The following is a 72,089-nucleotide window of genomic DNA, read 5'->3' on the forward strand; positions in this document are numbered from 1 at the left end:
ACACCCTCCAGAACTGGTAATAGGTAACCCATCTGATCCAGTAAGAACCAGAAATCAGGTGCTCAATCTATTTATTCATTCAGCTTTTGTATCTTAATTAGAACCAAAGAAAACTGACGAAGCTCTTGCTGACCCTAATTGGATTAATGCAATGCAAGAAGAGCTAAATCAGTTTGTTCATAACAATGTCTGGAACTTAGTTCCAAGACCAGTTTCTAAAACTGTTATAGGTACAAAGTGGGTATACAGGAACAAACTGAACGAAGACGGTTCAGTTGTGCGCAACAAAGCAAGGCTCGTAGCACAAGGCTATAGACAAGAAGAAGGGATAGATTATGATGAGACATTTGCACCAGTTGCAAGACTAGAGGCAATCAGAATATTTCTTGCTTATGCATCTTTCAAGAACTTTAAAGTCTATCAAATGGATGTGAAAAGTGCATTCCTAAATGGCCAATTGCAGGAAGAAGTCTACGTTGAACAACCTCCAGGTTTTATCAATCATAATTTCCCTGATCATGTTTATTATTTGAACAAGGCATTGTATGGTCTCAAACAAGCTCCACGAGCTTGGTATGAAACCCTATCAAAATTCCTAACTGATCATGATTTTACTGTTGGATCAGTTGATAAGACTTTGTTTAAATTCTCGAAAAATGATCATATCTTACTTGTTCAAATCTACGTTGATGATATTATATTTGGGTCAACTAACCCCAAACTATGCAAGAAATTTGCTAAGTTGATGCAGGAAAAGTTCGAGATGAGCATGATGGGTGAGCTGACATTCTTTCTTGGTTTACAAGTGAAGCAACTGGATTCAGGAACATTTATTAGTCAAACAAAATATACCAAGGAATTGCTGAAGAAATTTGGCATGGAATCTTGTTCAACAGCAAGTACTCCAATGAGCTCATCAGTTAAATTAGATACTGATCAAGGGGGAATATCAGTTGAGACGACACTTTACAGAGGTTTAATAGGTTCTTTATTGTACCTAACTGCTAGTCGTCCTGATATTATGTTTGCTGTTTGTATATGTGCAAGATTTCAAGCTAACCCTAAGCAATCACATTTTTCTGCGGCCAAACGTATCTTGAGATATCTTAAGGGCACGGAAAATGTTGGTTTATGGTACTCTAAATACTCATCTTTCAATTTAGTTGGCTATTCAAATGCAGATTATGCAGGATGCAAGCTTGATCGAAAAAGCACAAGTGGATCATGTCAGTTTCTAGGAGACAGACTGATCTCTTGGTTCAGTAAAAAGCAAACATCCATAGCAACTTCCACAACTGAAGCAGAATATCTTGCTGCTGGAAGCTGCTGTGCACAACTGCTTTGGATTCAGCAACAACTGAAAGATTATGGTGTCGATGCAAAGGAGTCACCGATATTTTGTGACAACACAAGTACAATCGCTATAACATATAACCCAGTTCTTCACTCTAGAACCAAACACATAGATGTCAGACATCACTTCATCAGGGATCATGCACTGAAGAAGAACATCAGATTGGAGTATGTCTCAACGGAACAACAAGCAGCAGACATCTTCACAAAACCACTACCAGAGGCTAAGTTTTCTTATTTTCGAAACATTCTTGGTTTAATTGATTTATCTTAAATATTATTAGAAATATAACTTCTTCAACAGAATTAAAAACAGAAAATAAGAACACAATAAATTAAGAATAATATTTCATTAAGAATACTAACGTTCCCAATTTACAGAAGAAATCATAGATCCAACTGTATCTAGCCATGCTCTAACCCAATCATTCAACTCATAGATCCGAACTCTGGCAAATGCTCTAGACTTCGAAATTTTATCAACAACATGCCATTCATTCCACAGCAGTGCCTCTAAAAGACATTTATCCTCCACCAACTCTCTAACATGGCTAACCTCAAAACGAGCAAGATATTTCAGTGCTCTCCTTTCCTGAGCACGAGTAGGAATGACACCACTGTCACTCACATTCTTCAACTCTTGAATTTTTTCCCAGGTTGTCAGTACCTTTTGAAAGACATATTTCTCCATTTTTCTTTTAATTTCAGCTAAACGAGGGGCTGACTGATCAGTTACATGAACATGAGTGCTACTGCCTGTATCAGAATCAGACATATTAAAAGTTTTACTGATAATATATCCCATTGTGATCACTATTTATAGGAAAATGAAGAAGCCGAAGAGTTTTAAGTCATTAAATATGTCTTTCCTATTTACCAAGGATTTTTAATTATGAGTTAATTATTAATAACTCATATTAGTTTGAATATTATAACCAACTTATTAAAATTAATCCTTTATCAGTTTATTTGTTTATCACAACTGATATCAGTTAGCGTTTAAGTGTTTATATCTCATCGCAGATCATTGTGCACAAAAACAAAATAAAATGACACATTAATCAAAATAAATATTTCATTCATCCATAAATATTTGATAGGATTACATGATCATAAGTTTCCTTCACACTAGCTATCCAAATGTTCATCCAAGCAGCTAGTGCTGGGGAAGAAGTTTTGCAGAAACTATGTGAAGATGCGATGCTGTTAAGAGTCTCCAACTCCTTACGCAACATCAATTCATAAAGGTGGCCCTCCTTGAAGGCATCCACCTCTGCAGAAATTTTTAAGTGCTCACGCACTTCTCTCAACTGGGCCATCCGCCTAAAGATGGTGACCCTTCCTGAGTTGTACAGGAGCTCCAGCTCCTGTAATTCTTCCCAGTAGGGAAGACTAGCATAGAAGACCTTGTCTTCTATCGCAGCTTTTTGTGCCTCAAGTGAAACTGGAACGACGCTTGAACTACTTGCTCCTGCCATTTCTTCTTAAAACTTTTCTGCTGATACTTGTGACTAACTTTTCAGTCTTATTTATAGGCAAGGACAAGGAAAACGAAAGGACGCTTCTCTCTGTGACGATTGATATGCCAAGCACTATACTCGTCTTTAATCATTACTGTCTATTGCCGTCATTTTTCTTTAATGCATTTATTTAGGGGGAATGATGGTCTAAGAGATTAACTGAGAAGACAGTTGTTAGTGAATTCCTAACTGAAAGGACTCAGTTTTTCCTAACTGATCGTTCAGTTGAAAATTCTACTAATCTTCTCATCAAAGTTAATAAATTAAACCTATTATATTCCAAATCAAATGACGTGACTATCTGCTAAATCATGATGAATTTAAGTTTACAACGTGTACACGTTTTTAACCGCTCAAAATTGCACACACATGGCACGCGTACATTATTTTTTGAAAAACACAAATTATTTACGGACTGACACGTGTCCAAAAATTTGAATAGTCACGAACATATGTACAATTGCCCGCTTCATTTCAGTTCTACTTTTTCACAAACTGCCGAAAGTAAGAACAAATATCTTCTCTAAATTTCTCTTTCAGCAAATCACCCAGTACGAAATGACGACTCAGATTCCCGCTTACATGCTTAATGCTATGACAATCAATTTTGGATCCGTTTTATCTTTCGGAGATGATGAGGTCAAAAAGGTGTTTCAAAAACTCGAAAATGCTGGTCTGAGAACATTTATGGGACAATCATCGCAGGATATATATCCAAAAGAACTTCAAGATTTCTATTCCTCTGGCAAAGTTGACTCAGAAGGTATCATAAATTCTACTGTTAATGATCAGTTGCTGACTATATCTGAAGATTCTTTTGGGGAATTATTTTCTTTACCTTGTGACGGATTAGCACAACTTTCGGATGTCAAAGCATCTGATATTGATGAAATGCAAATCCTTTTATCTGCTGATGGACGGAAAATTAAAGTTTCCGATCCTAAAAAGGAACTGAAACATGAAATTCAGTTGCTTGCTGATATAATTGCTAAAGGACTCTTAGCAAAAGCAGGATCATTTGCTGCACTTACATTGGAAAAGTTTCAAGCGATTACTACTATTATGACTGATCAAAAATTCAACTGGAAACGACTCATCTTCAACATACTGAAGAATATGTTTTTGTCGTCAAAACAATCCAAGGGTTTTGCCGTACAAATCAGTTATCTTTTGAAAGTAAAAGGTTTAGTGGATGCTGATTCTGAAAGATTATCGAAATTCAAGGTGTTCAATGCAAAGAACACTATGCCACCAAAAATCAACCTGGACATTTCTCCTGCCAAATTCGTCAAGATTAAGAAGGAGATTGGAATTGATCAGGCGACTACCAAATCAGTCAAGAAAACCAAAACGTTAGCTCAACTGAAGGCTGCCAAAAGGAAGTTGATTTTGAGTCCATCAGAGTCAGAAAAGACATCATCACCTCAAATTGCGAAAAAGCCAAGAACTCAAAGGGTTAAAACTACTTCTGAGGTATCCATTTCTACTGACAAAATGATTTCCTTTACTGATCAGCAGCCTATAGAAGCAGTTCCTCTACAGATTATCCCACAAGCTGATTCAGTAAGTACCATAAAGAAATCAGTTAGGACCCAGGTTCCTGTTACTCAAATACCTCGACCAATTGGTGTAGCACCTGCCAGACCCAAAGGAATAAAATTTGTAGAACAAATTGAATCAACTCGAACTGGACTGGAAATTCCTCATATCATGAGTACTGATAAAGGGAAAGGGAAATTGATTGAAGAACCCAGACCCTCCAACCCGATTCAGACTCATATTGATCTTGTATGGGGAAAGGTGAATAATTTTGCTACTGCAAAAACTAAGTCCTATGATGCTTGGGTAGGCTATCGTACTGAGGTTTTTGCCAAGCAACTGAAGGAAAAGTCCGAGCTCCGAAAATTCATCAAGCTGGAGGCCTTTGTTCTTCGAACTGTCAAAGCTGCCTCTATTGCTCAAGCCTTAGAGAGGAAAAGTTATTTCTTTGATCAGATGAGAGCGAAGAAGCTGGCTCAATTTGTCGCTAAGCTTAAAGACAATTACTTGCCAACTGGTCCTACTGCATATGCTGATCAAGCTGTAATTACTCAGCTTGACACTGACCTTATAGGGCTACTTTCTCGGATCAAATTTTGGGAATTGGATCAAGAGCTAGTAGTCTACCAAGAAGATTCAGATGATGATGTGGAACTAGTTGAAGAAGCACCCTCTAACACTACAGAACCATCATCAGCTTTAGTTCTTGTTCCAACTGAAGAGCCAATTTCTGATAAGCTTTCTTCACCTCCTATTGAACAACAACTATATACTGAAGCTGAGTTGACTTTCGCTCATATTGATGAAGTAATTCAAGCCGTGGTAGAAAAATCCAACCTTAGTGAACCAGTTAATGATAAAGTAGATCATTCTGTTGATCAAACCCATCCAGAGGTCACTATTCCTTCAGAGGAAATTGTTCCACCAGATCAATCTGTTGATCAGGTTATACCAACAGAAATGCCAGATGACTCAATCGATCATTCCCTAGAGACATCAGTTCAGGTTGTGCCATCATCAACTGAACAAAATCCTTCCTCACAATCTCAGGATCAAGCAGAAATCCCTGCTAATGATATTTCAGTTCGAAATGTTACTGAAATAGTTTCAACTGATCAAGCCTTGATCGTTTCTGAACTTGATAAGGGTAATGCAAGCACTTTTCGCCAATCCAATCCTCCATCTTCAGCAGATTTTGATCTCATTTTTGAAGAAGTCCAACATATGCAGGACAGCATGAATCAAATCATTACTGCCATTTCCAAAATTCAAAATACACAACTTTCGCACAGTCTGAAATTGGAAGAAAATCAGGAATCCTTGAAAAGATTGCAGGAAGAAGTCTACGTTGAACAACCTCCAGGTTTTATCAATCATAATTTCCCTGATCATGTTTATTATTTGAACAAGGCATTGTATGGTCTCAAACAAGCTCCACGAGCTTGGTATGAAACCCTATCAAAATTCCTAACTGATCATGATTTTACTGTTGGATCAGTTGATAAGACTTTGTTTAAATTCTCGAAAAATGATCATATCTTACTTGTTCAAATCTACGTTGATGATATTATATTTGGGTCAACTAACCCCAAACTATGCAAGAAATTTGCTAAGTTGATGCAGGAAAAGTTCGAGATGAGCATGATGGGTGAGCTGACATTCTTTCTTGGTTTACAAGTGAAGCAACTGGATTTAGGAACATTTATTAGTCAAACAAAATATACCAAGGAATTGCTGAAGAAATTTGGCATGGAATCTTGTTCAACAGCAAGTACTCCAATGAGCTCATCAGTTAAATTAGATACTGATCAAGGGGGAATATCAGTTGAGACGACACTTTACAGAGGTTTAATAGGTTCTTTATTGTACCTAACTGCTAGTCGTCCTGATATTATGTTTGCTGTTTGTATATGTGCAAGATTTCAAGCTAACCCTAAGCAATCACATTTTTCTGCGGCCAAACGTATCTTGAGATATCTTAAGGGCACGGAAAATGTTGGTTTATGGTACTCTAAATACTCATCTTTCAATTTAGTTGGCTATTCAAATGCAGATTATGCAGGATGCAAGCTTGATCGAAAAAGCACAAGTGGATCATGTCAGTTTCTAGGAGACAGACTGATCTCTTGGTTCAGTAAAAAGCAAACATCCATAGCAACTTCCACAACTGAAGCAGAATATCTTGCTGCTGGAAGCTGCTGTGCACAACTGCTTTGGATTCAGCAACAACTGAAAGATTATGGTGTCGATGCAAAGGAGTCACCGATATTCTGTGACAACACAAGTACAATCGCTATAACATATAACCCAGTTCTTCACTCCAGAACCAAACACATAGATGTCAGACATCACTTCATCAGGGATCATGCACTGAAGAAGAACATCAGATTGGAGTATGTCTCAACGGAACAACAAGCAGCAGACATCTTCACAAAACCACTACCAGAGGCTAAGTTTTCTTATTTTCGAAACATTCTTGGTTTAATTGATTTATCTTAAATATTATTAGAAATATAACTTCTTCAACAGAATTAAAAACAGAAAATAAGAACACAATAAATTAAGAATAATATTTCATTAAGAATACTAACGTTCCCAATTTACAGAAGAAATCATAGATCCAACTGTATCTAGCCATGCTCTAACCCAATCATTCAACTCATAGATCCGAACTCTGGCAAATGCTCTAGACTTCGAAATTTTATCAACAACATGCCATTCATTCCACAGCAGTGCCTCTAAAAGACATTTATCCTCCACCAACTCTCTAACATGGCTAACCTCAAAACGAGCAAGATATTTCAGTGCTCTCCTTTCCTGAGCACGAGTAGGAATGACACCACTGTCACTCACATTCTTCAACTCTTGAATTTTTTCCCAGGTTGTCAGTACCTTTTGAAAGACATATTTCTCCATTTTTATTTTAATTTCAGCTAAACGAGGGGCTGACTGATCAGTTACATGAACATGAGTGCTACTGCCTGTATCAGAATCAGACATATTAAAAGTTTTACTGATAATATATCCCATTGTGATCACTATTTATAGGAAAATGAAGAAGCCGAAGAGTTTTAAGTCATTAAATATGTCTTTCCTATTTACCAAGGATTTTTAATTATGAGTTAATTATTAATAACTCATATTAGTTTGAATATTATAACCAACTTATTAAAATTAATCCTTTATCAGTTTATTTGTTTATCACAACTGATATCAGTTAGCGTTTAAGTGTTTATATCTCATCGCAGATCATTGTGCACAAAAACAAAATAAAATGACACATTAATCAAAATAAATATTTCATTCATCCATAAATATTTGATAGGATTACATGATCATAAGTTTCCTTCACACTAGCTATCCACATGTTCATCCAAGCAGCTAGTGCTGGGGAAGAAGTTTTGCAGAAACTATGTGAAGATGCGATGTTGTTAAGAGTCTCCAACTCCTTACGCAACATCAATTCATAAAGGTGGCCCTCCTTGAAGGCATCCACCTCTGCAGAAATTTTTAAGTGCTCACGCACTTCTCTCAACTGGGCCATCCGCCTAAAGGTGGTGACCCTTCCTGAGTTGTACAGGAGCTCCAGCTCCTGTAATTCTTCCCAGTAGGGAAGACTAGCATAGAAGACCTTGTCTTCTATCGCAGCTTTTTGTGCCTCAAGTGAAACTGGAACGACGCTTGAACTACTTGCTCCTGCCATTTCTTCTTAAAACTTTTCTGCTGATACTTGTGACTAACTTTTCAGTCTTATTTATAGGCAAGGACAAGGAAAACGAAAGGACGCTTCTCTCTGTGACGATTGATATGCCAAGCACTATACTCGTCTTTAATCATTACTGTCTATTGCCGTCATTTTTCTTTAATGCATTTATTTAGGGGGAATGATGGTCTAAGAGATTAACTGAGAAGACAGTTGTTAGTGAATTCCTAACTGAAAGGACTCAGTTTTTCCTAACTGATCGTTCAGTTGAAAATTCTACTAATCTTCTCATCAAAGTTAATAAATTAAACATATTATATTCCAAATCAAATGACGTGACTATCTGCTAAATCATGATGAATTTAAGTTTACAACGTGTACACGTTTTTAACCGCTCAAAATTGCACACACATGGCACGCGTACATTATTTTTTGAAAAACACAAATTATTTACGGACTGACACGTGTCCAAAAATTTGAATAGTCACGAACATATGTACAATTGCCCGCTTCATTTCAGTTCTACTTTTTCACAAACTGCCGAAAGTAAGAACAAATATCTTCTCTAAATTTCTCTTTCAGCAAATCACCCAGTACGAAATGACGACTCAGATTCCCGCTTACATGCTTAATGCTATGACAATCAATTTTGGATCCGTTTTATCTTTCGGAGATGATGAGGTCAAAAAGGTGTTTCAAAAACTCGAAAATGCTGGTCTGAGAACATTTATGGGACAATCATCGCAGGATATATATCCAAAAGAACTTCAAGATTTCTATTCCTCTGGCAAAGTTGACTCAGAAGGTATCATAAATTCTACTGTTAATGATCAGTTGCTGACTATATCTGAAGATTCTTTTGGGGAATTATTTTCTTTACCTTGTGACGGATTAGCACAACTTTCGGATGTCAAAGCATCTGATATTGATGAAATGCAAATCCTTTTATCTGCTGATGGACGGAAAATTAAAGTTTCCGATCCTAAAAAGGAACTGAAACATGAAATTCAGTTGCTTGCTGATATAATTGCTAAAGGACTCTTAGCAAAAGCAGGATCATTTGCTGCACTTACATTGGAAAAGTTTCAAGCGATTACTACTATTATGACTGATCAAAAATTCAACTGGAAACGACTCATCTTCAACATACTGAAGAATATGTTTTTGTCGTCAAAACAATCCAAGGGTTTTGCCGTACAAATCAGTTATCTTTTGAAAGTAAAAGGTTTAGTGGATGCTGATTCTGAAAGATTATCGAAATTCAAGGTGTTCAATGCAAAGAACACTATGCCACCAAAAATCAACCTGGACATTTCTCCTGCCAAATTCGTCAAGATTAAGAAGGAGATTGGAATTGATCAGGCGACTACCAAATCAGTCAAGAAAACCAAAACGTTAGCTCAACTGAAGGCTGCCAAAAGGAAGTTGATTTTGAGTCCATCAGAGTCAGAAAAGACATCATCACCTCAAATTGCGAAAAAGCCAAGAACTCAAAGGGTTAAAACTACTTCTGAGGTATCCATTTCTACTGACAAAATGATTTCCTTTACTGATCAGCAGCCTATAGAAGCAGTTCCTCTACAGATTATCCCACAAGCTGATTCAGTAAGTACCATAAAGAAATCAGTTAGGACCCAGGTTCCTGTTACTCAAATACCTCGACCAATTGGTGTAGCACCTGCCAGACCCAAAGGAATAAAATTTGTAGAACAAATTGAATCAACTCGAACTGGACTGGAAATTCCTCATATCATGAGTACTGATAAAGGGAAAGGGAAATTGATTGAAGAACCCAGACCCTCCAACCCGATTCAGACTCATATTGATCTTGTATGGGGAAAGGTGAATAGTTTTGCTACTGCAAAAACTAAGTCCTATGATGCTTGGGTAGGCTATCGTACTGAGGTTTTTGCCAAGCAACTGAAGGAAAAGTCCGAGCTCCGAAAATTCATCAAGCTGGAGGCCTTTGTTCTTCGAACTGTCAAAGCTGCCTCTATTGCTCAAGCCTTAGAGAGGAAAAGTTATTTCTTTGATCAGATGAGAGCGAAGAAGCTGGCTCAATTTGTCGCTAAGCTTAAAAACAATTACTTGCCAACTGGTCCTACTGCATATGCTGATCAAGCTGTATTTACTCAGCTTGACACTGACCTTATAGGGCTACTTTCTCGGATCAAATTTTGGGAATTGGATCAAGAGCTAGTAGTCTACCAAGAAGATTCAGATGATGATGTGGAACTAGTTGAAGAAGCACCCTCTAACACTACAGAACCATCATCAGCTTTAGTTCTTGTTCCAACTGAAGAGCCAATTTCTGATAAGCTTTCTTCACCTCCTATTGAACAACAACTATATACTGAAGCTGAGTTGACTTTCGCTCATATTGATGAAGTAATTCAAGCCGTGGTAGAAAAATCCAACCTTAGTGAACCAGTTAATGATAAAGTAGATCATTCTGTTGATCAAACCCATCCAGAGGTCACTATTCCTTCAGAGGAAATTGTTCCACCAGATCAATCTGTTGATCAGGTTATACCAACAGAAATGCCAGATGACTCAATCGATCATTCCCTAGAGACATCAGTTCAGGTTGTGCCATCATCAACTGAACAAAATCCTTCCTCACAATCTCAGGATCAAGCAGAAATCCCTGCTAATGATATTTCAGTTCGAAATGTTACTGAAATAGTTTCAACTGATCAAGCCTTGATCGTTTCTGAACTTGATAAGGGTAATGCAAGCACTTTTCGCCAATCCAATCCTCCATCTTCAGCAGATTTTGATCTCATTTTTGAAGAAGTCCAACATATGCAGGACAGCATGAATCAAATCATTACTGCCATTTCCAAAATTCAAAATACACAACTTTCGCACAGTCTGAAATTGGAAGAAAATCAGGAATCCTTGAAAAGATTGAAGGATATTCAATCTACTGTTACTGCTCTCTCTTTTGCAGTTGGTGATATTCAGAAAAATAGAGGTATCATGTCCAGTCTGACTGCCACTCAAGAATTGATTAACCAACGCGTCAACAATGTGGAATCGCTTGTGTCTCGGAAAATTGAACTAATGCAAGTCACGTTGACTACTGCTATTGAAAATATGTCATCATCTGTCGTGGTCCTCTCTTCTCACGTTCGCAAGCTATCTGACAAGATGGATGTATTTGACAAAAAAGGGGAAAGCAGCTGAAGAAACTGATATCATTTGACCAGTTATTTTATGATTCAGTTATGATAAAGAATTAGAAGAAGAATTAATCAAGCTATTATTTTCAACTGATACCAGTTTCTCAGACTTCTACAAGAAATCCAAATATTCTATGATTTAGTTGCGTAATCTATTATCAACAAAGAGCTGAGTTAAATCTCTTGGTTTTGTCAAACACCATAAAGGGGGAAATTGTTGGAAACTAAATTCTGGAGTTTGACAAAACATAAAATCAACTAATACATGAAAGCATATTCGGCAGCTGAACATTCAACTAAAATCAGTTGACACAAACTGATCAGTTGAGAACTGATCAGTTAAAACATTCAGCCGAAAACATTAAAGCTTCTCAACTAATGATACCTCGGGAAAGATCATTCAACAGACAAAAAGACATATCAGACAGCAACTGAATATGGAAAGCCGCACTGCATAGAAAAACGTATTTCGGCTATTGAGATTAATACGCCGTCTTACAATAAATGATGAAGCGGCAATCAAGAACTCTGTCCAAGAAATGATAAGGAGGCAATCAACGGATACGAGAATTCAAAATTACCGTTGAAAGATAAGTCTATAAATATGACTAAAGAGCAGTTGACAAAAAGAGACGATTGACCAATCTCAAACTTGCCATTACTCTATTAAAAATCTCTGCTCACACCTATCAGATCTATTCGTAGCAATCAAGGCTACATATTGAGCAATCTAGCACTGTGAAATATTGATAACTCGATAAGTGCTAAGTTCAGTTACTTACAGAGATCATTGTATTATACTAAGAGTTTCAGTTCAGGCAATAGATAAGTCCTAACTGAAGTGGGTCTGTACAAGCGTTGTACTCGATCAAAGTCTTTTAGTGAATATCCTATCCTTGTGATAAAGGGGTGACGTAGGAGTTATTCAATTCTCCGAACATCCAGAAACATATTGTGTTGTCTTTACTTCAGTTTTTTACTTCCAGTTAGATATTCTATCTTTCAATCAGTTTATTTTCCGCAACTGCTTATTCAGTTTAACTGATTGATAATTGACAGACGGGATACTCAGTTCAGTTTGTAACAAAACTGAACTACCTTTTTCGAAAAACATTTAAATTTCTAGAAGTGTTTATTCAACCCCCCCCCCCCCCCCCCCCTTCTAAACACTCCTTAGTCAATAACCGATCCTAACATACTGTTGTTTTTTTCCATGTGTGGTGTTTGGGGAAACATTTAGGTCGTTCAAGGGATTATAAATGAGCTGGAATCACAAGGAGCATTTCCCAAGAGCAACTCGAGGGTTTCACCGGTTGCAACTTACTGTGGGCCGAGGTTGGTATATGTGGATTTTAACTAGTGTTTAGACAGATTAAGCTACGAAGTTGGTTGTTTTTCCGATGTTATGACGATGATACTTTAGAAATGTGGTAGCAACGAGACATTATAACTGGACTACGGAAGTGGGACTACTGACCAAATAATGGTAATGAAAATTAAGAAAAATTATTAGAAGCTAATTATGGTTTGGACAGTGCTGTCAGATTATCAATTTACTGCGTAGTATCTCATTCTTAACTCTTGCTGACATATGTTGTGACTGATGATGTCTCGCTATAGTAGGATGAAAGGGAATTAATGCATCTTTTTTCCTAGCATAAATTGTGTTAGACTTAGAGGGTGGTTGACTAAACTTATTAAAATCAGCTCATGAGTTGTTTTAAAAATAAGTCGTTAAAGTGTTCGAATAAACATATTTTAAACAAATTAAAGATGTTGATATATTTGACATTGTAAGATCTTTTTATTGTTTAAATTACCAAAAAGAGTGTAATATTATGAAGGTTATCTAAAAATAGTTTCAAATTTTTATCATAACTGTTAAACTTTTATTTAAAAAATAAAAATATTTCATATTTTAATTTAGAAAATTGATGTTCTTTGGGAATCTTTTTTTTTTTTTAAAGTAAGTTCATCCTAGTTTTTTTTAAAAACAGCTTGTTTTGACCGCTTATGAGTTGTTTGACAAAATTGTTGCCAAACAAATTGGAAGAGCTTATAAGCTCAGTCAAATACCCTCTTAGTTATTTAAGAGATTGAAAGAGTTGATCCCCGGTTTCAAATATTAAAAATATGGTAAATCCCTTTACCCAGAACAGCTTCTGATTTTCTACATGGTAACCAGCTCTGGGAAAGCACGTTCCTTCAATGTTGTTCTTTTGTGGAGTGAGGTTCTATTTTTTCCTTGGCAATTCTGATGATCCATTTCTGTTGATAGATACCGAGATCTTCTCATCAAATTGTTTTGATCAGAAATGATTTATTCCAAATCTTGGATTCTGATCTTACCTTATTTGCATCTAATTGCTTCTTAGAGGAATTTTTGAACTGATGATTGCTTGATGTCATTGTCAATGATAATTTACATATGCTAATTGCAGGTTTGTTGAACTATATGGCAACTCTCCCTGCATATGTGGCATCAAATCCACTTTCGGCTCCCCTGACTGATGTAGCTTTCTCTCATGCAGTTACACTACTTCCTGTAACTAAGGTATCCATTTCATATTTTATGCCGAAAAACAAGGAGATTGACAGGATTATGTTATCATCTGATGATACAATCCACAACTTCCCTCACAATCTTCGTCCTTACATCCCACTTCTGCCACCTGCTGATTGGTGCATTGAGTTCATCACATGAAAGTTTATTTACCCCTTTAATTATTTGCATATTATGGAATATTGCTTCAAAAATTATTAATGTTAGACTTAATTAGGTGTTATTACTTTGAAATGCACTCACTATTGAATAATTATTTACTGCTGAAAGAGCGACCTTCATCTTTCATAGCTTTCTCTATTTGTCCACAGTATGTTCTTGCTACATGAATTTTCTTGCCTCTTACGACAGTTAGTTTTCCTATGAGACATAACAAAGAAAGGAAGAAATTAATAAGTTACTTTTCTTTTGATACTTTTACCTAAACTGCAGTTCAAAGGCAGGCCATGTGGTCCAGTTTGGCACATGAAATGACAGCGGAGTTTCGTGGTCTCTGTACTGAAGAGGTAAAAATATCATTTGAAGATATCACGTCTGTTATATCAGATTGTGTGTTGAGGATGGACATGTGCTTACATTTTATTTGGGTTCACAGGCATATCTGCACCAAGAGCTTGAAAAGCTGCATGATTTAAGAAATAAAGTTAAATTGGACGGTGAACTCTGGGATGCGCTTGTATCCAGCTCTAGTCAAAATTCTCACATGGTTCAAAGAACTACTCGTTTGTGGGACTCACTGCTATCTCGCAAGAGTAAGTTACATTATATTTTGGTTTTCTTAATTTTCTAACATTTCAAGTTCCTCATTTGGATTTCTTGGAATCCTGCAATAAAGTTCCACACACAGTTTTTGGGGTTGTTGTATGTGTCAAGTTTTGTGAAAATTTCTTATTTATGCATAATGATAGTTTATTAAGCAGATTATGTTCTCTTGCTAAGTCCTGATTTATTTTTACTTTATATGAGACATGACGGGGCATTTGCTATTAAATTTAGGAATTAATGTTCAAAATCTATATTTTCTCTTGTTTTTCTTTCAAAGATTCAAGCCATGTGATTTGAAACATGATATATTGTATTTGTTAGTTCAATGAATATGCCAGCTAAAGTTCAGTTTGATTGGAAAATGAGTGATCAACAACACCTTTTAGTTTCATCTTATAGAATACTAAGCACAATCGTTTCCATGCATAATCTTGTTTAGGTCAACATGAGGTTCTTGCTTCAGGGCCAATTGAGGATCTTATAGTCCATCGCGAGCATTGGCAATATCGGTAACTTCATTTTATTCATTAGCTCCCCTTATATTTGTGCCTTACATGATGCTTCAGGTATCGCATATCTGGTTCATCGTTGCTAGCAACGATGGATCAAAGTTCGGTAATACCATCTGCAAATTTAACTCTTGAACGGTCGAACACTAAGGAAACGGAGGGTATATAGAAATGTCTAAACAATGAAAGAAAAATTAACTCTGATGTTTCACTCTCTCGTGGAAACGAAGAAAATTCTCATTGGTTAGATGAAAGAAACAGGAGAGGGCAGCATACTGTTGACATAGCAGAAGTCTTGCGACGTTGGACCCATGCTTTGCAGCGCATTCACAAGCAATCATTCCAATTGGTATGCTACTTTATGCAGAATCAATTTTTTCCTTGCGTGCAAATAAATTTTTCAGTCAGGGTATTATTTGCTCTATGAGAGTTTGGATTGTGAATAGTTCTTGACTTGATTACATTCCTGACCGAACCTGTCCTAAACGTCCTTTTATCAAATGTATTTTGTGTCCTTGGTATTGTGATTCCATCTTCTCATTGTTCATTGAAATTGTTAAGTGCCTTTGTGAGACAGATGTATAAAATGAGTGACTTGGATAAGATTTTATTGGAGAGATTGGTGAATTGAGAATAGGTTATGCATATGAGCTTTCTGTTTATCCATGTTAGTTTAAGTATAAAACTTAAACACTCATGTATTTGCTGTATCAAATTTAGTTCAATTTTTTTATTTTTGACGGAATAGGTCTACTCAATTTCACGTAGTTTGTAAAATTTCTCTATCAAAATATCAGTGCATAGTGCTCCTACGTAGTTGTTGTTGTTTAGGTGTGGCAGGTTCTTTTGCATAAATTGTTCATTTGCTAATTAGCTTGCACATAACCTTAAAATACTTCTTTTCGGTTAAAATTCAAATGCTTTTCTTGAAGAAACTATTCTGATTTACAAAGTCATTGAAAAATGAGCAAGTTGCAAGTGTTCAAAGTGTATACTTGGAGAAATTATTGCGAGGAATTGTCCGTTTAACTTCTAGTGGTCACCTTGCAATTTCAGAGGCCAAACATGTGTTTAAGAAAAAATTGCAATCATAATGTCCAATGAATTTATAAAAGGGTAAAGATTTCCATTTAATATAAAGGAGCCTAATTGTGACTATGAGGACCTATTTAACAATAAAAATGTAAATTCAAAAATGTTTACTGATTTTGTTAAGTTGCCACTTGTTTTTTTTCAAGTTTTACCATACTAGCTGTTTATGCCGGTCATTTGGAGACATGTTTCATGCTAACTTTGGCACATGCAAAAACAAATGATGGTGAAGGTCCAGCGCTCCTACAGAGTGTGCATGATGGTGGTACCATCAGTCATACTGAATCTTTGGCTGCAACCCTTGCTGAACATGCGCTATCCAGGTGAACAATGGTATGACTAACGTACTTTATGTGTTTGCTGTGATGCAGAGTTTACGAGTTTGTTCAGACTGTTGATGGTTGTACCATGAAGCTTACACCTCATGCTAAATGGTTTTTTATACTTACACCAAATTTAGCTGAACTAAGTTTAATAAGAACCTTGTTGGCTTATTTTCTCTTTCTATGTGTTGTGAAGTGGTAAAGTCAGTTGTTGATTTTGTAAATTTTCAAAATGTACATGTGCTTATCAATCAACTAAAAGATGTTGCTCCAGCTATACGAGACTCGATCGCGGAGCTTACAGAAGATGTTAATAGTATTTCTTCCAATCTTCCTCCTTTTCTGAATCTTAGATCAACCTCACCTGTCCAGGCACATAATAATGGAGTTAGTTTGCAAGTATCGTAAAGTTTGAACTTGTGTGTTTGACGCACACAAGATACAGAGCCTAAAGTGTACTTTACGAGTAAACTCTCAAAATCGAGTGACATACTTGAGGGCGATCGTTTATTTCTTTAAGTGACGTTAGAGGTTTTGTAGAGAGGACAAAAAACTGAGAAAAAAAAAAGAAACTCGAGTGAATTTTCATTGGAGTGACCAGTGAGGATTCGCGGTGATGAAATTTGATCTTTTATTGTTTTATACTAACATTTTCTTTCTGATATAATGGTTTACGATCTCCAATTTCAAACTATGTTAGAGGGATGGATAGAGTGTGGGAGAAGAAGTTTAAGCCCTTACGTGATAGGTCTAGGCGGTGCGAGGAAGAGGAGATGTATGATATACAAGTTGGTGAGAATAGGGGAGGTAGAAGATTTGGAAGGAATAGATAATTGCATTTGGATCGTGATGATGATAGGCGATGTGAGGAGAATAGTAGAGTGGGCAGAAGAAGTGGATGTGATGTGCATAGGGAGTCGTTGACATCCACTTGGCGGACGAGCTTGGAAAAGAAAATCATTGCTAGGCCAATGAAGGAGTCGAGACGTCAAACTACCAAATATGAATATCAAGGTACATTTAACAACTCAAATTCTAGTACTTGTGATATTATATGTTGTTGGTGTTTAGCAGTTGGGCATGATATCAGCTAATGTCCACGTGAGGATGTGACAGTAGTAGAATCGTCCGTTGAGCTTGAACCTCAAATTGTGGTCGAGGTTGTAATTGAGCCTGAATTTGAGTTTGAGGTTGATTTCGTAGTTGAAATTGAATCTTAAGTTGAGGCTAGAGTTGATGATGATGGTATCCACTAGTTAGTGAGTTGAATGTTGTTGAACCATTTACGGCGGAAAGTGAATCATTGAGTCTCGAAGAAGTTTCTAACTTGTCTAATATGGAGGAGGAGAGTAGGCAAGAAAAAATTAAGTTGCATACATGTTTGGAGGAACTTTGTGCTTCTCTTGTTCAATTGAATCCAAAAGGAGTCCTTGGGGTTCAATTGACACTTTATGAATTGAGAGAAAACAAATGTGAAATGGCCGAAAGAAAGAGATAACAAAAGAGTGAGAGGACCATAGAAAGAAAAAAAAAGAATAAAATGATGAGATGAGAAAAAAAATAAAAAGAACAAGAGGCCAAAGAAAAAGAAAAAGAAAAATAATTTGAAGTCCCAAAAGATTGAGGTAGAGAGTTGTTTATTCTTACATAAACCCTTTCATGTACCTTTTTACAAAGTGGTTTATTCTCATTCTGATTATACAGCCGGTTCAATCCCGAACATTGTTATTTCTCCTTTGTAGGATTTTGATGAAGTCATGATGAGGAAGAAAAGAAGTGTTGATGATGGGAAAATGCGATGAGATGATCCATGTAATGTTGAGAGCAATCACTGTTAGGTAAGCATAGTTGCCACCACAACAACTATGAGGTATGACTTTCTTCGTTATCTTAATTGTATATTGTTTTGTTTTCAAGAGCTTGGAGAACATGTTGCAAATTTTGTAGTTGGGGGAACGTATTTAAGTTCGGCCGTTGTCACATTTTTATGGCTTCGGGAGTAATGAGAAGTTGTATGTGCATATAGTGGGTTTTGATTTCTCACGAGTTGTTAAATTGACGGGAGTTATTGAATACAAGAATGTATATGCATTGGAGATAAATTCTGCTGCCGTGTTGAATGATTTCATGTGTCATACATGTAGTGTGTCATACTTGCATGACATATCTTTTATTGGTGATGGTTGTGAAGATTATATGGTTGGTTATAATGATTTCTATGATCATGATAAATATTGGGTTAAAGAGAATAAATTATTTGGTCTATATTCATTTCATGATCGACGTGTTCTTGAGACACATAAATGTAATTTGATAGTTGATAATATTCATGATTATATCTGTTGGTTGCATATGAAGAGATATGTTAAGTTGTGCACTGAAAGATGCATTGCATATAGGGAAAATGCACGTAAGCTTGATTCTTATGTGTTGCATGAAGTAATTATTATTCCTAGTGAACTATGATTGTGCATTTGTGTGGAGATTTTTGTGTTGTTAACTAGGTCTAAGAAGGGGATGAATTTAATTTTTACTATGCTTAATGAGATTTTATTAATGTCATTTTGTATCATTTATTATTTATCGTATGGAGCAATGTATGAATACATAAGAAAGGCAACCGTGATGTTGGGATTTCCAGTACTGATGGATCGAGCAAATGATAATGCCTACAAACTTAAGTTTAAAGGTAAGCATGTTGATAATATAATTCTTTTATTACCGACTTGCTTCATTTTTGCGTAGGCAATCAAGATTTGAGGACCAATCTTTTTGAAGAAGGGGAGTATGATATGAATCTGTCGAGCATGACGTGCTAAATCTTGCGATTCAAAACTTTAAAGAATTCGGATGCATAGCAATGAAGTTGGAAGATATTTCGATTCTGAATATGAAGAAGAAGCCAAACCAAGGCTCCTGACCTGAGAGCTCTGCGTTAGGGTGGTAAAACTTTGTGCCCAAGCGCCACAATCACTATCTACGAGGATTTGTACAAAACACTCAACGCCCGAGCGGTAACATCTTACCGCCCGAGTGCGCATTGTCCAGACCCTGCGCCCCAGTGGTAGAATCTCACACCGAGGGCACCCTGCTACGAGAAAAATCTTTTTTTCCTAGTTTAGAGTCCTAACTGTTTAGGTAATCAGATTTTCAAATCTTTTATTATTTGCAAACATATATAGACGAAATTTTAAACAACTTTTGAATTAATATTGAGTTTTATAATATTGATTGAGTTTTCTCTGAACTTTTCCAAGATTGGCTATGTATAAAATTTTGTGTATTTCTCAAATCAAACTTATCAATATTTAACACTTTGTGGCTGTTGGAATTTTTCAAGTTCGCAATCTTAATTTTGATGTTAACAAAACATGTTATTTTGTGTTACTGATAATTTACCTTAGTGTGCAGAAGCTAGGATCAGTTACGAGCTGTTTACATCGCAAACTGAAGACCCAACTGATCGCACAAACTGAATCAGTCGAACTGTTATGTCAGGCAAGTAGTTCAGCTGATTGTCCAGTTGATAGGTCGTTCAGCAGGAGAACCTCAGAAGCCTAGCCAGCCGAAAGAGTGTTCAACTGATGGTGTGAGATCCCGAGACTAAAATAGCTTTGATGGCATTTTGGTAAATAAGTTGAAAAATATTCAATTTATTTTGATGGCATTTTCGTAGATAATTTGAAAAATATTGAATTAATTTTAAGGGCAAAATGGTAAAGAGTGACATATCTTTTTCATATGAAGCCCAAATGATTTGAGATTTGAATATGATGTAGAAAACTCAAAGATAGAGAAGTTTCATGTTTTGAGTTTTGAAAAATTTGATTGTTTGACTGATCCGAAGAGATATACCGAAGTTAAAATGTTAAATAGTATATATTATATTATATTATTATTAATATAATATAATAATATAATATAATATAATATTAAAAAAAATATATAAATTAACGTGAATCGGTGGAATTCATCAGAATTCCACCAATTCACATTTTAACAGAGGGAAACGTGAGAACGTGAGAGAAACGAAAGTTTTGATTTCTTTTCGATCTTGCGACTTAACGGTTTATCCAATCGACGAAACGACTTCAGTTCTGGGATCGTTGACACGAGGTCTTCGATTTGAGGTATAAATTTCATAGTTTTGGTGATGTTTGAAATTCGTCGATTTTTGAAATAAATCCGATAAATTCTTAAATCATACTGGAATTGAAGATTGTTGAATAATGTATGATTTTAACGAAGAAGAGATGATTATAGTGATGTTATTTTGAATTATTCTCAATTTATTATAATTAGAGAATTTTAATCATTTGACTGAGATTGAAGAATTATTTGTCGGTTATATATATGCGGTAGAATAACTGACAAGAAACTCGTATTCGAAGTCGGAATTGAATTATGATATGATTTGGATTTGATATGAATTTTTGAAGTTTCAAATGATATTTGAAACTCATATTAATGATTTTGGAGTATGTTGTTGATTGAAATGAGTATGTAATTGATGTAGATAAAGCGTTATATCAATATCTTCAGGCTACATCAACTGGAACCGAAGAATTGAGGTATGTTGCAACCGGGTAACATACGACAGGTATCTGTATTATATGATATATGATTGGATTGGATTGATTGGATTGGAATACGTGTCTATGTGCCTACTTGATGATTTGATGTGGCATACATGACATTGAGATTTGAGTATCGATGTATAAAATAAATGTTTTGTTAACACACATCATTTTATGCATACATCGATACATGACATGCACGTTGAGCTATGATCCTTGGATACCCTGATATGATTTGATTGGATTTCGGGGTTTGTGAACACAATCGCTATGCCGGTATTATATGACCCGTAAAGCATAGACAATTGTGGCCCCATATGATTGGATATGAGATGTGGGATTGATGGCGCTTCGTCGACGCTATCATATGTGTATTCCCATATCGGCCGGTGTGCCAGCTCGAGCATTGATTTGATTTGATAGCGATTCGATTGATTCTGACATGTGCTCAGTGGATGGGCATTTGACCTGATACCTCCACGACATACATGCATTGCATACCATATATCATTGTTTAGATATCTGTGGTATATATGATTGGTTGTTCCATACGGAGCTTTGCTCACCCCCAAGGGGGGCTGTTGTTGTCTTTGTGTGTGGACAATGGCAGGTACTCCAGGATATCAGGATGCCAGGGAGGGAACTTCTGGAGGAAGCCACAGCTTGGGCTGAGGTTTATGTTTATGTCTTGTTCCCAGTATATATATGTATATATATCTATATACCGGGGCATGTCCCGAGGATATGAGTTGTTTATATGTGATTGGTTTTGATTTCGTGTGGGCGTGTTTTATGATTTGAATTTAGATACTATTTTTAGTATTTAAATATCAGAAGAGATATTTTGGGCTCATTGTAAAGAAATTTTAAACCCGTTTTCCGCTGTGATTAATTAAACCCTAATCAGATTGCATGGTAATAACGATTAGGAGTAAAGGGCCCCACACACTAGATGGTATCAGAGCATAGCTGGGAATGCTCTATTGAGTCTTTTGTACACTTGAATAGGCACAAATGAATTGTGCGTATGTGTTTGATTTATTTGTATTACTTGCTCCTACTTGATTTGATTTGAGTAAGTATCTGATGAGATTGATGATATGAGATGATGATATGAGACGATGAGATTATGAATTGATATGAAATTGTGATATTCATCTTTTGATTTGTAGATGGATCACACAAATGAAACTGCGAGTAGCAGTACTGAGAGGATTGTTGGGCAATTTGAAGGATTGTCCATGGATGTTGTGATGGCTCGATTCCAGGATCTGAAACCACCGAGGTTCTTTGGCACTGAGAGTGCTGAACGAGCTGAGGCCTGGTTGAAGGACATCGAGCACTTGTTTAATATTGTTGAGTATTCCAAGGCTCGGAGACTGAAACTTGCTTTGTATCAGTTGAAGGACCGAGCTAAATCTTGGTGGGAAGCCGCTGAGATTGGATTGAAAGAGGCCGGGACTGAAGTCACCTGGGATGTCTTCAAGGCCCAATTTCTGGAGCAGTATTCTCCTCCTTCTTATTATACTGCTCAGGAGAATGAATTTAATAATCTGCAGCAGGGAACGATGACTGTTGCAGAGTATGCTTCTAAATTTTCTACTTTGTTGAAGTATGCACCTCACGTGGCTGGGAATGCGAGGGCAAAATATAACAGGTTTGTAAATGGTTTACATCCTGTTTTATATACATATGTTGTTTCTGGATTGCCTACCAGCTACGCAGAGGTGGTTGAATGAGCCAAGACAGCTGATGCTGGATTAAGGCGAGGAGGTCCTCAGTATGTTCCTCCACCGTAAGTGTCAACTCAGCAGCCTGCCCTGCGACTCAGAAGCAGGAAAGATTATTTTGTCTGAGCAAGTTTTACAGAATTGTGTATTGATATACGAGGATAATGTGATATTTCTGAATTTGATTGTCCTCCCAATGCACGACTTTGATTTTATTGTTGGCATGGATATCTTGATGACGAATCGAGCTACTGTCGATTGTTTTGATGGAGTGGTTCGATTTTGACCTATTGATGGACCCAAGTGGAATTTTTATGGCAAGGGTTCCCCAGCCAAAATTCCATTGGTATCTTCCTTGGAAATGTCTCGATTGTTGACTAGCAGATATGAGGGTTATCTTATCTACGCTATTGATATTTCGAAGAAGGAGTCTTCCTTGTCTGAGATTCCTGTTGAGAAAGAATTCCCGGATGTATTTCCCGATGAGATTCCTGATTTTCCTCCTCATCGAGAAGTTGAGTTTAGTATTGATCTTGTGACGGGGACTGCACCTATATCTAAAGCTCCCTATCGCATGGCACCATTAGAATTGAAAGAATTGAAAGAACAATTACATGATCTTCTCGATAAGGGATATATTCGACCGAGTGTATCACCTTGGGGAGCTCCAGTTTTATTTGTTCGAAAGAAAGATGGTACGATGCGAATGTGTATCGACTATAGGCAACTGAATCGGGCTACTGTGAAAAACAAGTACCCACTTCCGCGTATTGATGATTTGTTTGATCAGCTTCAGGGTACTTCTATTTACTCGAAGATTGATCTTCGTTCTGGGTATCATCAAGTACGAGTTCGAGACGAAGATGTGCCCAAAACTGCTTTTCGTACGAGGTATGGCCACTATGAATTCCTGGTTATGCCTTTTGGTCTTACGAATGCTCCTGCTATCTTTATGGATTTAATGAATCGTGTCTTCCGAGATTATCTGGACCGATTCGTTATTGTGTTTATCGATGATATTCTTGTGTATTCGAAATCGAAAAAGGAGCATGCTAAACATCTGAGACTGGTACTTCAAACTCTTCGTACTAGTCATTTATATGCCAAGTTGTCCAAATGTGAATTCTGGATGGACAAAGTGGTATTTCTGGGCCACGTCATTTCGAGACATGGCATATCTGTTGATCCTACGAAGGTCGAAGCTGTATTGAATTGGCCAAGACCTACAAATGTTCCTGAGGTCCGTAGCTTCATGGATTTGGCTGGATATTATCGTCGTTTTATTGAAGGATTTTCGAAGATGGCTAAACCTATTACTCAACTGACACAGAAGAATCAGAGATTCATTTGGTCAGAGGAATGTGAAGCTAGCTTTCTTGAATTGAAGACGAGATTGACCACAGCACCTGTGCTTACTATTCCCTCAGGTACCGGAGGATTTGTGGTTTGTACAGATGCGTCTGGTAAAGGGTTGGGCTGTGTTCTGATGCAACATGACAAAGTGGTTGCTTATGCGTCTCGTCAATTGAAATCTCATGAAACTCGTTATCCTGTTCATGATCTCGAATTGGCTGCCATTGTGTTTGCTTTGAAGATTTGGCGCCATTACTTGTACGGAGAAAAGTTTGTTATCTATTCGGACCATAAAAGTCTGAAATATCTCTTTACTCAATCTGATTTGAATATGAGGCAACACAGGTGGATGGATCTCCTGAAGGATTTTGATTGTGAGATTCAATATCACCCTGGATCGGTGAATGTTACTGCGGATGCCCTGAGCCGTAAAGTTCATGATTCTGTTCTAGCTTCTGTCAATGTCGCCAAGGTACATGAGGATATTTGTACTTTTGGTTGGAATTTTCACTCGAATTGGAATTCTGTCACTGTCTCAGCATTGCAAATTGAGCCAAATTTGATATCGAAAATACGAAAGGCCCAACAAAGCGATGCTCAGATTCAAAAGTCGAAAGAACTTGTATCTGCTGGACATCAGTCTGGATTTCAGATTTCTTCTGATGGTTCTTTACGACTTAACGGTCAGCTGATAGTTCCTGACGACTCTGATTTGAAATATGCCCTTCTTCGAGAAGCACATTGTAGCAAATACAGTATTCACCCTGGAGGTCGAAAGATGTATTTGACATTGAGACCTCAATTCTGGTGGAAACGTATGAAGAAGGACATTGCTGAGTTTATCTCTAAATGCTTGGTCTGCCAGCAAGTGAAAGCCGAGAGAATGAGACCTGGAGGATTACTCCATAGTCTTGAAATCCCGAAATGGAATTGGGAACATATTGCTATGGATTTTGTGACTCATTTACCTCGTTCGCCCAAGGGCTGTGATGCTATTTGGGAGATTATTGATCGGTTTTCGAAATTTGCACATTTTATTCCGTATGAGCGGACTTATCCTTATAAGAGAATGGCCCGTTTATACATTGAGAATGTTGTGAGACTGCACGGTGTGCCAGTCTCAATTGTATCTGATCGTGATCCCAGATTTGCTTCTAAATTCCGGGGTAGTTTCCAAGAAGCGATGGGTACGCGTTTGGCTATGAGTACTGCTTATCATCCCCAAACTGATGGCCAGACTGAGCGTACGATTCAAACGTTAGAAGATATGTTGCGTGCTGTGGTGATGGACTTTCGAATGGGATGGCAAGATGCCTTACCATTGGTTGAATTTTCATATAATAATAGCGTTCAGACGAGTATCGGTATGGCACCGTTTGAAGCTCTATATGGGAGACGATGTAGATCACCTTTATTCTGGGATGAGATTGGTGAGAGACAATTGACTGGACCTGAAATGATACAGGAAATGAACGATAAGGTTCAGTTGATACGACAGCGGATGAAAGCTGCTCAGGATCGTCAAACGAGTTATGCGAATAAACGAAGACGACCCTTGGAATTCCAGAAAGGTGACAGAGTGTTTTTGAAGATATCTCCCTTTAGAGGCACTGTTCGATTCGGCATGCGAGGGAAGTTATCTCCTCGATATGTTGGTCCATACGAGATTCTGGATCGAGTTGGTGATCTTGCGTATCGATTGGCATTGCCACCAGCTTTATCTGCTATTCACGATGTGTTTCATGTTTCCATGTTGAGGAAATATGAACCGGATCCATCACATATACTTGCACCTGATGAGGTTGAACTAGATCATTCTCTTTCCTATATTGAACAACCTGTTCGCATTATGGATCGAAAGGAAAAGATATTGAGAAACAAATCGATTCCGCTAGTTCGAGTGCAATGGACACGGCATGGTGTTGAAGAATCAACGTGGGAGTTGGAAAGCAAGATGCGAGAATCATATCCGCATTTGTTTGATTCTACGACATCTATTCCATTGTATTCGATGTATTCTGATCCTTATTCTGATTTTAGTTTTGATATGTACTATAAATGGTGACATATGTATGTTTGCCAATGTTATGTATATAGAGATGTTTGAGATTTCGAGGACGAAATCTTTTAAGAGGGGGATAAATGTGAGATCCCGAGACTAAAATAGCTTTGATGGTATTTTGGTAAATAAGTTGAAAAATATTCAATTTATTTTGATGGCATTTTCGTAGATAATTTGAAAAATATTGAATTAATTTTAAGGGCAAAATGGTAAAGAGTGACATATCTTTTTCATATGAAGCCCAAATGATTTGAGATTTGAATATGATGTAGAAAACTCAAAGATAGAGAAGTTTCATGTTTTGAGTTTTGGAAAATTTGATTGTTTGACTGATCCGAAGAGATATACCGAAGTTAAAATGTTAAATAGTATATATTATATTATATTATTATTAATATAATATAATAATATAATATAATATAATATTAAAAAAAAATATAAATTAACGTGAATCGGTGGAATTCATCAGAATTCCACCAATTCACATTTTAACAGAGGGAAACGTGAGAAGGTGAGAGAAACGAAAGTTTTGATTTCTTTTCGATCTTGCGACTTAACGGTTTATCCAATCGACGAACCGACTTCAGTTCTGGGATCGTTGACACGAGGTCTTCGATTTGAGGTATAAATTTCATAGTTTTGGTGATGTTTGAAATTCGTCGATTTTTGGAATAAATCCGATAAATTCTTAAATCATACTGGAATTGAAGATTGTTGAATAATGTATGATTTTAACGAAGAAGAGATGATTATAGTGATGTTATTTTGAATTATTCTCAATTTATTATAATTAGAGAATTTTAATCATTTGACTGAGATTGAAGAATTATTTGTCGGTTATATATATGCGGTAGAATAACTGACAAGAAACTCGTATTCGAAGTCGGAATTGAATTATGATATGATTTGGATTTGATATGAATTTTTGAAGTTTCAAATGATATTTGAAACTCATATTAATGATTTTGGAGTATGTTGTTGATTGAAATGAGTATGTAATTGATGTAGATAAAGCGTTATATCAATATCTTCAGGCTACATCAACTGGAAACGAAGAATTGAGGTACGTTGCAACCGGGTAACATACGACAGGTATCTGTATTATATGATATATGATTGGATTGGATTGATTGGATTGGAATACGTGTCTATGTGCCTACTTGATGATTTGATGTGGCATACATGACATTGAGATTTGAGTATCGATGTATAAAATAAATGTTTTGTTAACACACATCATTTTATGCATACATCGATACATGACATGCACGTTGAGCTATGATCCTTGGATACCCTGATATGATTTGATTGGATTCCGGTGTTTGTGAACACAATCGCTATGCCGGTATTATATGACCCGTAAAGCATAGACAATTGTGGCCCCATATGATTGGATATGAGATGTGGGATTGATGGCGCTTCGTCGACGCTATCATATGTGTATTCCCATATCGGCCGGTGTGCCAGCTCGAGCATTGATTTGATTTGATAGCGATTCGATTGATTCTGACATGTGCTCAGTGGATGGGCATTTGACCTGATACCTCCACGACATACATGCATTGCATACCATATATCATTGTTTAGATATCTGTGGTATATATGATTGGTTGTTCCATACGGAGCTTTGCTCACCCCCAAGAGGGGCTGTTGTTGTCTTTGTGTGTGGACAATGGCAGGTACTCCAGGATATCAGGAGGCCAGGGAGGGCACTTCGGAGGAAGCCACAGCATGGGCTGAGGTTTATGTTTATGTCTTGTTCCCAGTATATATATGTATATATATCTATATACCGGGGCATGTCCCGAGGATATGAGTTGTTTATATGTGATTGGTTTTGATTTCGTGTGGGCGTGTTTTATGATTTGAATTTAGATACTATTTTTAGTATTTAAATATCAGAAGAGATATTTTGGGCTCATTGTAAAGAAATTTTAAACCCGTTTTCCGCTGTGATTAATTAAACCCTAATCAGATTGCATTGTAATAACGATTAGGAGTTAAGGGCCCCACAGATGGAGAGCTCAACTGACCTGTACAACTGAACGAAAGTGAAATCAGTTCAACTGACGACTCAACTTATTTCATTAGCCCAACTGAAGATCAGTTCAGCTGACTAGTTCGAAGCATCAGTTAGAATCTTTCAGTTGTAGATCAAGACAAGCTCATTCTAGTGGATTGCAGCTATGCACAAAGGTACAAAGCAAATGTCCAGTCAAAGGACAATAGTGAACACTAAGGAAACGGAGGGTATATAGAAATGTCTAAACAATGAAAGAAAAATTAACTCTGATGTTTCACTCTCTCGTGGAAACGAAGAAAATTCTCCTTGGTTAGATGAAAGAAACAGGAGAGGGCAGCATACTGTTGACATAGCAGAAGTCTTGCGACGTTGGACCCATGCTTTGCAGCGCATTCACAAGCAATCATTCCAATTGGTATGCTACTTTATGCAGAATCAATTTTTTCCTTGCGTGCAAATAAATTTTTCAATCAGGGTGTTATTCGCTCTATGAGAGTTTGGATTGTGAATAGTTCTTGACTTGATTACATTCCTGACCGAACCTGTCCTAAACGTCCTTTTATCAAATGTATTTTGTGTCCTTGGTATTGTGATTCCATCTTCTCATTGTTCATTGAAATTGTTAAGTGCCTTTGTGAGACAGATGTATAAAATGAGTGACTTGGATAAGATTTTATTGGAGAGATTGGTGAATTGAGAATAGGTTATGCATATGAGATTTCTGTTTATCCATGTTAGTTTAAGTATAAAACTTAAACACTCATGTATTTGCTGTATCAAATTTAGTTCAATTTTTTTATTTTTGACGGAATAGGTCCAATCAATTTCACGTAGTTTGTAAAATTTCTCTATCAGAATATCAGTGCATAGTGCTCCTACGTAGTTGTTGTTGTTTAGGTGTGGCAGGTTCTTTTGCATAAATTGTTCATTTGCTAATTGGCTTGCACATAACCTTAAAATACTTCTTTTCGGTTAAAATTCAAATGCTTTTCTTGAAGAAACTATTCTGATTTACAAAGTCATTGAAAAATGAGCAAGTTGCAAGTGTTCAAAGTGTATACTTGGAGAAATTATTGCGAGGAATTTTCCGTTTAACTTCTAGTGGTCACCTTGCAATTTCAGAGGCCAAACATGTGTTTAAGAAAAAATTGCAATCATAATGTCCAATGAATTTATAAAAGGGTAAAGATTTCCATTTAATATAAAGGAGCCTAATTGTGACTATGAGGACCTATTTAACAATAAAAATGTAAATTCAAAAATGTTTACTGATTTTGTTAAGTTGCCACTTGTTTTTTTTCAAGTTTTACCATACTAGCTGTTTATGCCGGTCATTTGGAGACATGTTTCATGCTAACTTTGGCACAGGCAAAAACAAATGATGGTGAAGGTCCAGCGCTCCTACAGAGTGTGCATGATGGTGGTACCATCAGTCATACTGAATCTTTGGCTGCAACCCTTGCTGAACATGCGCTATCCAGGTGAACAATGGTATGACTAACGTACTTTATGTGTTTGCTGTGATGCAGAGTTTACGAGTTTGTTCAGACTGTTGATGGTTGTACCATGAAGCTTACACCTCATGCTAAATGGTTTTTTATACTTACACCAAATTTAGCTGAACTAATTTTAATAAGAACCTTGTTGGCTTATTTTCTCTTTCTATGTGTTGTGAAGTGGTAAAGTCAGTTGTTGATTTTGTAAATTTTCAAAATGTACATGTGCTTATCAATCAACTAAAAGATGTTGCTCCAGCTATACGAGACTCGATCGCGGAGCTTACAGAAGATGTTAATAGTATTTCTTCCAATCTTCCTCCTTTTCTGAATCTTAGATCAACCTCACCTGTCCAGGCACATAATAATGGAGTTAGTTTGCAAGTATCGTAAAGTTTGAACTTGTGTGTTTGACGCACACAAGATACAGAGCCTAAAGTGTACTTTACGAGTAAACTCTCAAAATCGAGTGACATACTTGAGGGCGATCGTTTATTTCTTTAAGTGACGTTAGAGGTTTTGTAGAGAGGACAAAAAACTGAGAAAAAAAAAAGAAACTCGAGTGAATTTTCATTGGAGTGACCAGTGAGGATTCGCGGTGATGAAATTTGATCTTTTATTGTTTTATACTAACATTTTCTTTTTGATATAATGGTTTACGATCTCCAATTTCAAACTATGTTAGAGGGATGGATAGAGTGTGGGAGAAGAAGTTTAAGCCCTTACGTGATAGGTCTAGGCGGTGCGAGGAAGAGGAGATGTATGATATACAAGTTGGTGAGAATAGGGGAGGTAGAAGATTTGGAAGGAATAGATAATTGCATTTGGATCGTGATGATGATAGGCGATGTGAGGAGAATAGTAGAGTGGGCAGAAGAAGTGGATGTGATGTGCATAGGGAGTCGTTGACATCCACTTGGCGGACGAGCTTGGAAAAGAAAATCATTGCTAGGCCAATGAAGGAGTCGAGACGTCAAACTACCAAATATGAATATCAAGGTACATTTAACAACTCAAATTCTAGTACTTGTGATATTATATGTTGTTGGTGTTTAGCAGTTGGGCATGATATCAGCTAATGTCCACGTGAGGATGTGACCGTAGTAGAATCGTCCGTTGAGCTTGAACCTCAAATTGTGGTCGAGGTTGTAATTGAGCCTGAATTTGAGTTTGAGGTTGATTTCGTAGTTGAAATTGAATCTTAAGTTGAGGCTAGAGTTGATGATGATGGTATCCACTAGTTAGTGAGTTGAATGTTGTTGAACCATTTACGGCGGAAAATGAATCATTGAGTCTCGAAGAAGTTTCTAACTTGTCTAATATGGAGGAGGAGAGTAGGCAAGAAAAAATTAAGTTGCATACATGTTTGGAGGAACTTTGTGCTTCTCTTGTTCAATTGAATCCAAAAGGAGTCCTTGGGGTTCAATTGACACTTTATGAATTGAGAGAAAACAAATGTGAAATGGCCGAAAGAAAGAGATAACAAAAGAGTGAGATGACCATAGAAAGAAAAAAAAAGAATAAAATGATGAGATGAGAAAAAAAATAAAAAGAACAAGAGGCCAAAGAAAAAGAAAAAGAAAAATAATTTGAAGTCCCAAAAGATTGAGGTAGAGAGTTGTTTATTCTTACATAAACCCTTTCATGTACCTTTTTACAAAGTGGTTTATTCTCATTCTGATTATACAGCCGGTTCAATCCCGAACATTGTTATTTCTCCTTTGTAGGATTTTGATGAAGTCATGATGAGGAAGAAAAGAAGTGTTGATGATGGGAAAATGCGATGAGATGATCCATGTAATGTTGAGAGCAATCACTGTTAGGTAAGCATAGTTGCCACCACAACAACTATGAGGTATGACTTTCTTCGTTATCTTAATTGTATATTGTTTTGTTTTCAAGAGCTTGGAGAACATGTTGCAAATTTTGTAGTTGGGGGAACGTATTTAAGTTCGGCCGTTGTCACATTTTTATGGCTTCGGGAGTAATGAGAAGTTGTATGTGCATATAGTGGGTTTTGATTTCTCACGAGTTGTTAAATTGACGGGAGTTATTGAATACAAGAATGTATATGCATTGGAGATAAATTCTGCTGCCGTGTTGAATGATTTCATGTGTCATACATGTAGTGTGTCATACTTGCATGACATATCTTTTATTGGTGATGGTTGTGAAGATTATATGGTTGGTTATAATGATTTCTATGATCATGATAAATATTGGGTTAAAGAGAATAAATTATTTGGTCTATATTCATTTCATGATCGACGTGTTCTTGAGACACATAACTGTAATTTGATAGTTGATAATATTCATGATTATATCTGTTGGTTGCATATGAAGAGATATGTTAAGTTGTGCACTGAAAGATGCATTGCATATAGGGAAAATGTAAGGACCGTGTATCGTATTATCGTAAATCCTATGTGATTATCGATAATTAATGAATTTGATATGTGATTATGTATATGATGTGCATTTTGACCATGAGTATTGGATATGAATTGACGTTGTAAGAGCTCGATTGGAAAGGCCGGACGCCAAATTAGTACAAATTTTATATTTTGTACAGAATGTGCGGCGCTCGGGCGGTAGAAAATGACCGCCCGAGCGCCAGGGTTGAGTTGGAGAGTATTCGGGCAGAATACTTCGCGCCCGAGCGGTAGTTTGTTACCGCCCGAGCGCGATGTAAATCATGTTCTCGGACAGAACATGCCGCGCCCGAGCGGTAATTTCCTACCGCCCGAGCGCGGTGCAATTGTACTCGGGGGCAGAGTGTCTCGCGCTCGGGCGCGAGAATTCTACCGCCCGAGCGCGAGAACGGTGGAAGGATAAGAATAAGATTTTGTTTGCTTCGTCTTCATTTTTATTTAAGAGTTTCGAAAATAACTGAGAGGATTCCGATTTCTTTCGTCCGAATCGACTTCGAAACGCCGTCTAAACGCGAAACAAATTATATATTTGTTATCTGCGAGTCGAGGGCTTTAGACTGAGGTAATTTTCTTCTGGTTTCAGCAGCTTTAAATATCAAACTGCTGGAATAGCATGTATTTGAAGTTGAATTTCTGATATGTAGTAGAATAACCGACAATAAACTCGTATTCGAAGTCGGAATTGAATTATGATATGATTATGATTTGATATGAATTTTTGAAGTTTCAAATGATATTTGAAACTCATATTAATGATTTTGGAGTATGTTATTGATTGAAATGAGTATGTAATTGATGTAGATAAAGTGTATCTTCCAGCTACATCAATTGGAACGAAGAATTAAGGTATGTTGCGACCGGGTAACATACGACAGGTATCTGTATTATATGATATATGATTGGATTGATTTGATTGGATTGGATTGGAATATGTGTCTATGTGCCTATTTGATATCTTGATGTGGCATACATGACATTGAGATTGGAGTATCGATGTATAAAATAAATGTTTTGTTAACACACATCATTTTATGCATACATCGATACATGACATGCACGTTGAGCTATGATCCTTGGATACCCTGATATGATTTGATTGGATTCCGGGGTTTGTGAACACAATCGCTATGCCGGTATTATATGACCCGTAAAGCATAGACAATTGTGGCCCCATATGATTGGATATGAGATGTGGGATTGACGACGCTTCGTCGACGTTGTCATATGTGTATTCCCATATCGGCCGGTGTGCCAGCTCGAGCATTGATTTGATTTGATAGCGATTCGATTGATTCTGACATGTGCTCAGTGGATGGGCATTTGACCCTATACCTCCACGACATACATTGCATACCATATATCATTGTTTAGATACTTGTGGTATATATTGTGGTTGTTCCATACGGAGCTTTGCTCACCCCCAAGGGGGGCTGTTGTTGTCTTTGTGTGTGGACAATGGCAGGTACTCCAGGATATCAGGAGACCAGAGAGGGTACTTCTGGTGGGAGCCACAGCTTGGGCTGAGGTTTATGTTTATGTCTTGTTCCCAGTATATATATGTATATATATCTATATATCGGGGCATGTCCCGAGGATATGAGATGTTTGTATGTGATTGATTACGTGTGGGCGTGTTTATGATTTGAATTTAGATACTATTTTTAGTATTTAAATATCAGAAGAGATATTTTGGGCTCATTGTAAAGAAATTTTAAACCCGTTTTCCGCTGTGATTAATTAAACCCTAATCAGATTGCATTGTAATAACGATTAGGAGTTAAGGGCCCCACACTAGATGGTATCAGAGCATAGCTGGGAATGCTCTATTGAGTCTTGTGTACACTTGAATAGGCACAAATGAATTGTGCGTATGTGTTTGACTTATTTGTATTACTTGCTCTTATGTGATTTGATTTGAGTAAGTATCTGATGAGATTGATGATATGAGGTGATGAGATTATGAATTGATATGAAATTGTGATATTCATCTTTTGATTTGTAGATGGATCACACAAATGAAACTGCGAGTAGCAGTACTGAGAGGATTGTTGGGCAATTTGAAGGATTGTCCATGGATGTTGTGATGGCTCGATTCCAGGATCTGAAACCACCGAAGTTCTTTGGCACTGAGAGTGCTGAAAGAGCTGAGGCCTGGCTGAAGGATATCGAGCACTTGTTTAATATTGTTGAGTATTCCAAGGCTCGGAGACTGAAACTTGCTTTATATCAGTTGAAAGACCGAGCTAAATCTTGGTGGGAAGCCGCTGAGATTGGATTGAAAGAGGCCGGGACTGAAGTCACATGGGATGTCTTCAAGGCCCAGTTTTTGGAGCAGTATTCCCCTCCTTCTTATTATACTGCTCAGGAGAATGAATTTAATAATCTGCAGCAGGGAACGATGTCTGTTGCAGAGTATGCTTCGAAATTTTCTACGTTATTGAAGTATGCACCTCACGTGGCTGGGAATGCGAGGGCAAAATATAACAGGTTTGTAAATGGTTTACATCCTGTCTTGTATACCTATGTTGTTTCTGGATTGCCTACCAGCTACGCAGAGGCAGTTGAACGAGCCAAGGCAGCCGAGGCTGGACTTAGGCGGGGAGGTCCACAGTATACTCCTCCACCACCGGTGTCAGCTCAGCAGCCTACTTTGCGACCGAGGGGTAAGAAGTTCAAGAAGACTGGATCTGCTTCTTCGTCTTCTTCGAGCTCTAGTGGATCACAGCGAGGGAGTCCTGTGATAGCTCCCTATTGTAGTCATTGTGGAGGCAAACATACTATCGAGCAGTGTCGAGGTATGTTTGGTACTTGTTATCAATGTGGGCAGGAAGGCCATTTCTCTCGAGTATGTCCGAACAGGGGTACGACTTCTGCTCAACCCCAGCCAGGATTTAGAGGTGGCCCTAGTATGATGAGACCTGCTGTTCCTGTTCCATCTTTTCAGCAGTCGAGTGTCCCACGATATCGAGGACCGGGTGGTCCGAGTGCCCAAGTTCCTCCTCAAGTGAGAGTGTACGCCATGACTGAGGATCAGGCAAGAGAAGCTCCTGGAGGTGTGATTGCAGGTATTTGCACGCTTTGCGATTATCCTGCACGTGTTTTATTTGATACAGGAGCATCTCATTCATTCATATCTCATGCATTTGTTGCATCTCACGATATTGAGTGTACCCCGTTGTATGATACTTTGTCGATAGCCACGCCAGCAGGGAAGATTATATTGTCTGAGAAAGTTGTGCATAATTGTGTATTGATATATGAGGATAATGTGATATTTCTGAATCTGATTGTCCTCCCTATGCACGACTTTGATTGTATTGTTGGCATGGATATCTTGATGACGAATCGAGCTACTGTTGATTGTTGTCATGGAGTAGTTCGATTTCGACCGATTGATGGACCCAAGTGGAATTTTTATGGCAAGGGTTCCCAAGCCAAAATTCCATTGGTATCTTCCTTGGAGATGTCTCGATTGTTGAATAGCGGAGATGAGGGTTATCTTATCTACGCTATTGATATTTCGAAGAAGGAGTCTTCTTTATCTGAGATTCCTGTTGCGAAAGAGTTTCCAGATGTATTTCCCGATGAGATTCCTGATTTTCCTCCTCATCGAGAAGTTGAGTTTAGTATTGATCTTGTGCCGGGGACTACGCCTATTTCTAAAGCTCCCTATCGCATGGCACCATTGGAATTGAAAGAATTGAAAGAACAATTACAGGATCTTCTCGATAAGGGATATATTCGACCGAGTGTATCACCTTGGGGAGCTCCAGTTTTATTTGTTCGAAAGAAAGATGGTACAATGCGAATGTGTATCGATTATAGACAATTGAATCGGGCTACTGTGAAAAACAAGTACCCACTTCCGCGTATTGATGACTTGTTTGATCAGCTTCAAGGTACTTCTGTGTACTCGAAGATTGATCTTCGTTCTGGGTATCATCAAGTACGTGTTCGAGACGAAGATGTACCCAAAACTGCTTTTCGTACGAGGTATGGCCATTATGAATTTCTGGTTATGCCTTTCGGTCTTACGAATGCTCCTGCTATTTTTATGGACTTAATGAATCGGGTCTTTCGAGATTATCTGGACCGATTCGTTATTGTGTTTATCGATGATATTCTTGTGTATTCGAAATCGAGAAAGGAGCATGCTGAACATCTGAGACTGGTACTTCAAACTCTTCGTACTAGTCATTTATATGCTAAATTGTCCAAATGCGAATTCTGGATGGACAAAGTGGTATTTTTGGGCCACGTCATTTCGAGACATGGCATATCTGTTGATCCTACGAAGGTCGAAGCTGTATTGAATTGGCCGAGACCTACGAATGTTCCTGAGATCCGTAGCTTCATGGGTTTAGCTGGATATTATCGTCGTTTTATTGAAGGATTTTCGAAAATAGCTAAACCGATTACTCAACTGACACAGAAGAATCAGAGATTCATTTGGTCAGATGAATGTGAAGCTAGTTTTCTTGAATTGAAGACGAGATTAACCACAGCACCTGTGCTTACTATTCCCTCAGGTACCGGAGGATTTGTGGTGTGTACAGATGCGTCTGGTAAAGGTTTGGGATGTGTTCTGAAGCAACATGGCAAAGTGGTTGCTTATGCGTCTCGTCAATTGAAATCTCATGAAACTCGTTATCCTGTTCATGACCTCGAATTGGCCGCCATTGTGTTCGCTTTGAAGATTTGGCGCCATTACTTATACGGAGAAAAGTTTGTTATCTATTCGGACCATAAGAGTCTGAAATATCTCTTTTCTCAATCTGATTTGAATATGAGGCAACGCAGGTGGATGGATCTCCTGAAGGATTTTGATTGTGAGATTCAATATCACCCCGGATCGGTGAATGTTACTGCGGATGCCCTGAGCCGTAAAGTTCATGATTCTGTTCTAGCTTCTGTCAGTGTCGCCAAGGTACATGAAGATATATGTACTTCTGGTTGGACTTTTCACTCGAATTGGAATTCTGTCACTGTCTCAGCATTGCAAATTGAGCCGAGTTTGATATCGAAGATACGAAAGGCCCAACGAAGCGATGCTCAGATTCAAAAGTCGAAAGAACTTATATCTGCTGGACATCAGTCTGGATTTCAGATTTCTTCTGATGGTTCTTTACGACTTAATGGTCGGCTGGTAGTTCCTGATGACTCTGATTTGAGATCTACCCTTCTTCGAGAAGCACATTGTAGCAAATATAGTATTCACCCTGGAGGTCGGAAGATGTATTTGACATTGAGACCTCAATTTTGGTGGAAACGTATGAAGAAGGACATTGCTGAATTTATTTCTAAATGTCTTGTCTGCCAGCAAGTGAAAGCCGAGAGAATGAAACCGGGAGGATTGCTCCATAGTCTTGAAATCCCAAAATGGAATTGGGAGCATATTGCTATGGATTTTGTGACTCATTTACCTCGTTCGCCCAAGGGCTGTGATGCTATTTGGGTGATTATTGATCGGCTTTCGAAATCTGCACATTTTATTCCATATGAACGGACTTATTCTTATAAGAGAATGGCCCGTTTATACATTGAGAATGTTGTGAGACTGCACGGGGTGCCAGTCTCAATTGTATCTGATCGTGATCCCAGGTTTGCTTCTAAATTCTGGGGTAGTTTCCAGGAAGCGATGGGTACGCGTTTGGCTATGAGTACTGCTTATCATCCTCAAACTGATGGCCAAACCGAGCGTACGATTCAAACGTTAGAAGATATGTTGCGTGCTATGGTGATGGACTTTAGAATGGGATGGCAAGATGCCTTACCATTGGTTGAATTTTCTTATAACAATAGCTTTCAGACGAGTATCGGTATGGCTCCGTTTGAAGCTCTATATGGGAGACGATATAGATCACCGTTATTCTGGGATGAGATTGGTGAGAAACAATTGACTGGACCTGAAATGATACAGGAAATGAACGATAAGGTTCAGTTAATTCGGCAGCGGATGAAAGCTGCTCAGGATCGTCAAACGAGTTATGCGAATAAACGAAGACGACCCTTGGAATTCCAGAAAGGTGACAGAGTGTTTTTGAAGATATCTCCCTTTAGAGGCACTGTTCGATTCGGCATGCGAGGGAAGTTATCTCCTCGATATGTTGGTCCATACGAGATTCTGGATCGAGTTGATGATCTTGCGTATCGATTGGCATTGCCACCAGCTCTATCTGCTATTCACGATGTGTTTCATGTTTCTATGTTGAGGAAATATGAACCTGATCCATCACATGTACTTGCACCTGATGAGGTTGAGCTGGATCCTTCTCTTTCCTATGTTGAACAACCTGTTCACATTATGGATCGAAAGGAAAAGATATTGAGAAATAAATCGATTCCTCTGGTACGAGTGCAATGGACACGACATGGTGTTGAAGAATCAACGTGGGAATTGGAGAGCAAAATGCGAGAATCATATCCGCATTTATTTGATGCTGATCCATCTGTTCCATTGTATTCGATGTATTCTGATCCTTATTCTGATTTTAGTTTTGATATGTACTATAACTGGTGACATATGTATGTTTACCAATGTTATGTATATAGTGATGTTTGAGATTTCGAGGACGAAATCTTTTAAGAGGGGGAGAAATGTAAGGACCGTGTATCGTATTATCGTAAATCCTATGTGATTATCGATAATTAATGAATTTGATATGTGATTATGTATAAGATGTGCATTTTGACCATGAGTATTGGATATGAATTGACGTTGTAAGAGCTCGATTAGAAAGGCCGGACGCCAAATTAGTACAAATTTTATATTTTGTACAGAATGTGCGGCGCCCGGACGGTAGAAAATGACCGCCCGAGCGCCAGGGTTGAGTTGGAGAGTATTCGGGCAGAATACTTCGCGCTCGAGCGGTAGTTTGTTACCGCCCGAGCGCGATGTAAATCATGTTCTCGGACAGAACATGCCGCGCCCGAGCGGTAATTTCCTACCGCCCGAGCGCGGTGCAATTGTACTCGGGGGCAGAGTGTCTCGCGCTCGGGCGAGAGAATTCTACCGCCCGAGCGCGAGAACGGTGGAAGGATAAGAATAAGATTTTGTTTGCTTCGTCTTCATTTTTATTTAAGAGTTTCGAAAATAACCGAGAGGATTCCGATTTCTTTCGTCTGAATCGACTTCGAAACGCCGTCTAAACGCGAAACAAATTATATATTTGTTATCTGCGAGTCGAGGGCTTTAGACTGAGGTAATTTTCTTCTGGTTTCAGCAGCTTTAAATATCAAAGTGCTGGAATAGCATGTATTTGAAGTTGAATTTCTGATATGTAGTAGAATAACCGACAATAAACTCGTATTCGAAGTCGGAATTGAATTATGATATGATTATGATTTGATATGAATTTTTGAAGTTTCAAATGATATTTGAAACTCATATTAATGATTTTGGAGTATGTTATTGATTGAAATGAGTATGTAATTGATGTAGATAAAGTGTATCTTCCAGCTACATCAATTAGAACGAAGAATTAAGGTATGTTGCGACCGGGTAACATACGACAGGTATCTGTATTATATGATATATGATTGGATTGATTTGATTGGATTGGATTGGAATATGTGTCTATGTGCCTATTTGATACCTTGATGTGGCATACATGACATTGAGATTGGAGTATCGATGTATAAAATAAATGTTTTGTTAACACATCATTTTATGCATACATCGATACATGACATGCACGTTGAGCTATAATCCTTGGATACCCTGATATGATTTGATTGGATTCCGGGGTTTGTGAACACAATCGCTATGCCGGTATTATATGACCCGTAAAGCATAGACAATTGTGGCCCCATATGATTGGATATGAGATGTGGGATTGACGACGCTTCGTCGACGTTGTCATATGTGTATTCCCATATCGGCCGGTGTGCCAGCTCGAGCATTGATTTGATTTGATAGCGATTCGATTGATTCTGACATGTGCTCAGTGGATGGGCATTTGACCCTATACCTCCACGACATACATGCATTGCATACCATATATCATTGTTTAGATACTTGTGGTATATATTGTGGTTGTTCCATACGGAGCTTTGCTCACCCCCAAGGGGGGCTGTTGTTGTCTTTGTGTGTGGACAATGGCAGGTACTCCAGGATATCAGGAGACCAGAGAGGGTACTTCTGATGGGAGCCACAGCTTGGGCTGAGGTTTATGTTTATGTCTTGTTCCCAGTATATATATGTATATATATCTATATACCGGGGCATGTCACGAGGATATGAGATGTTTGTATGTGATTGATTACGTGTGGACGTGTTTATTATTTGAATTTAGATACTATTTTTAGTATTTAAATATCAGAAGAGATATTTTGGGCTCATTGTAAAGAAATTTTAAACCCGTTTTCCGCTGTGATTAATTAAACCCTAATCAGATTGCATTGTAATAACGATTAGGAGTTAAGGGCCCCACAGAAAATGCACGTAAGCTTGATTCTTATGTGTTGCATGAAGTAATTATTATTCCTAGTGAACTATGATTGTGCATTTGTGTGGAGATTTTTGTGTTGTTAACTAGGTCTAAGAAGGGGATGAATTTAATTTTTACGATGCTTAATGAGATTTTATTAATGTAATTTTGTATCATTTATTATTTATCGTATGGAGCAATGTATGAATACATAAGAAAGGCAACCGTGAAGTTGGGATTTCCAGTACTGATGGATCGAGCAAATGATAATGCCTACAAACTTAAGTTTAAAGGTAAACATGTGGATAATATAATTCTTTTATTACCGACTTGCTTCATTTTTGCGTAGGCAATCAAGATTTAAGGACCAATCTTTTTGAAGAAGGGGAGTATGATATGAATCTGGTCGAGCATGACGTGCTAAATCTTGCGATTCAAAACTTTAAAGAATTCGGATGCATAGCAATGAAGTTGGAAGATATTTCGATTCTGAATATGAAGAGGAAGCCAAACCAAGGCTCCTGACCTGAGAGCTCTGCGTTAGGGTGGTAAAACTTTGTGCCCAAGCGCCACAATCACTATCTACGAGGATTTGTACAAAACACTCAGCGCCCGAGCGGTAACATCCTACCGCCCGAGTGCGCATTGTCCAGACCCTGCGCCCCAGTGGTAGAATCTCACACCGAGGGCGCCCTGCTACGAGAAAAATCTTTTTTTCCTAGTTTAGAGTCCTAGCTGTTTAGGTAATCAGATTTTCAAATCTTTTATTATTTGCAAACATATATAGACGAAATTTTAAACAACTTTTGAATTAATATTGAGTTTTATAATATTGATTGAGTTTTCTCTGAACTTTTCCAAGATTGGCTATGTATAAAATTTTGTGTATTTCTCAAATCAAACTTATCAATATTTAACACTTTGTGGCTGTTGGAATTTTTCAAGTTCGCAATCTTAATTTTGATGTTAACAAAACATGTTATTTTGTGTTACTGATAATTTACCTTAGTGTGCAGAAGCTAGGATCAGTTACGAGCTGTTTACATCGCAAACTGAAGATCCAACTGATCGCGCAAACTGAATCAGTCGAACTGTTATGTCAGGCAAGTAGTTCAGCTGATTGTCCAGTTGATAGGTCGTTCAGCAGGAGAACCTCAGAAGCCTAGCCAGCCAAAAGAGTGTTCAACTGATGGAGAGCTCAACTGACCTGTACAACTGAACGAAAGTGAAATCAGTTCAACTGACGACTCAACTGATTTCATTAGCCCAACTGAAGATCAGTTCAGCTGACTAGTTCGAAGCATCAGTTAGAATCTTTCAGTTGTAGATCAAGACAAGCTCATTCCAGTGGATTGCACCTATGCACAAAGGTACAAAGCAAATGTCCAGTCAAAGGACAATAGTGAACGTTGTATCGGAGAATTAAAGACAAAACGTTTCAGAAGAACAGTCGAAATGTCGAGACATAAAGTCCAAAGAACGAATTCAAAATACAACAGATACAATAATTGAGTCTCATTGTACGATCTAACTTCGCGCCTATAAATGGAAGATGAAGATCAGTGAAGACTCAAGAAGAAACACATGCGCATCAATGAAAATACTAGAGAGAGTGTGGTAAAAGAAAGGGCACGCTTATTGAAAATCAGCTTTCAGAAGCAATCAGCCCAGAGGAAACTCTTCACAATCATATCAACTTAGTTTAGAAGTTTATTTCTCTCAGTGTGTGAGAACACCTTTGTTCAGTTCTCACATACGAACACACTCACCACCACCTAAATATAGTCTTGCATAAAGATATTAAACTTGTGTATGTAGTCTTTAACACATATACGTTAAAGAAGTGTGGGCTGGAAGGTGCTGCCTTCAGTCTAGACTAGGAGTTCAGTTAGGCAGTGGGTAAGTCCTAAGCTGGGTGGGTTTGTACAAGTAGTTGTATAAATCAAAGTCTTCTAGAGAATCCTACCCGAGGTGGTAGAAGGAGTGACGTAGAAGCAGTTGAAGTCTCCAAACATCCATAAATATATCTTGTGTATTTAATTGATTAACTGCCGTTTTAAAACTTTTTGGATCAGCAAGAGTATCCGTCAATTCAGCTGTCACCATAACTGAACTGATGTATGCGAAAAATGATATCTCTTATTTCAGTTATTCAGTTTACATAAGTTCTAGCTTATCAAACTGAAATCCTACAAAAAAAATCAGCACACATTATAAAGTACTATCATTTTCAGAAGATCTTTTGTGCTATAATTATTCACACACTCTTTCATTGTATTTATCTGAAAGAGTATGTCCTAGAATCAAATTTCATAAAGTGTTGGGTTGTAATACTTTAAGTTTTGATAGGCAAAGGTTAATCCTACTGAAGTAAGTTTGTACAAGTATATGCTGATCGAAGTCTTTGAGTGATATCTACTGGAAACAGAAAGATTTGTTCTTCGAACTTCCAGAAACAATCCTTGTGTTACTTTAGCTTCTATTGTCTTTAAATTTCATCAAGTGTTGTGTACTATTTTCTTACGTTTAAATAGTCCGCTGCACTTACCAAAGATCGAGACCAGGTTCTGACTCCTAAAAAAATCTGAAGCACGTCTCTCAGAAGCAGGAAAAAGAAAAAGTTGGGATTGTTCATTCAACCCCCTTTCTGAACACTCTACCAATCATAACAATCCCCATCAATTAAATTCACAAAACCTAAAGTAATTCATTATTGTGCCATCAATGAACTAGCCACTTTGATTTTAAATAAATCGGAGGCCATTATATGGCACTACATTTATTGACTTTTGATGATATTTAATTAATGTAACCTTGTGGTGTTCCAAATTGTATACATGGATCCAATTAAATTAACCACTTTTTAAGAATCTTCATACATGATTCACGCTTTTCTTTTGCAGGTAATCTTTACGCTATTCCTGATATTAGTTAAAATTCATTCAATTTTAATGATTAATTAATTAATAATCAACTTAATGTAGTAATATTATATAAAATATATTTAAATTTTGTATAATATATGAATGTGATTTATTAATAATTAATTAATTAATAATCAACTTAATGTAGTAATATTATATAAAATATATTTAAATTTTGTATAATATATGAATGTGATTTATTAATACATGAATTAAATGTATTTCAAGAAAGTACATCTCAAATTCCGCCCACACATATCAATTTTATTTCTGGAAAACAAATTCAGAATCGAGTATGAGCTATAGAGCACAATTGGAAATTTAGATTATAATTTATGAGCCTTATTATATATGGTTAGGATTTCAGACAAACTGAGCAACCCCAGGAGATCGAGTCGCTTCAGATCTTTTCGAATAGGCAACAAAATATTATTTGGAGTCAAATTAGAATCTATTTTTTTTTTCCTATCCAGATTCAAACCTTATTATTTAGTTCAATTGTTTGTTAATTTTTTTTTAATATATCTCTCAATTAGAATTAAGTCAAATATAACTATCTAATTAACAATTGAAAACTTAGATCATGACCATATTATAGTCATGAATGTAAACAATTCGAGTAAACTTGCAAGCGTTTTTAGCTTTGATTTAAAAAGAGCCGACCAATTGGAGTCGTGCCGCAAGTTGGTGGTTAGAAAAAGGTTTAAACCTGAGACTGAAAGGCGGCTTTCAATTCATATTTTATTAATGATGCCGAATTATTATTGCCATTAGTGTTATCTTTACATTAATATAAAATTAGCAACGGATTTTATGACAAACCGTCGTTAATTTTAGAGACGATTTAAATTTGCGACGGTTTTATTTGCCACAGTTTTGAATTGTAGTTACAACAACAATGAAAACCCGTTGTCTTTGGGCGAACCCTTTAACCACAGGGGTTTTAACAACGGTTTTTCACCGTTATGGTAGTCTTTTTTCTTGTAGTGCTTCTATCCATATATTTTAATAAAAAGACAAAAATTTGTGTGAGACGGTATCACGAGTCGTATTTTATAAGACGAATCTCTTATTTGGGTCATCCATGAAAAATTATTACTTTTTATGCTAAGAGTATTACTTTTTATTTTGAATATCGGTAGGGTTGACTCGTCTCACAGATATAGATTTGTGAGATGGTCTCACAAGAGATGAGACTTACTCTAATAAAAAATAATTGCTTCTTCTTACATGGAAATTTGCTGATTATAAATAAAGATGTAAAATATTTATATATGTAATAATTGTACCTTTAAACACTTTTATCTGTATTATTTATTAATAATTCGCATCTCTTTAATTTTAATCCTAGTTTAATATAAACATTTATAGAACAGTGACAGTAGTATGGTAAACAATAAGGCTGATACTTTTTAATGAATAATACAGATAAAAGTGTTTAAAGGTATCCAACCCATACAGATAATTCGCAGCTTTCATTTCATGATAAAATTGATTTTCACTACGAGTTCATTATTATTAAGATTAGAGAATATTCACAAATTCATACTATACAAAGTATTTTAAGCAGAACTTTAAATTAATCCATTGAATTTAGTACCACATGATAGTATAGTTACAATTAGTGTTGATATACCAAGAAATTCGACCCGAATCTTGTCATCCCGACTCGGTCCGTGGGAGCCCATTTATGAATCTGATGGGACAGAGAATGATGTGGTAAAGCCCATAATGTCCCCGGTATTGTGCTAGAAAGTTAAACTACTCTCTGTTTGATAAAAACCCTTGGATAAAAAGAGACCGAGCATCCGAACTCGGGGGTTATCTGCCCGAGCTCAGCCTGCTATGACGGTGAATAATGTTTGTCTATATTAAAGTCTGAATTAAATCTTCCGTGATCAGGAAAAAATCCCAAAAAATCAGTATAGACAATTTGAATTTATGAATTGCCACAAATAAGCTGAGATCAACACAAATATCATATTTTAGAAAACTTACCTTGTCAGAATCCTTGTTATATGAAAAACTTGTCTTGCTAAATTTCTTGTCATACAAGTTACATAGTCTCAACTCTATAAATACTAGGTATTTTCTACAATTTGATTAATTCACTCATTGCTTACACAAGACTACTTTTCTTTCACACTTAATTTTTCTTACACAAGAACTACATGAAAAACATGGATAAGTTGGTAAGGGGAAGACGCCGTTGTTGCCGAAGAGGTCGTGGTCCAAAACAAGAAAATAAAGCAATCATCAACCAAGATCTGAATCGAGAGAATAATCCACCTCTCCCACCTCCTCCTTATGATGTTGTCCAGCTTGCCCAATTGATCACTGCTACCATGGAATATGTGTTAGCACAGAGGCAGTGGAACAATCCTCCTTTGAACCAGAACGAGGTTACTGAGGAGATGAGAAGCCAGTCCCACCGCTTTGCTCGCGCAATTTTCTACGTTCATTCTGTTGAAAATGAACAAGGCATGGGATCTAGAAATATGTGAACATAGAAAACTTATTCAGAGACCTCGAGGAAGTGATAAGGGTCCTGAGGTCATATCTCAGACATGTATTGTGATTTTCATGAAGATTATAGTGATACCATCGATGAATGCATACAATTGTCTAAGAATATTGAGCGAGTCACCCAACACGATCCGGGCATGAAAGCCATCCTAACCCAAACCGCCGAAGATAAAATAAGCCTCCTAAGCGAGCTGGGGAGGTAAAGAATCATCACGACTGAGCTAGGAAATTAGCAATCCAAGGGCGTTTCCCCATGCTCAACCTTCTCCTTGAGGAGTTATAAACATGATTTCTGGAGGACCTATTATGGGGGACTCCAACTGAGCTAGGAAACTAGCAATCGAAATATGTATAACATGGAAATTAATGATAGAAAGGTCTGAATTGAACCAGAAATATCATTGGACTGGGAAACATGCAAGGGCTGTCCGATCCCACAACGATGCTTTGGTTATCAGAGACATGATAGTCAATTACGAAATAGCTCGGATATGCGTGGATTTGGGATGTTCTGTGATTGTATTATTTAAAGAGATCGTGGATCAAATAGAACTAGGCGAATATAAAGTAGAGTCAGTTGACGGCCCTATTCGGATTCATGGGACATGCCATTGATCCCTTCAGAATGATAAATTTTCCCCTTTCCTTGGGCGAAGGAAATACAAGAAAGACCATAATAATAATTTTTATTGTGGTACATGCTCATTCTTCTTATAATGTCATTTTGGGCAAACACGATATGGCCACATTCATGGCGGTGGCCTCAGCTCTGAAGATTAAGGCTTTCCTATGGTGGGAAAAGTTGAAGAAGTGAAGGGCGATCAAAAGGTAGGTCGGAAATTCTATGTTGAAGAAGTCAGAGTAGAGCAAAATAAAGCGAGGACCAAGACTTCAGGCCAACAAAATCCACGAGGGCACGATCATTTGAATCTGATCAAGGAGGCAGCCCAAGTAACTACCAAGGAATAAAGCGAGAAGATATTTATATCCGCTAAATTCGGTGAAGTTATGATAGTAGAAACCTTGATTGAATCATTAAAGGGTCGGTTACTCAAGTGGTTGCAAAAGAACAAAGATGCATTTGCATGGTTAGTTGTCAATCTCACGGCTGTCCAACCAGAAGTTATGGAGCACCACCTGAATATCCTAACTAATTTCTAACCAATGATACAAAAGAAGAAACACTTCAGGCCAGAAAAGGATACAATTATCTGAGAACCAGTACAAGAATTAATGAAGGATGATCCCATTAAATATGTACAATTTCCAAGATTACTATCTAATGTTGTACATGTGCTTAAATCTTCAGGAAAATGGAGAATGTGTGTGGAATTTAGAGATCTTATCCAAGCTTGTCCAAAAGATTTTCCTCGATTTGATCAGCTTGTTGATTCTATTGCGAAATACTGGGATAATTTAGTTTTATCACTTCAGATAGAACTTTCTGTTACGTTGTTATGCATTTTGGGATAAAAAATGTTAGGCCACTTACCAGAGGCTAATGGATAAAGTTTTAAAGATCAGATCGGATGTAATGTAGAAGTTTATGTGGATATTATTCTGGTCAAGTCTAAAGCATCAGAAGAAGTCGTTAATGATTTTTAAGAGACCTTCTCTCACAAATGGGAAAGTTTTGGGATATTTATGCACTTAGAGAAGCATGAAAAAAGTTATTGCCCTTAATACTATGGGGTCGCCTTGAAATATACATGAAGTGAAGAAATTAACGGGGTGAAGTACCGCCTTATCCAGATTCATTACCCAATCATCCGATCGGGCCATTCCATTCTTCAAAATTATTTGCAAAACCTCCCATTTTGAATGAAACGCCGAAATTGAGGAGGCCTTTCAAGAGTTAAAGTCTTATTTGAGTGAACTGTCAATTCTTAATACACATGTTCAGGGGCAAAACTTTGTTTGTCTACCTGACTGTAACGTTTTAAGCAGCCAGATCGCTATTGGTCCGAGCATAGGGCTCACGTCATCAACCTGTATATTTTGTTAAGCATACTTTGTAAGTAGCCGAACTCAATTACACGATGCAAGAGAAGTTGGCTCTGGCTCTAGTCTTCACAGCTTGGAAATTGAGGCCAAATTTCTTATCACACCATGTCATCGTACTCATTAACAATATTTTGGGGAAATTTACCTCTCATATGGATGTCTCATGAAGACTTATTAAATAAGTAACAGTGCTCAGAGAGTATGATTTAATTTTCGAGCTTCAAACTGCTATCAAGGCCTAGGCGTTGGCGGATTTCCTAGCAGAAATAATTCAAGTAGATGAGGTGGACAATGGAATATTTATGTGGATGAATCCTCATGCCTGACTGACAGTGGGTTTGACATATTTATGATTTTCCCATGGGTAGAGTAAACAAGTTTGGCTATGAAGTTATATTTTCTAGCATCAAATAATAAAGTAGAATACGAAGCCATTTTAGACTCACTAGACTTGATTGTTGTAGGTACTGATGAGATCGAGGCCGAGGACGGGGACCAGTGAGCTAGCTTGGGTCGGCAGTAGTAGGAACCGGAGGACCTCACTTTTATCATTTACCATTTTTATGTTCAAACTCATTTTATCACGATGAATTATTTTAAGTTTTGTTTTGAAACAGATATTTACTTCCGCTGCTATTTTGACATTTGAACTTTTATTCCGCTATTATATTAAACATTAAATATTTTTATCAGATTATTTTATAAATGATGTATGTTATTTTTAAAGAGAAAATTTTTAAATAATTCCGCAAATTTACAAATACGAAATACGGGCTTCTACAGTTGGTATCAGAGTCTATGTTCTTGTAAAGGGTTGTACTACTACTGATATCGATAAGCTCAAAAAGTCACGTCTTCGGTCTGTAAGTTTTAAGTTTACGCATTTCTTTTAAAGCATGAAATATTTTAACAGCATGTTTTCATGAAATAATTTATGTCCAAATTATGATTATGCAGTAATTATTTAATTTTAAATAAATAATAGAAATTATGCATGTTGGTTACGTATGGGTTGTATATATGGAACATTATGTTTCCTAGACGCATTCTTGAGCGCACGAGAGATGATGAGCCTCGCCAGGAGGACGGTGAGAATCAGAGGCAGGAGAGAGATTTACCACATCCACTACCGCTAGACATGGACGCCCAGATGCTAGCCGGTATAACGCAGTTCTTCGCACAGTTTGCGGGGAACAATTCTAGGGTAGACAGGCCGACAGGGCCTGAGGCTACCTATGAGCAGTTCATGAAGATGAGACCGAAGGAGTTCTCAGAGAAGATAGATCCCATGATTGCTGAGGGCTGGATTAAGTCCCTCGAGGTTATATTCGAGTTCATGGGGCTTGGAGATGAGGACAGAGTTCGTTGTGTTACCTATCTGTTGGGAGGAGACGCTCGCTTATGGTGGGAAGGAGCATCTGTAGCATTGAATGTGGCTACTCTGAGCTTGACGCACTTTACAGAGGTATTCTACTCTAAATATTTTACTGAAGAGGTGCGTGCCAGATTGACCAGGGAGTTCATGACCCTGAGGCAGGGAGATATGACTGTTACAGAGTTCATTCATAAGTTTTAGATGGGTTGCCATTTTGTGCCCCTAATTGCCAATGATGCTGGAGCCAAGTTGAGACAGTTTCTGGATGGTCTACGGCCGATCTTGTGCCGTGATGTTAGGGTGGCTGGCCCTACTACCTATGACGACGCTGTTTCCAGAGCTCTAGTTGCAGAGCAAGATCTGATTGATATTCAGAGAGACCGCCAGGGCAAACGACCAGTCCAAGTGCCACACCGCCCTCCTCCTCAGCAGCAGCCACATAATAAGAGGTCTTTCCACGGCCCGCCCAGAAACAGAGGACAACAGCAGTGGGGACGCGCAGTCCCAATGACTTTTGAGCACCCAGTCTGTCCTAGGGGCACACGCCGCCATGCTGGAGCGTGTATGTATGGTTTAGGGAAGTGTTACAAGTGTGGTAGCCCCGACCACTTGCTCCAGCAACGCCCGTAGGGGAGTCTGCCTACCCAAGGCAGAGTCTTTGCTCTCCATGCAGCGGAGACGAACCCGGAGACCATACTCATGACAGGTACCTTTAAGCTTTAAGTTTGTATTTGGGAATTTATGTTCTGTGTTGAGATTTTGAACTTAGAATTTGTGATAGGATTGCATGCTCTAATCGGTGTTATTTTCGGGAATTTAGTTTAGAAGAACTCTGGCATTCGCATTTCTATATGTTTAGTTCTTGTAACTATTGGGTTCAGGTTAGTGTTCCGATCTTTCAAGGAGATTTTTTATAGCCGGGTCACCTACGAAAGCTTGAGAGATTCAGGGGCTACTCATTCATTCAATTCAGATACCTTAGCTAATTTTCTCAAGGTAAAGACCATTGGGCTAGATATAGCCTATTCAGTAGTACTGCTTTCGGGAGAGGAGATGGCAGCTACTAATGTGATCAGAGACATAGACCTCGAGCTTCATGTCAATCTTATTTATGCGGATCTTATCGTTTTGCCGATGCAAGAGTTTGATATCATTCTGAGTATGGACTGGCTACTAAGGAACAGAGTTTTGATCGGCTTTCAGCGAAGATCCGTTCTAGTCCGACCTCCTGGGATGGAGCAGTTCTTATTCGAACCAGACAAGTACTTTCATTTACCGCGTTTGATATATTGTGTCCAGGCTAGGAAGCTCATGCATAGAGGGTGTCGAGCGTTTTTGGAAACTTTTATATCCGTTCCGGAGGCACCCAGTCAGTCAGCCTCTGATGTCCCAATTTTTAGGGATTTTCTAGACGTATTTCCTGATGACGTCTCTGGTATGCCACCCGAGCGAGAGGTGGAGTTTTCTATAGAGCTTATGCAAGGTACGGCTCCGATCTCCAAAGCACCGTACCGATTAGGACCGACAGAGATGGCAGAACTTAAGAAGCAGATTCAGGAACTTCTTTACAAGGAGTTCATTCGCCCGATTTTTTCACCATGGGGCGCGCCAGTCTTGTTTGTGAAGAAGAAGGATGGTTCTATGAGGCTTTGCATTGATTAACGGGAGTTGAACAGGGTTAGAGTGAAGAACAAATACCCACTTCCGAGGATTGAAAATCTATTTGATCAGTTACAAGAAGCTTCAGTATTCTCTAAGATCGATTTGCGTTCTGGCTATCACCAGTTGAGGGTGAAAAACGCCGATGTCCTCAAGACTGCTTTGAGGACTCGTTATGGCCACTTCGAGTTCCTTGTGATGCCGTTTGGTTTGACGAATGCGCCAGCGATCTTCAAGGATCTTATGAATCGCGTATTTCAGCCGTATCTTGATCAGTTTGTGATAGTATTCATAGACGACATTCTCGTCTACTCTAAGAATCAAGAGGATCACAGCAGACATCTGACCGCAGTTTTGCAGACCCTACAGAAGCATAAGTTATTCGCGAAGTTCAGTAAATGGGAATTTTGGTTAGAGAAGGTGGCGTTATTAGGCCACATCGTTTCTAGCAGTGAGATAGAGGTAGACCCAGCGAAAGTTGCAGCAGTCAGAGATTGGGTTGTGCCGCAGAATGCATCAGAGATCCGTAGTTTCCTTGGGCTCGCAGGATATTACGGGAAGTTTATTCAGGGATTCTCCTCTATCGCAGTACCACTCACGTCGTTGACAAAGAAGAATGTTAAATTTGTGTGGAGCGATGAGTTTCAGAAGAGCGACGACACTTTGAAGCAAGCTCTTATCTCAGCACCAGTTTTGGTCATGCCGTCAAGGCCCGGAGACTTTGTTTTGTATACCGATGCTTCGAAGCTCGCTTTAGGCGCAGTGTTGATGCATAATGGGAAGGTGATATCGTATGCTTCTCGTCAGCTGAAAATCCATGAGAAGAATAACCCTTTTCACGATCTAGAGTGGGCAGCCGTAGTTTTTGCCTTGGAGATTTGGAGGCATTATTTGTACAGAGAGAAGTGCCAGATCTTTACCGACCATAAGAGCCTCAAGTACTTCTTTACGTAGAAAGAGTTGAATATGCGTCAGAGACGTTGGTTGGAGCTAGTGAAGGACTATGACTGTGACATTTGCTACCATTCGGGTAAGGCTAATGTAGTTGCGGATGCACTGAGCAAGAAAGTCGCAGTGATGGCTCATTTGACGATTTCGAGACCTCTTCAGTCTGAGATATAGAGGTTTGATCTAGAGATGTATCCTCGAGGTAGAGTTCCCCGTCTATCTACGTTGACGATTCATTCTCTTCTAGACCGTATTCGCAGTGGTCAGTCAGCAGATGAGCAGTTGGCAAAGTGGAAGCAGAGAGATGAGGCCAATGACAGTATTTTGTATACAGTTAGCGACGGTATTGTGAGGTATCGAGACAGAATGTGGGTTCCTAGCAGTGATTCTATTCGAGCAGATATTTTATCCGAGGCCCACATGTCGCCGTACTCTATTCACCCTGTGAGCACGAAGATGTACAAAGACCTGCAGTTGTTGTATTGGTGGCCAGGAATGAAGAAGGATATAAGACGTTTTGTATCCGAGTGTCTGACGTTCTAGCTAGTGAAAGCAGAGCATCAGAGACCAGCAGGCTTGCTCAAGCCTCTTCCTGTTCTCGAGTGGAAGTGGGAGAATTTTACCATGGACATTGTGACCGGTTTGCCGAAGTCAGTCAGAGGATCAAATGCTATCTAGGTGATTGTCGATCGTCTTACCAAATCAACGCACTTCTTGCTTATCAAGACAACTTTCACCATGATTCAGTATGCAGAGCTGTATATCCGTTAGATACTCAGACTTCATGGTATTCCCGTTTCTATAGTGTCTGACCGAGATCCTAGGTGCACTTCCGCATTTTGGAAGATTCTGCATTCAGCAGTGGGTACGAAGTTGTTGTATAGCACAGCTTTCCACTCCCAGACAGATGGTCAGTCAGAGAGAGTTATCCAGATTTTTGGAAGACCTTCTCCGTGCTTGTGTCATCGATTTCTCAGGGAGTTGGGAGTCGAATTTTCCATTGGTAGAATTCACCTATAACAACAGTTCACCTATAACAACAGCTTTCAGTCGTCTATAGGTATGGCTCCGTATGAAGCACTGTATGGTCGTAAGTGCAGGTCGCCTGTTCATTGAGATGAAGTAGGGGAGAGATTAGAAGTGGGTCCGGAGATCATTTAGCAGGCTGTCGATGTAGTAGTCAAGATCCGTGATAGGATGATGACTGCTCAGAGCCGACAGAAGAGCTATGCGGATCAGAGGAGGAGAGATCTAGAGTTTGTCGTTGGCGACCATGTTTTTGTGAAGGTAGCACCTATGAAAGGTGTCATGCGGTTCGGGAAGAAAGGAAAGCTCAGTCCGAGATTCATCGGACCCTTTGAGATCCTCGACAGGGTTGGGACGCTAGCTTATCGTGTTGCTCTTCCGCCGAATCTGACCGGAGTACACAATGTGTTCCACGTCTCAATGCTGAGGAAGTATATGGCGAATCCTTCGCATGTCCTGAATTTTAAACCCTTGCAGCTCACTCCTAACCTGTCTTATGAGGAAAGACTAGTGCAGATCTAAGGCCGACAGGAGAAGACGCTTCGGAACAAACTGGTAAGCTAGTGAAAGTCAAATTGCTTAATCATTCAGAGGAAGAAGCTACGTGGGAATCTGAGCCAGAGTTGAGGAGTCGTTATCCCGAGTTATTCGCTAAGTTTTAATTTCGACGACGAAATTTCTTTTAATGGGGGGAGAGTTGTAGAACCCATTAAATCAGACCACGTATAAGCCATGCATAATTACTATTATTTAATTTGAAAATGATCTTTTTTTATGCATGAGGATTTATATTCATTCTTTTAAATTTGTTGAGTTATTTTACGCAGTAGTTTAGTTTTTATCTTTTCAGTTAAATAAGCGAGGCCGGACTGGAGTTGGAGCACTGAGATAAAATTTAATGATAAGAAAATATTCCTAAAATTTATATAAGATAAAGAGTAATTTATTTTAATGAAAAATAATGTTTAAAGGATTTATTTAAGTAATTTGAGATAAGTAGTAAATAAGTTCTTTTAGGTTTAATTATTAATTTATTAATTCGCTAAAATACTTAATGGGTAGATAAAACTTTAAAGATTTAAAATACAATATTTAAGAAATATTTCCCTCATTTTAATAAGCATAGTTTCGGCTACAACCTTGAGGATTTGATTTAATTTTAGCAACTCCATTTTTTGATATTTTTCTTTATCCCCTCATGGTAGAATAATTCCTTCATTTTAAATCCCCAGTAATTAATAATTAAGCAATATCCATACCCTCATTTTTTGATAAGAAATTCGGCCATCTCTTATTAAGATTTAATATTGATTGACAAATCACCATTTGATTCATTTCCTTAATCTTTTCTTGATAGATAATTCCCCGACCTTTTAATCACCAATAATTAAAAAATTAAGCAATTTTCTACCTTGTACCTAGACTAAATTTCGGCCATCACCCCATCAATTATCCCTCAAAATCCTATGATATCATAACCATTCCTTATCTCACAAACTCTAGGATAGAAAAGATTTGATCTTGCCACTTAACCTCCCATCTATTTTGCAACCTTCCCATTCATTTCCTAGACATTTCCCTCACCACTCCACCGAAAATTTCAGAGCATTTTCAAATAGAAAATCTATAATAGCTAAAGAAAACAAGAAGCAAAGCAACTCCGTCTCCTCCGCGCCGTGTCGTCGTAATCGATTTGTTTTCATTTCAAACAAATCCAAGGCATGTTTCTATCAATCTTTTCTATTCAATCAAGTTATATTATTATTTTAAAACATCATATATGCATGAAACTTGAAGCAAAAAAAGCGAAATCATGTTAGCATTTTCGAAATAACATGGTGAAGATTTTTGGCTTCTACCTATGCCCTCACGTTTTGGTTGTTTTTGTTGATTTACAGGTTGGATCGATTCCTAGGCTCCCAAGGCTGCTTATGATCATTTCATATGGTGTGTTAGGGTCAAGTTTGATCAGGGTTCAAGCCCCAAAACCGTAAGTTAGTTGTCCAACTCGGTAAGCAAGAAACAAGTGTCATATTCGCGTTTCATTTGCTGTCATTGGCTTGCGTACGATGGTGTTCGAGCCATGGCTGGCCTAGGGCCAGTAGCCATGGCTAGGACCCTCCCCTAGCAAGCATAGGACGTGGTCAAGTCGGCCCTAAGTGGCTTGAGCCATGTCCCAAGTCGGTTGGACAGCAACAACGCAAGCCCCTTCTGTTTCAGTTTTTCTGAATTTTGTTTGTGTGTGTGAAGCTTCGGCTTCTTGGTTTGTGGTAGATCTTGTTTGGCTTCTAGCCCTTAGCCACGGTTCACACAATACCTCATGATGTCTAGATCATGCCATGGTCGATCACATGGCCACTGGAATGAGATAAGACAGCAAGTTCAGCAATACTCCCCACGCGCGCAGCATGGTTCCTCGGGTGGGAGTTTCGGGTTGTCCTACGGTTATGCTTGGGTTGTGGCTAGCTTTTAGCCCTTAGCCATGGTCTAAGTCACTCCTTAGAATGTTTGTAAGAGGCTCTGGTCGGTGGTTCGAACCCCAATGGCCGATAGTCTCGAAAACAAAGCGACGAAAGCACAAGAGCTGCTGCTGTATTTTATTGGACAACAAGTTTAGCTTCGGTTCAGAGGTGTGTTTTGGGTTCTTGGTTGGCTTTTAGCCTATGGACTTGGACTGGACAGTACGTTATTGAGTTAGGAAGGTCATGTTTTTGGCCGTTCGTGATTTGGTTAAGTTTATAGGTCGTACGGGAATTTACGATGCAATGTGCCAAAGTGACTCTCGAAAGAGCATTTAATGATTTTGGCCTCCATGCACAATTTTCGTGTATTACAGCCCTTGGTATTTATTTTCTATCATTTTAGGTGTATTGTATTCATGACTAAATGATGGTTCGACGTTGGTTCGGGTTGGTACGGAGTCATGATTAGATACTAAGTTTGTCAGGCGTAATCGTCTCGTTTTTAGTTCGGTTACGAAGTTTTGGTCAAGTTAGGTTTATTTGCATGTTCTCATGTTAGGATTAGTATGCAGCGAGTCTGGAAACGATCCAACTCAATTTGTAAAATAAAACAGGATAATAATTATATTACGTGCATAAATTATAAAAGTTTATTTTGAGATTTATGCGATATGACTTGTGGCCACCTCACGCTCATGGGATTGAAGCTTATGGAATTATTACTTCATCTGGTAGCTACTGACCGGTTCATGTTCATGTATGGGTACGGATATCTAGTCCAAGGGCTGTGATGATCTCTACCGCCCAGTATATTGTAGTTTAGTCTGATCAGACGATTCAGTTCATTTTATGGGCCACTTGTGTAGAACATAATTTCAACAGAAAATTATGATATGCTGTTTTATGATAGGGCTCTATCGAGAAAACATTTTACGTACGATTTTCAGTAATGCACGTATTTATAATTATTCATGACACGATTTTCACGTTACGCTTTACGATATGATATCTTTGCATGGCATGAAATTTTACGATATATTTACTTGTTATTTATGATATATGCATGCTGAATCTTTAAACTCACTAGACTTGATTGTTGTAGGTACTGATGAGGTCGAGGCCGAGGGCGGGGACCAGTGAGCTAGCTTGGGTCGGCAGTAGTAGGAACCCGAGGACCTCACTTTTATCATTTACCATTTTTATGTTCAAACTCATTTTTATCACGATGAATTATTTTAAGTTGTTGTTTTGAAACAGATATTTACTTCCGCTGCTATTTTGACATTTGAACTTTTATTCCGCTGTTACATTAAACATTAAATCTTTTTATCAGATTATTTTATAAATGATGATTTTTAAAGAGAAAATTTTTAAATAATTCCGTAAATTTACAAATACGAAATATGGGCATCTACAAATAGTATAATGTACGTGAGTACGAGTATCGTTCTAGTGAACACTGTATTTGACAATTATTATTTTCAGTTATTAAATCTTTAGCAATGAAAATTGATTGGTTGTTTTAGTAATATTATGCTCAAATAAATACGCAAATAAAATAATTCAAGAATTGGATAATGAAATATAATATCTAAAATGGTTGATTTAAAATTCAATGAGAATTAAATTTGTTGAGAATTTCAGTTCACCTACCCCTCGTTAATTAATTAATTCGTTCGATAGTGATTGTATGATTCCGACAGGATTTCCTATTCAATTGAACACACTTTCTCGAGCTATACCAAACTAATTCTACTCAATGAAGTAATTAAATGTCTTTAATTATTTATCAAGAGTGAATCGCATTTCGATCTATGAAATCCCCTAGTTTTCGCTCTACTGGACTATGACTATCGACGCGTATCCAATTTCATATATCTATGTAAATTGTTGATCCACGGATTATACTACTCGTTCCTATCACAAGTTATTCTCTTGAACTTACTCGCAATATAAAAACGTTGTTAAAGTTAGCTACGTTCTAACAACACAATGAAAAAAACAATAGCACATTCAAGAATAAAGCAACAATCGAAATATAAATTAATTAAATCAAAGTTTGGGGTAGGATCCCCTTAAATCCCAACAAATATTTTAAGTTAGCTACTCGAATTCATATTTAAAATTAACAAAGCAATATTTGAATGATAAAAACTAGATTAGAAATTCTATTCATGACGAAAATACGAGGAACGACGCCCGAAAATCTTCGAATCTTCAACTCCAAGCACAAAGTCCTCTCTAAAGCTTGTGGCGGCTGCTGAAATTTTTCAGAATCCTCCACCCCCAAATCGTGCCCTCATTTTCCTTGTATACTTCATTCAAAAAATCAGGGAAGAAATCAATAGCAGATCTTTCCAAATTTAAGTGGCGTCTGGCGGTAATTTTCTACCGCTCGAGCGCCACACTCTCAGTAATCATGCTTGGGAGGTGCGGACTCTTGCGCTCGGGCAGTAGAAAATTACCGACCGAGTGCCGACTCTTCTGTTTGTAAGCTCTTCGGAAGACGAAGCCTTTCTGCCCATTGTCTTCTTGGCTTGTACACTTTGCTCCAATTTCGTTTTTCCGGTCATTTTACCTTCAAATTTTTCACGCACAAGTGAGAAATGATCAAATGCATATGACTCTAAAAACGAGCAAAATGTAAATGAAATGCACGCATGCACAATGCAAACACACACAAACTAATGCAAAAAAACACATAAAAACCACACCTATCAACCCTCTCATACTAACCTTTTGATTGCCCTCAAGCAAAAATAGGTTACAGACCACAACCAAAACATGAAACAAACACAAAGTGAAAGTATTAAAATAACTAGACTGATGGCGAAGTAGCAAACTGATGTCTCCTGACTCAGCGGGTTTGTGAACCACATCCAATTAGTCAAAACACAACATCCATTAATACCCTGTTCCAAAACATCACAAAACATTTGTATTTTTCCAAAAAGTGTGGTCGTTTGTGCTGTGGATTTTTCTAGCTTGTGTTTCGGATAGTTTTATTCGCAAATCATGTGGGTCGCCAAATCAAAAAGTCAACGCAAGTTTATCTTTCCTGAGTTCTGTTATCATTTGGAACCAACCAGTAAACACAAAAAGTGGTAGAGTTTCATAGTTGAACATCAAAATGTAGGGAGTCAATAGCCATAAATGCTCAAGTGGTTCAGAAAGATTGGGAGTACGTAGATCATTTTCACTATGCACTTGTCAGAAATTTTCTCTGACATTCCTCAATGCCTTACATCTCCATCTTTTTACCCTTGGGATAGGATTTCATCCCCTTTTGGCTCCCCCACACCTTACATCCCCTTTTATTTATTTTTTTTTTATTTTTTGCGCATAGTTTTCTCATGCATACTCCCTAGGCTTGGGATATAGATTATGTTTATTTATCTGGCCTAGGGATGAATTTTTCGGTCCTATGCACGATTGGATGAAGGATTTTCTACGTGAGTTCATGCTACTGGTTGGTCACTCGATTCAACACGTAATAATTCGAGTTCTACTCGCATCTTATGTTTCTCCAGTTCCCCTCACAGATTATTTTGAACTTAACTGTCATAGACACCGCTATCAAAATCCACTATGTGTGCATAAAAAGATTGCAATTCACCGGGGAATTCATAACAAGTGATAAGACTAAGCAACATGCAGTTCATTTAGCCCAAAATCATCATTGGCTACAAATTTACTAGTTTCACCATCATCTGACACTCATGCAAGACAAATATGAAAAACGACCCCCTCATACTAAGGGTGTGCAATGTCCCCATTGCAAAAAAAAACCAAAACACAGAAGTGCACACACGAATGCAAACACAGAATAAAATTACAAAAACATAAAGCAGTAAAAAAAACTCAAATAAAAACGCGAAGAAAGGGGAAACAATGAACTCCCCTGATCAAGGATCCTCTTTGTCGTGCTCCGGTGGTGGCACTCCGGCTGCATCCCCCTGCGTAAGATAGTCATACTGAAATTGGTAGGGGGGAATGAACGGCAGAAGTGTTGGTATGGTCCCTGGATCTACGCCCCCGTGGATGATCATAGTGCGCATCAGTGAGTCGAGATGGGCAAGATGTGCCATGACGTTGGTGTTGACCTGCACCTGGCGAGCCATGAAGGCAAGACTCTTGTCCATTTTTTCGTTCTGAGTGCACCTGCGGGGTTGTGGGCGACTAGGGATGGCGGTGCTTGATCCACCTACCTCTTCCTCCTGAGGGGGGAAGTCTACGTGTCGTTTTGCCCTCTTCCACTGTAAGTCATCTACACAAATAGCCTTCATCGGCTGCAACCACTCCTCATCATCACAGAATACAACTCTCACCCTCGCACACAATTCAGAGATGATAGTGGGGAAGAAGAGACCGACATGACTATTGTGAGCACTCAATATGATCTGAGAATTTATAAGTTTGCCCACATTTATTTTGTATCCTGATGTCAAAGCAAACAGGAGCACCGCCCGCTCTTTTTGCGCCTTGCTTTTATGCGAGACCGGCATCCTCCTTCGGGCCACAAATAGATAACAAAGGGCAATTTCGGCCCGCATAGTTTTTGTCAAAGCAGCTCGGGGGTCCCCCTAATGGTTTCCATGTCGCCCCTGGAAGGCACAGAGTCTCGATTATCATCGTGTAATTAGGGTCATCAACTAATGCCTCGAATTCGGAGTCGTCAACTTCGACCGTTTCTAATAGGGAGTTAATTGTGACAGAATCAAACGGCAGGAGCCGACCTCTAACAAACGCTTTAATATTAGTTCATTCACCGGCATTAGCATAAGATTCCCTAATCACAGACACCACTGCCGCCTTAGGTTGCTCCCCAAATTTTACCCATCCTCGTCTCTCTAATTCCATAAGAGTCTCCAACTGTCTATCCTCAAATAGACGACGAAATCCCCTTTCAACAATGGGGTTTCTATGCATCTTAGCATGCTCAAATCGAGCTCGTGCCGACAACGTGTTCTGTCAAAAGACGAAGAAGAAGAGGCGGAACTGGGATTACCTCATTGTTTCTTGGGAGCCATGGTGATAGAGTGTGGAGAAGGTGGATGACCAGACAGAGATTGTTCTTGCTTGCCAATGAAGATTGTTCCACATTGCCGGAAATTTGAGTGGGGATCGAAGTTCCTGTACAAGAAAATCGAAAAGGGGCGAGAGGGTTTGTGAGGGATTTGGGGAAATTTCAAAATGAGAAAGGGGGAAGGGAAATCACGATTTTAATTGCAGGCGCGCTCGAGTGGTAGAAAATTACCGCTCGTGCGTCCATCTCTTTGGAATCTGTTTCTGAAATAAGTGTTCGCGCTCGAGCAGTAGAAAATTACCACTCGAGCGCTGAGCTCTCTGGAAATTTTTCGCCTTCTATTTTTTTTTTTAGTTTTTTATAGAAAACAAAAGAATAAAAATAAATAAACATAACTAACATAAAAAAATCGAATTAAATGCAAGATAAGGGAAATAGAGGTAGTTCTCAATTTATAGTCGAGAGCTTGACTATCAGTTGGTCTCAATTCAGATGGTCTTGGAACCGGGTGGTTCCAAGTTGTGGCTCAGTTGTGCCACTCATGTAGTGCTTTAGGCGTTGTGCATTGACCGTAAATGTCTCATCCTTTCCGTCTTGAAATTTGACAGCCCCCGATGGGTAAACTTTAAAAATCATGAATGGACCAGACCATCGCGACTTCAACTTTCCGGGAAATAGTCGCAACCGGGAGTTGTAGAGCAGGACGTTTTCACCTTCTTTGAATTCCCTCTCGACGATCCGCTTTTCATGAGCCTTGTTTTTTCTCCTTGTATGACAGTGAAAGATCATATGACAGATTCCGGAATTCCTCCAACTGATCCAGTTGAAGCAGACGTCTTTCACCTGCAGCAATAAAGTTAAATTTTAGTGCTTTTGTGGCCCAATATGTCCGATGCTCTAACTCTACAGGTAGATGACACGCTTTACCAAACAGTAATCTATATGGTGTAGTGCGTATATGTGTTTTGAACGCAGTCCTATATGCCCAAAGAGCATCATCTAACCTCACTGACCAGTCTTTCTGACTGACTCCTAAAACTTTCTCCAGAATCCTATTTATCCCTCGGTTCGACACTTCCACTTGACCACTCGTTTGGGTGTGATATGGGTTAGAGACCTTATGTGTGATACCATATTTACTCAAAAGTTTTTCAAAGAGTTTGTTGCAAAAACGAGTGCCACCATCACTAATGATTGCTCGTGGTGTTCCAAATCTGTTGAAAATATTTTTGTTTTAAAATTTTAGGACCACTTGGGCATCATTAGTAGCATATGCTTCTACCTCTACCCACTTAGATAATCAACCTCAACCAAAATATATTTTTTTGTGAACGAACTGGGAAACGGTCCCATGAAATCTATCCCCCATACATCAAAAACCTCATGCTCAAGAATATTATTTAATGGCATTTCATGACGGTTAGAGATATTACCTGTCCGCTGGAATTTATCACAAGTAAGCACATAAGAACGAGCATCCTTAAAGAGGGTTGGCCAATAAAAACCACATTCAAGTACCTTGGATGCCGTCTTGGTTGGTACAAAATGACCACCTACCTCACGGTCGTGGCAATGGTTAATTATTTGATCAAACTCTTCCTCTGCAACACACCTTCTTATCATAGAATCTGCAAAGATCTTAAACAAAAATGGCTCCTCCCAAAAATAATGTTTCACGTCAGAAAAGAATTTCTTACGTTGGTGAAACGATAGATTTGGTGGTGGTGTGTCTGTGACAAGAAAATTCGAAAAGGTTCCATACCAAGGATAATGTTTCACCTCAAAGAGTTGCTCATCAGGAAACCAATCATTAATAGCATGATCTATACAGTCATTACTAAAAAGCTCTAGTCTAGACAAATGGTCCGCCACCACATTCTCAACTCTTTTCTTATCTTTTATTTCTAAGTCAAATTCTTTCAACAATAAAATCCACCTAAGTATGCGTGGCTTTGCATATTTCTTAGCAAGTAAATATTTCAATGCAGAATGATCTGTGTAAATAATGACTTTGGAAAAAACAAGATATGCATGAAATTTGTCAAGCGCAAATACTACCGCAAGTAATTCCTTTTCACTTGTTGCATAATTCAATTGAGTCTCATCAAGGGTCTTACTTGCGTAGTAAATTGTATGAAATACCTTGTTTTGCCACTGGCCAAGAACAGCCGCTACCATAGTATCACTGGCATCGCACATAACCTCGAAGGGTAGATTCCAATCTGGTGCCACCAAGACATAAGCCGTCACCAAGCGCTCCTTCAAATCCTCGTATGCTTGCAAACAGTCATAATTAAAATCAAAGGGCACGTCTTTCATAAGTAGGGAAGATAAAGGTTTTGCAATTTTAGAAAAATCTTTGATAAAACGCCGATAAAAACTGGCGTGGCTCAGAAAACTTTTAATTCCCTTTATGGATGTCGGAGGTGGTAAGTTCTTGATAACTTCCACTTTTGCCCTATCCACCTCTATCCCATGCGGTGATATCTTGTGCCCCAACACTTTGCCTTCTTGTACCATAAAATGGCACTTTTCCCAATTTAGCACTAAATTTGTCGCCTCGCATCTCATCAACACCACCTTCAAATTCTGCAAACAGTTATCAAAATAAGAGCCAAAGATTGAGAAGTCATCCATAAAAATTTCAAGGAAAGTTTCTATCATGTCATGAAATATAGCGGTCATGCATCGTTGAAAAGTGGCAGGGGCATTACACAAGCCAAAAGGCATCCGTATAAAAGCAAAAGTGCCATAAGGACAAGTGAAAGTGGTTTTCTCTTGGTCCTCAGGCGCAATCATGATTTGGTTATACCCCGAATACCCATCTAGAAGACAGTAAAACTCCTGACCCGCTAACCTCTCTAACATCTGATCAATAAAGGGCAGTGGAAATGATCCTTACGGGTAGCATCATTTAATTTCCTATAGTCAATGCACACACGCCATCCCGTAACTGTTCTAATGGGGATTAATTCATTTTTTTTTCATTTGTGATCATAGTAATCCCACCTTTCTTCGGCACACACTAAACAGGACTTACCCATGCACTATCATATATAGGATAGATAATACCTGCATCAAGGAGTTTGATAGTTTCTGCTTTTATTACCTCTTGCATCTTTGGATTTAATATTCTCTGAGGTTGTACAAGAGGTGATTACCTATCGTCCATCAAGATCTTGTGCATGCAGACTGATGTATTGATTCCTTTGATATCCGCCACCTTCCACGCAAAAGTACTCTTGTGTGCTTTCAAAACTTCCAATAGTTTGTCCTCCATCACATCTTTCAAAGCAGCAGAAATAATGACAGGTAAAGTGTTATTCTCACCTAGGTATGCGTACTTTAGGTATGGAGGCAATGGATTGAGCTCAAGCGTCGGTGGCTCCTCCAGGCTTGACTTCTGAGGGAGCAAGTCTCTTCGGTCTCCCAAGTCCTCTAATCTCATCTTTATTGGCTTCTTCCATGGCTGGTTGGCATTGAGGTATGCCATTATTTCGGCTTTCTCCGCATCCAATTCATCTTCTCTCAATTCAGTAGTGAGAGTGGCTTCCAAAGGGTCCCTAAGAGCATCCTACACATAATTAGACACAAGAGCATCAAAAGCATCAATTCTATAACAACTATCAGAATGCAGTGTGTTCTTAAGTGCATTAAAAACATCAAAAGTAATGTCTTCCTCCCCCACTCTCAATCTCAACTTCCCTTCTTGAACATCAATTAGGGCCTTGCCAGTTGCGAAGAACGGTCTCCCCAAAATTAAAGGCATATCAATATCTTTCTCCATGTCGAGCACCACGAAATCAGCAAGAAAAATAAATTTATCCACTTTCACTAGCACATCCTCAATAACTCCCCATGGATACTTGACAGATTTGTCTGCCAGCTGCAAAGACATCCTGGTTGGCTTACCTTCTCCTAATCCGAGTTTCCTGAATATAGATAAAGGCATAAGATTAATACTTGCACCAAGATCACACAAAGCTTTGTGAAAAACATCACTAATCATGCAAGGAATAGAAACACTCCCTAGGTCTTTTAGTTTCGGTGGGATTTTGTTTTGCACTAAAGCAGAGCGATTTTGAGTTAAGTTCACCTTCATGTGATCCTCCAACTTCCTCTTATTAGCTAATATGTCCTTCAAAAATTTAGCATAACTAGGCATTTGCATCAAAGCATAGGCAAAAAGAATATTTATATGCAATTTTTTAAATACCTCAAGAAACTTACCGAATTGTGCATCAAGTTTTTCTTTTTTCAGTGCTGCAGGAAAAGGGGGAGGTATAAAAATATTTGATTGTGCAGTGGGTGCTGGTGTAGAGTTACAAGACTTACCTTTAGACATCTCGGTCTGTTTATCCGGCACTTGATTTTCTTCTTTCTCTCTTGACTCTAAAATTTTTCCACCCTTCAACTCAATGGCCTTCACTTGCGCTTTTGGATTGGTCTCGATGTTACTTGGCAAGGTGTTTGGCTCTCTAATGGCTATCATCTTTGCTAACTGCCTAATCTGATTTTCTAGCCCCTTTATCGATGCATCTAGATTTTGGAGTTTAGTTTCAGTGGACGAGATAAACTTAGACATCATTTACTCTAAATTAGACTTTTCTTCTCTAGGAGGTTCAGATCTGTACATCGGTTGTTTCCCATATGGTTGTCCTCCTTGTGGTCGATTCTGACTCATTTTACCACCCCATGAGAAGTTGGGATGTTGTCTCCATCCAGGATTATATGCGTTCGAATACGGATCATTCCTTGGACGGTTTTGGATTCCCACTTGATTCACTGGTGCCCCTTCTGGCATATAAAAAGGACCACTGTCTTGACAGTCCTTAACATAGTGTTCTCCTCCGCTTTTTTCACAAAATATCTCTTGCAAGCGCATCGCTGTTCCGTTTACATTCATGCTGTCTATTTTCCTGTTAAGTGCTTCTAATTGTACAGTGACAGCTGAAAAATCAGTTACCTGGTGTACTCCTGCATTCCTTCGCTGAGTGTTCCTCTCAGACTGAGGGTGATAGCTTCTAGCTTCCATCTCCTCTAGTAACTCATACCCCTCTTCGACCGTTTTCCTCAATAGATTTCTGCAGGCCGCAACATCTATCATGGTTCGGTTAGATGAAATTAAATCATAGTAAAAAGTTTGTACAACTAACCCAAGAGGCAACTCATTATGTGGGAATCTTCACAATAAGTCTTTGTAGCGCTCCCAAGCCTCGTAGAGTGACTCCTGCTCAAATTGAGAGAAGGTGGTTATGTCCGCTCGCAGCTTAATGGTTTTCGATGGAGGAAAGTATTTCAAGAGGAAAGCTTTAGCCATGTTTTCCCAAGTCGTGATTGACCCTACAGGCAAACAATTCAACCAAGATTTAGCTTTATCATGCAAAGAGAACGGAAATAAACGTAGTCTAACAGCATCATCTGAAACTCCATTAAATTAAAAGTATCGCAAATTTCTAAGAAGTCGGCGATGTGAGTGTTCGGATCATCTAGCACATTTGGATCATTTGAATCATGGTTGTCTTGATCTAAAACTGGTTTGCCCTGACAGTTGGTCGCACTATGCTTGGACGTGCTACATCAAGCGATGGTTGTGCATACTCAAGCATGGGTATGCGCCTTGGCTCTTCGACCCTTAGATCTTCGTGATGCTCCTCCTCACGTTCGTTCCTGTTCATTATGTCTTTAAGCCTCTGAGTTGTCGTCTCCTGCGTAAGGTTCTTTCAATCTCGGGATCGAATATCTCTAGTTCAGATTCAAGAGACCTTGGCATGCACAAGAGAGATACCTGCGAAGAAATCGAATGTGTCAAACAAAGTAAAATAGAGAATGCTAAAGTAAAAAATTGAAAATAAAATTGTAGATTAACAATCCCCGGCAACGGCGCCAAAAACTTGATCGAGCAAAATTTGCACTCTGGAATCCTTAATAAAAATATTATTTTGTATGCTCGAAAATTAATCGCAAGTGCACGATGTCAGGTAATAGTATAATGTACGTGAGTATGAGTATCGTTCCACTGAAAACTGTATTTGACAATTATTATTTTCAGTTATTAAATCTTTAGCAATGAAAATTGATTGGTTGTTTTAGTACTACTATGCTCAAATAAATACGCAAATAAAATGATTTAAGAATTGGATAATGAAATATAATATCTAAAATGGTTGTTTTAAAATTCAATGAAAATTGAATTTGTTGGTAATTTCAGTTCACCTACCCCTCGTTAATTAATTAATTCGTTCGATAGTGATTGTATGCTTCCGACAGGATTTCCTATTCAATTGAACACACTTTCTCGAGCAATGCCAAACTAATTCTACATAATGAAGTAATTAAATGTCTTTAACTATTTATCAAGAGTGAACCGCATTTCGATCTATGAAATCCCCTAGTTTTCGCCCTATCGGACTATGACTATCGGCGCGTATCCAATTTCATATATCTATGTAAATTGGCGATCCACGGATTTTACTACTCGTTCATATCACAAGTTATTATCTCGAACTTACTCGCAATATAAAAATGTTGTTAAAGTTAGCTACGCTCTAACAACACAATGAAAAACAGTAGCACATTCAAGAATAACGCAACAATCGAAATATAAATTAATTAAAATCAAAGTTTGGTATAGGATCCCCTTAAATTCCAAAAAATATTTTAAGTTAGCTACTCGAATTCATATTTAAAATAACAAAGCAATGTTTGAATGATAAAAATTAGATTAGAAATACTATTTGTGACGAAAATGCAAGGAACAATGATTGAAAATCTTTGAATCTTCAACTCCAAGCGCAAAGTCCTCTTCAAAGCTTCTGGCGGCTGCTGAAATAGGTCTGAATCCTCCCCCCAAATCGTGCCCTCATTTTCCTTGTATACTTCATTCAAAAAATCAGGGAAGAAATCAATAGCAGATCTTTCCAAATTTAAGTGGCGCTCGGGCGGTAATTTTCTACCGCTCGAGCGCCACACTCTCCATTATCATGCTTGGGAGGTGCGAACTCTCACGCTCGGACGGTAGAAAATTACCGATCGAGCACCGACTCTTCTGTTTGTAAGCTCTTCGGAAGAAGAATCTCGTGCCCGGGCAGTAGAAAATTACCGCCCGAGCGCCATACTTTCTTGAAATCACCTTAGCCATTCACCTCTCGCGCCCGGGCTATACTTTTCTACCGCTCGGGCGCCAGCTTTTCTGCCCATTGTTTTCTTGGCTTGCACACTTTGCTCCAATTTCGGTTTTCCGGTCTTTTTACCTGCAAATTTGTCACTCACAAGTGAGAAATTATCAAATGCATATGCTTACTCTAAAACGAACAAAATGTAAATGAAATGTACGCATGCACAATGCAAACACACACAAACTAATGCAATAAAACACGTAAAAACCACACCTATCAGAACTCATGAAAGTTGTTGTGTCGACTTGTTTTTTTTTTTTATATTAATGGGCATAGACATATTGAGACTTTTCCATGTGGAAACTGGCCAAAGAAAATTACTCTTGGTAGCAGTTTACTATTTTTACAATTGGGTGGGGGTTGAACCGTCAGCTGGGATCACAGAAAATGAAGGGTTAAAATTTCTATGAAAAAAACATTGTTTATATTTTTGGCATACTTAAGAGATTTATCTCAGACAATAAGAGAATTCTGCGGGTCGAAGGTACAATCATGGTGCAAATAATTGAAAATTTAACATATTTTTACCTTTGCAACTTATCCTTAGAGCAATGGCCAGGTGAAGCTTATTAATAGATCATTTGTGCAAGCGATAAAATTAAGGGTCAGGTCAGCTAAAAAAAATAAGTGGACGAGCTTCCCGACGTCTTGTGATCTTATCGTACTAGTGAACGAATCGGCAGGGAAGGAACTCCTTATTGTATAGTTTACGGTTCAAAGGTCATCTTACCCACAGAGATCGGGCAATATATTGTCTGAATGATAAATTATGGCTTGGATAATGACAACCCGTGAGCCATCGATTTGGATTTATTAGAAAAAAGAAGAAATCCAGTTGCTATCTGTCTCAATGCCTTACGCAAAATAATGGCTCGATGGCAATGGGAGAGAGGAAAATTGGAGCCGAAGTGTGAAGCCTCGTTCAAGATAATGGAGAAAGCTTGAATAGCAGAATATTATTTGGATGATATTAGAGGAAAGAAGACTAAGTGGCCCAAGAATGCTTGTCATATCAAAAAATACTACTCATAAAATGCTCACATGTCAAGTAAGTGAATTTGACTCTCTTTTCACATTGTTTTTTTTTTCCTGAATTTAATTTTCATTTAAGTTTTTTTCAACGTTTTTCAAATATTTTAATTAAAGAATTATCTTATCAAAGTTTTATGATTCAATGGCTAGAAACAAACTTAAGCCCCAAAATTGTTGTTAATAACACAAGAACATTTAGGGGCAGAAAAATTGTACAAAAACCCGACCCGATCGGAACCTTTACAAAAGTCTCATGTAGCAGGGATAAATTACTTAAGTCCAACGGAGCTTGGAAAATTACAAAAGCTCGACCAGATCGGCACCTTTGCATAAGTCCCACAGTGCTTTGCAAAATTATTTAAGTCCAACGGAGCTTAGAAAACTATAAAAGCCAGACCATCTCAGCATCTTTACGTAAGTCCCATGGGGCTGGGAAAAATTACTTTAGTCCAACCGAGCTTGGCAACTTACAAAAGCTCGACCAGCTCAGAAACTTTACATAAGTCCCATGGAGCTGGGTAAAATTCCTTAAGCTTGGCCGGTATAAAATTCCATCACATCCCGGCCGGTTTAAAAGTCCAGTGCATCATGATCAATATAAAAGTCTATCATAGCCTGGCTGGTATAAAGTTCCAGCAAAACCTAGCCGGTATAAAAGCCTCGCATAGCTTATCACATTACAATGTGCAATTGGCTAAGAAAACTATTAAACAAAACCACGAGCATAGGTCCTGCTAGGGTAAAAGGTTCATTACTTAGCAAAATTTTGATACATTTACCCCAGGTAGAGGTCCTGCTAGGTTTAAAGGTTCAATGCTTGATAAAATTTTGATACATTCTACTTATTCTTAATTGTACCCTGAGCAGAGGTCCTACTCGTGTGAAATATTCAATAATTAGTAAAATTTCACTACATCTTACTTATTATTAGTTATACCTCAAGTAGCGGTCTTTCTCGACTAAAAGATTCAACACTTAGTTAAATTTAACTAAATTTTTCTTATTCTCAATTGTATCCTCAACAGAGGTCCTGTTGGCGTCTTATCGGGTGAAAGATTCAATACTAAATAAAATTTCACTACATTTTACTATTCTCAGTTGTAGCCTAAGCAAAGTTCCTGATCAGGTGAAAGATTCAATACTTTGTAAAATTTCACATTTTACTTGTTTTCAGTTGCACCCCGAGCAGAGGTCTTGCTCGAGTGAAAGATTCAACACTTGTCAAAATTTCAATAGGTTGCAATTATTTTCTATTGTGTTCCTAGTAGAAGGTCTTCCCGAGTCCGTGGTTTGGGTACGTATAAAAATTTATGAACATCATATACAAATAAAAGTCTTGAATGGATTGCTGAGAATGTTAATGGCAAGGAAATACGGAGGCTAGTTGGAGGAAAAGATCATTTCATTAAAAGTGTCGAACCCTTACAATAACGAACAAAAACAAAGAAGTACAAAGTTAAGGCCACATCGACCTGGCCTTCTCCCCTTCAGCAGCCTCCTCGGCCACCTCGCCCTCCTTAGGAATATCATCAAAAGCCTTCTCCCAGCTCAGGAACATGAGGGGGTTCTCGACCTCTGAGTATGAGGGGACCCGGACACTAATCATGTTCTTAATCATCATTGGGACTAATTAATCAATTATAAAACAAGGTCTAAATTTTTTTTTAAAAAAATACCAAGCGGAAACGTAGTGTAATTTACTTCAAATTACATATTAAACATAAACATACAATCTTGTGTTATCTACAAGAGTTCAACTACATATCAGTGCTGAATCCTATGTTGCTTCGAAGCCCGGATCTCCACGCTATCTAATCTTCTCTCATCCTCTTTTTGACCCTGATCCAGCCCCACCTGTTGTCATGCACACATACAAAACAAGACAACAGCCGGATAACTCTGGTGAGATATAAACAATGTATACATGCAATCATATAGAAGCATATACGAAAGCATATAAGAACTATTCATAACATGTATCAAATCAGAACATAAATCAATATCAAGCATTCAATAAACATGAATGATATAAACAATGTAAATCAACATGTCGTATCAGACTCAACTCAACCGACGCGTCGTCTCAGACTCGACTCCACTGACGCGTCGTCTCAGATTCGACTCAACTCTCACCTAGGGATTCCGATGTCTGGATAATGATAAATATACCGAATCTCAGTCGATAGGAATAAATCAATCCCTAAACGGCATCGATATAATTAATATATCCAGTGTCTGGGCGAAACAGCCGCAGGATTGACGAATCAGTCAAGAATTAGGCGAATCATCCAATAACTAGACGAATCAGCCTGTAATTAAGCGAATCAGCTTAAGTTTAGACGAATCAGTCAATAACTAGACGAATCAGTCAATAACCAGACGAATCAGCCGGTGACTAGGAGAATCAGCCTATGACTAAACGACTCAGTAATCAATACATGCAGTGGCTATGAATCAATAGCCTACAAACATCAATCTCATCAATTACAAATGTCAATGTAATAAACTAAGTATGTGATTTAGGGAAACTCGAGTCAAACCTCACTCGAGTTGTGCAATCCCAACTCAACATTAATTTATACCTTTCTTTCTGATATTATGACTCTGTAGAAGTCTCGAACTCAAAGCCTGTCAATACTCAATCTGACAATAACAATATCGAGGGTACGGTATCAATACACCACTCAATCAATACTGGATATAATCCGAATTCAATCAAATTCTGTTTCAACAACATAACGGCATAATCTCAATATATCCAGTCATATCATATCAATCAGATATCACTTCCAATATCTCATAATCGATGATAATTACATTCTGATATCAAGTCGACTCCAAAACTACTCCGAAAATCATAACAATTCCATAATCAGTCCGTTTCTTAATCTGACTTCGATTCTATGATGTCTAATATGTCAAGAACAACATATATGAGTTCCATTCAATTCTGACAATATCATAATTTCATAGCATCTCAAAACGTAGTAAAACTTACGTCCATTTGTAGCCTACGTCGATAGGAACTCAATACCGAAGTCGGATTCAAAATCGGGCGGACGGATTTCTCACAAAAGGCGTAAGGATTTTTCTTTCTTTCTCGGAAGCCTTCTTCTCGATTTTCTTCTTCTTGTTCTGATTCTGATTTCGAGCAATTCAATGTATATATATGCATGAAAGGCAAGTGGCGCATCCTTTGTAAACCACGTCTCGCGCATATGCGCGACTTCCCCCGCGCATATGCGCGAGACCTTCGGGTCTCCGCGCTGGTGCTC

The 72,089-nt window shown here is 38.2% G+C and overlaps 2 long non-coding RNA genes across 2 annotated transcripts; both read left to right on the plus strand.

Moving 5' to 3' along the window:
- Nucleotides 1–14,286: 14,286 nt before the first annotated feature.
- LOC140837306 (uncharacterized) lies at nucleotides 14,287–15,487 on the plus strand. The gene is made up of 3 exons (XR_012119292.1): nucleotides 14,287–14,369; nucleotides 14,459–14,615; nucleotides 15,068–15,487. It is a non-coding gene; the product is annotated as an uncharacterized lncRNA (long non-coding RNA).
- Nucleotides 15,488–26,789: 11,302 nt separating this feature from the next.
- On the plus strand, nucleotides 26,790–33,799 carry LOC140836188 (uncharacterized). Its single transcript, XR_012119014.1, has 3 exons — nucleotides 26,790–26,896; nucleotides 27,283–27,337; nucleotides 33,688–33,799. It is a non-coding gene; the product is annotated as an uncharacterized lncRNA (long non-coding RNA).
- The last annotated feature ends 38,290 nt before the right edge of the window (nucleotides 33,800–72,089 follow it).

This window comes from Primulina eburnea, chromosome 7, assembly GCF_022965805.1.
Source record: "Primulina eburnea isolate SZY01 chromosome 7, ASM2296580v1, whole genome shotgun sequence".
Lineage (NCBI taxonomy): Eukaryota > Viridiplantae > Streptophyta > Magnoliopsida > Lamiales > Gesneriaceae > Primulina > Primulina eburnea.